The sequence below is a fragment of the Stigmatopora argus genome, chromosome 20 (assembly GCF_051989625.1).
Source record: "Stigmatopora argus isolate UIUO_Sarg chromosome 20, RoL_Sarg_1.0, whole genome shotgun sequence".
Classification (NCBI taxonomy): domain Eukaryota; kingdom Metazoa; phylum Chordata; class Actinopteri; order Syngnathiformes; family Syngnathidae; genus Stigmatopora; species Stigmatopora argus.
Window position 1 is genome coordinate 8645632 of NC_135406.1, and position 71666 is coordinate 8717297.

General features: G+C 40.7%; 5 protein-coding genes, 1 long non-coding RNA gene and 6 other non-coding genes across 12 annotated transcripts in view; 9 read left to right on the top strand and 3 right to left on the bottom strand.

Annotated features, from left to right (window-relative positions):
* Window positions 1-3621: 3621 nt before the first annotated feature.
* On the top strand, window positions 3622-14850 carry LOC144065986 (uncharacterized). Its single transcript, XM_077589254.1, has 2 exons — window positions 3622-4024; window positions 11304-14850. The coding sequence occupies exons 1-2, from the start codon at window positions 3889-3891 to the stop codon at window positions 13088-13090; spliced, it is 1923 nt and encodes a 640-aa protein (XP_077445380.1). The 5' UTR covers window positions 3622-3888; the 3' UTR covers window positions 13091-14850.
* Window positions 14851-22031: 7181 nt separating this feature from the next.
* trnai-aau (transfer RNA isoleucine (anticodon AAU)) lies at window positions 22032-22105 on the top strand. The gene has a single exon. It is a non-coding gene; the product is annotated as a tRNA-Ile (tRNA).
* Window positions 22098-24488, top strand: LOC144066112 (mitogen-activated protein kinase kinase kinase 5-like). Its single transcript, XM_077589459.1, has 4 exons — window positions 22098-22118; window positions 22937-23056; window positions 23115-23232; window positions 24352-24488. Exons 1-4 carry the CDS (start codon window positions 22098-22100, stop codon window positions 24486-24488), a joined length of 396 nt encoding a protein of 131 aa, XP_077445585.1.
* Window positions 24489-27243: 2755 nt separating this feature from the next.
* LOC144066002 (uncharacterized) lies at window positions 27244-31000 on the top strand. Its single transcript, XM_077589285.1, has 2 exons — window positions 27244-27660; window positions 29057-31000. Exon 2 carries the CDS (start codon window positions 29636-29638, stop codon window positions 30629-30631), a length of 996 nt encoding a protein of 331 aa, XP_077445411.1. The 5' UTR covers window positions 27244-27660; window positions 29057-29635; the 3' UTR covers window positions 30632-31000.
* Window positions 31001-33161: 2161 nt separating this feature from the next.
* Window positions 33162-33273, bottom strand: LOC144066444 (U5 spliceosomal RNA). The gene has a single exon (XR_013297609.1). It is a non-coding gene; the product is annotated as a U5 spliceosomal RNA (small nuclear RNA).
* A 968-nt stretch (window positions 33274-34241) lies between these two features.
* Window positions 34242-34432, bottom strand: LOC144066380 (U2 spliceosomal RNA). Its single transcript, XR_013297553.1, has one exon. It is a non-coding gene; the product is annotated as a U2 spliceosomal RNA (small nuclear RNA).
* A 1278-nt stretch (window positions 34433-35710) lies between these two features.
* trnal-uag (transfer RNA leucine (anticodon UAG)) lies at window positions 35711-35792 on the top strand. The gene has a single exon. It is a non-coding gene; the product is annotated as a tRNA-Leu (tRNA).
* A 3424-nt stretch (window positions 35793-39216) lies between these two features.
* Window positions 39217-45832, top strand: LOC144066003 (uncharacterized). Its single transcript, XM_077589286.1, has 2 exons — window positions 39217-39591; window positions 44096-45832. Exon 2 carries the CDS (start codon window positions 44203-44205, stop codon window positions 45193-45195), a length of 993 nt encoding a protein of 330 aa, XP_077445412.1. The 5' UTR covers window positions 39217-39591; window positions 44096-44202; the 3' UTR covers window positions 45196-45832.
* Window positions 45833-60332: 14500 nt separating this feature from the next.
* On the top strand, window positions 60333-60523 carry LOC144066392 (U2 spliceosomal RNA). Its single transcript, XR_013297564.1, has one exon. It is a non-coding gene; the product is annotated as a U2 spliceosomal RNA (small nuclear RNA).
* A 986-nt stretch (window positions 60524-61509) lies between these two features.
* Window positions 61510-61621, top strand: LOC144066442 (U5 spliceosomal RNA). Its single transcript, XR_013297607.1, has one exon. It is a non-coding gene; the product is annotated as a U5 spliceosomal RNA (small nuclear RNA).
* Window positions 61622-63656: 2035 nt separating this feature from the next.
* On the bottom strand, window positions 63657-65633 carry LOC144065837 (uncharacterized). Its single transcript, XM_077588975.1, has one exon. It carries the CDS (start codon window positions 65452-65454, stop codon window positions 64126-64128), a length of 1329 nt encoding a protein of 442 aa, XP_077445101.1. The 5' UTR covers window positions 65455-65633; the 3' UTR covers window positions 63657-64125.
* Window positions 65634-68912: 3279 nt separating this feature from the next.
* Window positions 68913-71666, top strand: part of LOC144065795 (uncharacterized) — a 2831-nt gene continuing 77 nt past the window's right edge. Inside the window, exons 1-2 of the long non-coding RNA XR_013297293.1 lie at window positions 68913-69249; window positions 70112-71666. The exon at window positions 70112-71666 is cut by the window's right edge and continues 77 nt beyond it. This is a non-coding gene — a long non-coding RNA (uncharacterized LOC144065795). The remainder of the gene's footprint in view (window positions 69250-70111) is intronic.

Genomic DNA, 71666 nt, shown 5'->3' on the forward strand with positions numbered 1-71666 from the left:
GTGTACGCACCACGCGAACACGCACTTGAACAATTGGTTTTCAAGGGGAGTAGTAAGAACTGGGCAAATGCGTGCCCAATTGTGTGCGTATGTTATGATCGCGCCGAGGCGTCGAAGCGCGATCAGGGAGATTCGGACCCAGGAGCGGGGAAGCAGGATAGAACGAGAAGGGCTGTTCTCATTTCAGTAGCTTCAATGACTCAAACGCTTTACAAAATAACAAGGGCTTGTATATGCCAAAACGTAACAGAACCGGAGTATGGGGAATAATACCTTGTAGCGATGAATGGTGTAACACATAGTGTGTCATGCAGGAACGATCCGACAATGACTAACCATTTGCGTGGTGCTTAAATACCTACATCAGGAAGTAATCACAGATTGTTTGCAGCTGCTCTGACCTGACGGCAAGCCAGGAGGGACAAACGGGCCGCTCCTGACAGCGTACACGCGTGTCCGTATATTTCGTTTTAAGCGGACTGTACAGTAATAACTTGACATAAGAGTGCCCCGACATACGAGGAATTTGAGATGCGAGTAAAATTGTGAGCAAATATTTACCTTGAGAGTTAAGACAGGTGGCCTGGTGGATGAGTCGTTAGTGTGTCGGCCTCACAGTAGGAGATGTGGGTTCAAATTCAGGTTGATTCATCTGTGTGCGTATAAGCTGCCCCCTGATTCACAATTTTCAACTCCATATTCATGGTTTTAATAGGGACTACAAATGTTGAATGAAATCTTAACAAAAATCATTGCATGTGGTATTTCTGAGATACTGTGTGAATCAAAAGCACATTATTGGGGTCAATATCATAAGGACGTTTATATGCCTTTCTTTTTAAATGCAAAATATCAAATTATTCAATTTGAAAAAGGACATTTCTATCTTGATGTGAACTTGATGATTTTTAATGACAGAAATTACTATTATCTTACCAGAAGTTTAAGATGTTCTGGTGGCCAAATTGCTTCTAATGTCGAAATATCTCGATCTTTTTTCGATGGTTCATATTACAAATGTGCAATTATTTCCTTTCAAAAAGGAAGTAACGTAAGCACAACCAGGAAGTGTGTCCGTAGTGGTAAAGTGTTCAAGTCTCTGGGTGCAATAATAGCATGAGAGACACATTACACAGGTATCAAGGCTGATATTTTAACAATCGACCGCAAGACCTTCAATCAGCCTTAACAACTATTGAGATGTGCTGATATGCTAAACGCTAAAACATATGTATTAAGGCTACTTGCTTCTGGCCACTCGGGGCACATTTAACTAGGGAAGACGGCGGCGCCCTAGGTAAGATGGCGATGCCCGGAGCGAGCAGCGACAGGCACAAGTGAGTTTTTTCACGTTTTATGCAAGAAAAGTTTTTTTTTCTTGAATTTTCTTCATAGACATTAAAATAAATTTTGTTTAGTGTTTTATCTGTTGATCTTTTCTGTATTTTGAAATAAACATGTAGGCCGTTTGGCAGATATTACAGCAGAAGAGAACATCTCCACCCTTATCTCAGTGAAGCACAATCAGAACCCTTTGAAATTGTGTAAGAGCATTGGGCAACAACAAAAAAAGGAGAGACTCCTCTGCCTGGAGGATCTTAAAGAAGCAATGGTAATAATAAAAAATATATCTATTGACAATTAAATTGAATGGTATGGAATAAATATATATATGTAAGTAATGAGGGTACCACACTGTTAGAATACAGTTAACAGAGATTGATATTAGAGACCAGCTGATCGCAGGGCACAAGGAGACGGACAACCATACATACTCAGACCCAAACCTAGGGGCAATTTTAGAGTGTCCAATCAGCCTACAATGCATCTTTTTGGGATGTGGGAGGAAAATGGAGTACTCAGAGAAAACCCACGCAGGCCCAGGGAGAATATGCTAATTCAACACAGGTGGACTGACCTGGATTTGAACCCAGGACCCCAGAGCTGTGAGGCCGACGCGTGAACCACTCATCCGCCGGGCCGCCCATTCATAGATATTAATCATTACATTTTATTATTACTAAATCATGTATGTGTAGTAGACATGCACCTGCTTATGGCAGGTGTGATACTGGTGTGTGCCCATAGTGAGCAATGATGATCTTGCTCACACCGGTACTCCGTGTGCTCAGGGAGGTTGTCTTTCTGCCCAAACAAGCTAAAAATTAGAGCGAACATTGGGTGTAAGTGTGGATGGTTGTCTGTCTCCTTGTGCCCTGCGATCGACTGGCCACCGCGACCCGAGAGAGGATAAAGCCGTTCAGAAAATGAGAATCTCGGCTGAAATGTTTGCACTTTGCTTTTGGTCTCTTCAATTAAAACTCTTTAAGTATACCATGAATGTCCTGGTTTCCCTGCGATTGGCTCCACTCCCTCCTTCACCCCCACACTACGTGACATTATGACAAGTCAAAGAAATGGGCTGGTAAATCGGGCTGCTGCTATTCTCCTTTTCACTCACTGCCAGACCGCAGGTAACTAAATTGTGGGAATCTAGACATTATTTGCAGAGGCAATCATTCATTTGTGGAAAAAAATCTTGCATCTTCATTCGCTTAAATTTTAAAGTCAAGCTTCCATGGAATTGCTACACAGATAATGGAAATTCCCCTTCTACATAACAATTGAGACGGACAATCATGCACACACACACACCCATACCTAGGGGCAATTTAGAGTGTCCAATCAACCTACCATGCATGTTTTGGGAATGTGGGAGGTAACCGAAGTACTCAGAGGAAACCCACGAAGGCCCAGGGAGAACATGCAAGCTCCACACAGATGGACATGACCTAGCTTTGAACCCAGGACCCCAGAGCTGTGAGGCTGACGCGCTAACCACTCACGCCAAAAATGTGTGCATTTAATTTAATATTCCTACTTTTAAAATACAAAAAATCTCTGAATTCTATAACAACATTGTTATGCCGTTGATATGCAAAAAGGAGTCTCGTAAAAAAATCATTATGATTAAAGCGAAGCTAGAGGTACCGTCAGTGACACAGTGGTGTGCAAACGTGACACTCCTATTAGTGTGTTCGGGACTCGGCTCTCTCACCAGTGGTTTCACATTTTATCTTACAAGTTAGTGAAGAGCCATAAGCAATCCAACAAAAGGACCATAAACAGCCCATGAATTAATTGGCAGTGGTGGGATTTGGACCCACGGCTCCTGAGAGACTGGAACTTAAATCCATGGCTTAGACCACTTGTCCACACTACCTTGAATGAGGCTGAGTGAGGGATTGTGGACTTGTAAATTGTGAAATAACGTTAAAAACCCTTATATTAAAATATTAAAATGTGTTATTTGTTACTTGCAATAAGATCAACCACAATGTAACATTTAAACCAAATGTCCTTAAAATTACCTAACTTTTTCTCAAAATGTAGCTTTTCGATTTAGTGTCACGTCTAGCTAGACTCGAACTGGACTTCGAGCTGCTGTCTTCACGCTTTGGCATTAAGAGACCAAATTTAACATTATCGCCCCCTCTGTCTAAAATCTGAATTGAGAACTTGGTATTTTGAGGTATTGAGACAGTAGAGGGCGATAATGCTACAGTACCGTTGGCTGCCAACAACCGTAAAACCTCAAGCGGAAGAAAAAGAAGAAGAAGAAGGGATTCGGGCGTTCATTTCTGCATGGCTAGGGTTTTAACTTTTTGTTTGTGCGCCTCTTGTTTCTCCTCAATTTAATTTAACTTAAATGAAACGAAACCTCGACAACATGCTCAACATTAAATAGTTTGTGGACTCGAACGTCAGTCCGTTTGTCTTCAATCCGTTTTGGGAGTCGTACTGTAGCCTAGCCTAGCTGGCAGCTAACAAAGGAACACGTCGTCTGCATCAGTACGTCGTCAAGCGAACAGAAAAAAAGTGTGAAAAATGTCTGGGAGAACGACGCCGGTTGCGGCAAAGTTTCAGAAGGAACTTTATGGCGTGAAAGAGGATCTCTCATGTCATCAACATTCTATTGTTTGCAAAATGATGCAAGCTAAAGTTGTTCTTCACAAACTCGAAGGTACGTTCACTTTTGACGATCATAAATGCATGATAGACCGATATATACTTTACGTTACACAATTAATATTTCATAATGAAATATTTAACGGGGTGGCATTGTTGTTTCTGATCGTGACTTTATTGAATGAATCGAAGCAGGACAGCGCATAGCATTATGGGTAGAACTGAGAACCTGCTACAATGATGAACCACCGGATGTCGCTAACTGCTCAATATTCATTACTATAATCTGTAACATCTTCCTTCCTTTAGATTACTGTTCTGTAACTTTATAGTAACCTTTTATTCACATTAAACATTGCTGCCCACCATGACATATTGTTCTGAACATAAACTATTCTTGTATTATGCTTATTCCTGACATTAACCCTTGTACTAACAAAATGACAAATTTTTTCCTCTTTTTTTCTTCAACAATCTGACAACAAACCAAAAGTCTCTTGTGCAACTTCTTCGTGTGTGTGTTTGCTGTCATTGTCTATGTATGCGTGGGTCTGGGCTTAGTAAGGGCAGCGTGCAGCCTACACCCTAGTCAAACCCTTGTTTTCATGTATGCTCTTCTACGATCACCAATTCAGTTTAGGCGGTGGCCGTGAGAGGCGGCCACAACGTGTGTAGACTGCCTGGCCTGGTGAGTTACTGCGTCTCTCCGGTGTCTGGCATTGTCCTCTGGTGCCGATGTAGACGGACTGCGAGGAGCCAGACTGCTTGGGGCGCTTGGGCTTTCTGCACTGTGCAATTTCCCCATGGCCTGACCCATGGGCAGTCTCTGCCCGGGTTGATGTCCCAGTCACATTCCAGATTTCGCTGTTTCAGACCCTTTATTTCCGCTGAGCGCTCTGCCACTCGTAGATCCACGCGGTTGCGCCTGTAGAGAGTGCCGTGAACATCCACCACGAATGAGCGAGGAGCAACCTTATGAATGCATTGGCCCAATGGCCATCTCCCCGTACGGTCACCCGGAAGCGGCTTCATTCTGATCTGATCTCCCACATTTGGCTTTGGGAGTTCTTTGGCGGTTCTGTCGTAAGTCGATTTCCCTGTCCGCCGTTTCCACACCAACTTGTCAGTCACCCCGACCACCACATGTGGTTGCAGTAGGCTGTCTGCAACTGGTAGGGAGGATTTGAGCCTCCTTGACATTAAGCGCTGGGCGGGGCTACTGCCTAACCCCTAGGGTGGGCGCGTTGCGCCAGTGGAGGATGGCCATCCATGCGTCTGCTTTGGCCCGCATACAGAGCGATTTGACTATCTTTACAGCCGCCTTGGCTTTGCCGTTTGACTTCGGATGGCGGGGCGACGACGTGACATGGGTAAAACCCCAGCTTGAAGCAAACTTTCTGAATTGTTCACAGGCGAAGTGGGGGTCATTGTCAGTAATTACCTTGTCCGGTTGCCCATGACGCGCAAATTGGGCTCTGCCGCGAGTGATCAGCGTGTTGGCGGATAGGTCAGGCAGCTGGTCAATTTCGCTGGAATCGGAAGGTAGTGACATTCAGGTGCTGGGCTTGGTCCAGCTGCGCATACTCTGCGTGGCAGCGCGGCTCAGCGTGTCACTAACATACATTTCAGGCCGAGGCTTCTACACCACATCCAAGTTGTAGCACTGCAGTTGCATTAACATTCCTTGAAGACGTTTTGGCGCACTCAGGAGGGGCTTCTTGAATATGGTGATCAGCGGTTTGTTGTCCGTTTCCAATTTCTCAAAGGTGTCTTAAACCCAAAAGGAAAAGTTTGTTTTTTCTTTTATTTACATTAGTCCCTTAATCCGGACCAACCTAAATGATATTTCTTGATTTTCCCATTTTTAACGAATATTTGGCGTTTTTACATCCATTTTTTTCTTTTTGTGTTTTAGTTCAATAAGTATTTTGTAAAATGTAAAAATAACTGTAAAAATATTTTCTGTTTTCCACTTTAACTTTGAACATAAAAACATATTTTGTTTCCTTTTGAAATGACATGATTAAAAGACATTTCCCTTACTAAGAAAAAAAATAAACATTGTTTTAGAGTTAAGTGACGAATTTTGCGCATGCGCGAATCAAGCGTCACTTCTTTCGATGGCATTCGCTTTATAAATGCAAGAGAGTGGGACATAAGAAATAAATATTCATCAAATGGTCTGACATGGTTTTAGCAAAAATTATTGTGCAGGTTCGAATTAAATTGAAAACTAAATTGAGCATAAATCACTTGCGGCTAAAAAAGGAGGCGACGCTTAAAGCGCATGCGCAGAACAAATCGTTCATGATACGATCAAAATCATTCCACACTGGGGGAAACTCTTTAGAATTATCAATAATTACGTAAAAGTCCATCCAACAGACCCACAACACTTGGATAAAGTTTATTTCCTTATACTAAACACTTTGGCCAAACGATACATTTTCTGTATCAGTCACGTGGTTCTTTCTTAAAGCAATACACACAACAATACGGGATTTCTCTCTTGAGTTATAAGCACAGTGCTGACGCACCAGCGTCGCTCGTTCCATCACTATTTATCAGCAAAACCTGCTTTAGCTTAGCCCAGCTAGCAGCTATCAAAGAAACAAGTCGTCGAAAAGCTTGTTTATACTTTAGCTTAATTTAGCTAGCAGCTATCAAAGGAACAAGTCGTCAAATAGCTTGTTTATGCTTTAGCTTAGCTAGCAGCTATCAAAGGAACAAGTCGACGAAGAACTTGTTGTAGGTTTCCTGGCTATATTAGCTCGGCATAGCTAGCAGCTATCAAATAAACAAGTCGTCTAAGTGCTTGTTTATGCTTTAGCATAGTAGCAGCTATCTAAGAAACACGCTGAACTCGTTGGGGGTTTCCGGGCTAATTTAGCTTAGCCTAGTGTTGGAATTTAATTTCTATAATTATATTAAAGTTAAGTTAATAATCTGACTCCAATTTATGACCTTACCCGACTGCCACTCATCCAACAATTTGCGCGCTCGTTCTGCAATAGAAAGGTACCAGGAAGCCGACATTTTCACACACGGGTGGATTTATTTCTAACACACAAATCTAAGACATAAGTCTGTGGTTAAGGCCCCTCTCAGTCTGTCCAAGCAGACGCATGTTGCCACCAGTCGTCGTAGTTCTTTTTTCTGGGTTGCCCGGGAACTTAGTTATACTCCACAATATGCAAATGACACAACACAAAGGCATCCTGGCACTATACGATTGGTTATGTGTAAAATGCAGTTAACTCTAGCTTGCTCATTGGTCTTTCTTTCTTGAAGAATCTCCTCGCGGTTCCACCCAGTTGTATTTTTCCACTCCAGCCACTGCCTTCGTGTTATCTCCCGTCTTGACTCCTGCAAACAGTTTAAACTTGCAACCCCCACATCCTGTCCGCGACCCCCGCACACACTCAACATTCCACAGGAATGCAGGGAGATCTAATGAACTCTCTTTAAGCTTTAACTCTTAATATTCCTTCATTAGCTAGCTGCTATCAAAGCCGCCGCCATCATCAGAATTCACGTGTGGAAATGTCGGCAAGAACACAACGGCCAAAGCTCCAGGAGGAACTTTTTGAGGTCAAACAGGAGCATTCAACTCGGGAGCAATCGACAGTTTCCAAATTTAGTAGGAGCCTGCTCCTTGCCCACATTAGTATTAGCAACTTCGATCATGGGATATTGTTCAATAAACACATCACTCATTGGCGGCGCCCCGGGCTGGGGAGATAGCGTTTTCTCCCCATGTCCCCCACGGGCCCTCCCGACCTGGTCATATTTGTCGGAGGGGGCCCTCCTTTTTAACAACAACAACAACACACTTCTTCCTCACCGGGCTAGCCGTCCTCTTTTCTGTGGAATAACACAGCCTCTGTGTTTCCAGTCCCACCGTTATCAACTGATTTAACCCATGTATCATAAACCAATAATAGGTATCATTATATCCCTCCTGCTCCATTTTGTTAAGATTTCCCCCATGCTTAGCACGTATTTTATCCTGCAGTATCAACATCTTATGCATATTAAGCTGGCCAGCAAATCCATATTTATTTATCCATAAGTTTAGGTGTTTAACCCTTGTAGCGCTTTGATTTTCAACAATCCAATCTTTACACGGCAGACGCATCTTTGGATCGTCAATAGCCGCTTTACTGTTTCCACTACCCATTTTTGGAGTGGATTTGTGTGCCCCCGTAGTACCTTTTTTTTAGGTTTTTAACAACTACACACACACACCCAAACACCGTCGACGTTTATAGACCACACCGTGTCTACCTGCTAGTGACTAGTATCCGCAGGGTTTTAAAATCGCTATCCCCAGGATGCGAGCCTTACTTCTCAAAATAAGGCCTTCGCGTGTGATGCCCTTCGCGCATTTTGGATCCCGTCAACAATATGCAGCCATCACACGCGGACTCACCAGCAAGTTGATAGATGTCTCCTTTAAGGATAGTCGTCAACCGACTAGAATCCAGCCGCTGCCGAGAAATATTCCAGCCTGGGAAAGGGATTTCTTTTGCCGTGCACGGTCACTCCAGATATTGAACTGCAGCGTCTGGATTCCTTATCGGTTTGTTGACCCCGGCTACTCGAAGGACCAAAATGTTAGAATAATGATTCAAACCTTTTAAATCATTATTAGTAATATTTAATTAAAAAAGGAAAAACATCTCTCAACATTTCTGGTTACACTTCGAAGGAGATGCAATGTGACGTCGTCTTAGCCCCCAGTGCATTCTGACGAGCGGCATACTCTTCGGTTCATTTAGCGGCACATAACCAAAACATTCAAAGGTAATCTGATTTAAACAATTGCCATTGAAAGAAAAACACCTGCGTAAGAATTTGCAGTATAAGCATAATAATTTCTTTATAAGGTAAACTGCCGGTGTCCCAGACAAAACAATTTATGAGTCCTTCGTAGATCATTGCGAACTTGCATCCGGGTGGCTGGGTTGCGAGGTCTATCTCCCAGTAAACAGTCCTTGGAGGGTGAGGTGTTATGTCAACAAGCTGGAGCCAGCAGGGTGACCTCGAGTTTGTCCCAGTCTTATACAAAAGTAATTAAAATGCCTTATTACTTATTAAAAATGCTTACAAAACATATAGAAACACCCCATAATAATTCTATCAATAGACTAGAAAGTGGGTTCACTTTTTATTTCCATGCATTCCCTTAAAGGTATTCTATTGACATGACACTATAGTAGCGTACGTACATTTTCATGAATTTGCACTAGCACCATTCGAAGAAAGATGTAATAAATTCGATTTAATGTAACCACTCTAGGAGGGAAGAATGAGTCTCAACGCGTTAATACTTAACAACGGCATTAAACAGTAGCTTTCCTTTTATTGTATCCTTATCACAAACAATGTATTTTTCAAATTACGCAACGTGCGAGCGCCCCCAGAGTCATTCCTGCTACTCGCCCTCCATTTTTGAGTGACATAACACTCATTTGCTTGCTCTAAATTGAAAATTTTAAAAATGGAGATGTAGATGCACTAAACAACAATCGAGAGCAGCGTTCAAACAATGGTGTCAAAGTTGCGGCCCGATGGCCAAATCTGGCCCACTGCCGGTCTGTGGTGCGGTCTGCGGAAGTACTTCATATTTAATGCTAAAATTCAAATGCAGCTTATAAATAAATAGAATATGAACTATCATCAGAGATCATCACTACATCACTCCGCACAGACATTGACGTAGGGTCCTCAGAGGCAAGAGCGCTTCACCTCATAGAACTACCAGTACCAACAGAGGCCACCTTCGAGAGCAAGAAGGCCGAATACTTGAATCTGTGTGCCAGAAATTTGTCTGGAAATGCACCATCTACCCAGTCGAGGTTTGCTGCCGAAGCTACATTGGGCTTCTCCCACTGTTTTTAATTCCAACATTCATTGATTCATTTTCTGATATGCTACATCGTGTATAGGGGGTGCTGGAGCCTATCCCAGCTGCCTTTGGGCCAGAGGAGAGGAACAGCCTGACTCGGTGGCCAGCCAATCGCAGAGCACGAGGAGAAAAAAACCCATTCACTCTCACACTTATACCTAGGGACAATTCAGAGTGTCCAATCAGACGATACAGTGGTACCTCTACATATGAGCTTAATTCGTTCCGGGACTGAGCTCGTGTGTCTATCTTATCGTAACTCGAGCGAACGTTTCCCGTTGAAATGAACTAAAAGCAAATGAATTCGTTCCAGCCCTCTGAAAAAACATCAAAAACAGGATATTGGATTGGAATTTTTTTTTATTTCTTCAAATTCGCCATCTATTAACAAAGTAACACATAACTAGTGGTTTAATAGTAATAAAATGTGTTTAATAGAACTAAAATTAGATGGATTTTGCGGCGGGTACAGAGAGGGACATAGAGGGTTGGGGGGTTCTTTCCACGGCAACGCACTCGTAACCGAACAAACAAATTTAAATTAACTCGGATTAATATATACAGTCACACTCAAACATACGTTTAATGTAACTTCACACAAAACTGAATTCTAATTTGGTTTTACATTTTTATAACTTCTGGCTGGGTTAGCTGTTTGCCACGCCTCCACCCTCACGTTCGCTATCGATGGGCTGTTTGCTGTAGTATTCCCTTCATAATATTCCGAAAATAATGCACACAAATGTCCTAACAATAGGATAACGCACGACCACTTGCCAATGAGAAGTAGTCTTGAATTAGCGATTGCTCCGTTAACGGGAGCTAACAGGCTAAGGGGGGGGACACTGAAAAAATGCAACGCTCCGCTCAGTGCTCGCGGACACGTTACAAAGAGGTATAGTTGCGACCAGAGATATTACACGAGGAGTTGCGAGGGAGAGAGCCAGTGCCCCTGATGTTCCTATGAGCAGCCAACGAGAAGTAATATATTATACTGCTCGTATTAGCGATCGCTCCGGCATTAGCCGGAATCCGGCATCTCATTAATCCCCCAAATAATAATAGACCTGCTACTGAATAAAAGATAATGTTTTTTAATGCCTCCCCTTTGGCGAAAGCATTTTAACTAAATTAAAATCTAAAACATAAAAGAGAATGTTTACAATGAAAAGGCTCCAAAAAAGATTTGACTAATTTTAAGTGAAGAAACTTTTCTGACCAATAGTGCCATACTTTGAAAAATGCACCTATAAACAGTTTTCAACTCATGTTGCTGTTGACTAGAAAACTACAGTAGTAAGTACTGCATTGTGACGAAATGAATGTATGGCGCCCTTTTCCGTTTGGTTTCATTTCTGTGAACAAGAAATTCAGTCATTTATAATTGGAAAATGGTTAATCATTTATCTTTGTGTCTTTGCAGGTTTCAGAAATGATCTTGGTGCTGATGGGCATGAGTCTGTTGACCTTGAAGGGGAAGTTGAGCTCCCCCAAATCAAAGAGGAGGAGCCAGAGTTCCCTCAACAACAAATGGGAGACGAGCAACGTCCAATCAAAAGGGAGGAAGATCATTTCACCTGGTCACTTGGTGAGTCCGTGAAGAGGGAAGATGTTCTGGGCGTGGCCAGTGGAGGGGCGGAACCTGCAAACACAGGAACATGGCCCCTAATTAAAGAGGAGGAGCCAGAGTTCCCTCAACAGTGCAAAAGAGAAGAGCAACCTCCAATCAAAAACGAGGAATGTGTCAAATGGTCAACTGGTGAGCCTTTCAAGAGTGAAGATGATCTGGGCGTGGCCAACATAGGGGCGGAGCTTCTGAGCGGCAGCTCAACAGAAGGATGGCGAGCAGAAAATTTAATTGCTCCTTTATCAGATGGCAACGACTTGCTTTTTGACGATGATGATGTTGAAGATGTTAAGAAAAATCCCAGTGGTGACAAACTTTGCAAATGCTTTCAGTGTGGGAAAACTTTTGGGAAAAAGTCTTCTTTGAAAACACATATGAGGAGCCACACTGGGGAGAAACCCTTATCATGTACAGTTTGTGGTAAAACATTTACACAGAAGGGACACTTAATTAGTCATGCAAGAACACACACAGGCGAAAAACCATTTTCGTGTTCAGTTTGTGGTAAAACATTTACACACAAGGGAAATGTAAAAATACACACAAGAACCCACACTTGTGAAAAACCATTTACGTGTTTGGTTTGCGGTAAAGCCTTTTCTAAAAATGAATCCTTAAAAATCCACATAAGAACCCACACTGGTGAAAAACCATTTTCGTGTTTGGTTTGCGGTAAAGCCTTTTCTCAAAATGAATCCTTAAAAATCCACATAAGAACCCACACTGGTCAAAAACCATTTTCGTGTTCAGTTTGTGGTCAAAGATTCACACGGAAGGAACACTTAATTAGTCATGCAAGAACCCACACTGGTGAAAAACCATTTTCGTGTTCAGTTTGTGGTAAAACATTTAAACGGAAGGGAAGTGTAACAATACACACAAGAACCCACACGGGTGAAAAGCCATTTTCGTGTTCAGTTTGTGGTCAAAGATTCACACGGAAGGGAGACTTAATTAGTCATGCAAGAACCCACACTGGTGAAAAACCATTTTCGTGTTCAGTTTGCGGTAAAGCCTTTTCTCGCAATGAATCCTTAAAAATCCACATAAGAACCCACACTGGTGAAAAACCATTTTCATGTTCAGTTTGTGGTAAAACATTTACAGAGAAGAGAACTTTAAAAAAACACACAATAACCCACACTGTGGAAAAACCATTTTCGTGTTCAATTTGCGGTAAAGCCTTTTATCAAAAGCACCACTTAGAAGACCACACAAGAACCCACACTGGCAAAAAACCATTTTCCTGCTCAGTTTGCGGTAAAGCCTTTTCTCAAAAGCACCACTTAGAAGACCACACAAGAACCCACACTGGCGAAAAACCATTTTCCTGCTCAGTTTGTGGTCAAGCCTATTCTCTAAAGCAACATTTAAAAAGACACTTAATAACCCACACTGGCAAAAAAACATTTTCCTGCTCAGTTTGTGGGCGAACATTTTCCCATAGGAGAAGCTTAAAAGAACACTTATTAACCCACACTGAAGAACAATGTTTTCCTGCTCAATTAAAAAGCTACACAATTGAAAAACTAAATACTATAAATATATGGACAAATACTAAAATTGTTATCACGACAAAATAAAATAAATCAGTCGATAGGACAACTACGCCAAGCAGCCCCAGACTCTACTATTTCCCGTAGATAAAGTTCTGCGTAGTGACTGCTGGGATATAGAGTTCTTAATACACCCAGTTCTTCAATACACTTAGTATGACGGCGAGCACACTAATTTGGTGCTCACCGTCATTTCGGCTGTATTTACAAAAGAAATCCTGCCGCTAAATGTTGGCGTCAACAGAGCATTCAAAGCTAGACTGTGAATTATATATATACAACTACGCCAAGCAGCCCCAGACTCTACTATTTCCCGTAGAAAAAGTACTGCGCAGTGACTGCTGGGATATAGAGTTCTTCAATACACTCAGTATGACGGCGAGCACACTAATTTGGTGCTCGCCGTCATTTCGGCTGTATTTACAAAAGAAATCCTACCGCTAGATGTTGGCTTCAACGGAGCATATATATATATATATATAATATTATATATATATATATATATATATATAATATTATATAATAACTCAAAGCTTGCCGTCATTCCCGGAGGCTTAAGAACTACAACCGCTCGACCCGGCGTTTTGGAAGACTCATTTGGGCAATTGTTGAATTCGGACACAGAAAATGAGGACTTTGATGGATTTGTGGGTGATGATGACATAGGTAAGTTGTAAAATGTCTAAATAAAGTACAACCAAACTCAGTTTTGCTTCCGTTACCTTTTTAAAAACATGTTTTTAGCGTGGGTGTAGCGTGCAAGAACTATATTTCCCAGCAGTCACTGCACACCGGAACCCGGAAATAGGCTACTTCCGGTAGCCAGCGCTATTGCGTTTCGATGTTCATCCATATATAATATATATGCGTCTAAAAAACTGTGCTTTGTGTGTTTAAAATACAGAAATAGCACCCGTTACTGACACTGCGGCTAAAAATACGATGCGCCGAATAGTCGTGAAAATACGGTACCCACGTCGGTCAGAAGCCCTTTTTCTGCTCAGCTTCTTGCCAGAGATTTAGTTGTAAGGATAGACTTAAAAGACGCAAATGTGTTGTGATAAGCAGTGGCCAATCACAGCTTTGCTTGCTTTTTCAATTTCTGTATGAAAGATCATTCTAAGTGAAGTATAATTGTTTTTGCATTCTGAAAATCTTGTTTACACTTTTTAACGTGTAATATCGATCCACACGATTCAAATACAGTAATACCTTAAGATACGAGCTTACTGCGGGGTCGAGCTAGTATGTCAATTTACTCGTATCTCAAGTCAATTCTTCCCATAGAAATGAACAAAATACAAATTAATCCTTTTCCATCCTACAAAAAAAACACCAAAATTTGTTTTAATTTACTACCGACTCACAATTGGGAACCATCTGGTATGTTCTCATCTCAAATTTGTCTCGTATGTTGGAACACTTGTATGTCAAGGTATAACTGTATAAGAAAATTGAGTGTCGTTGAAGATTTAATTTAATTTACTATCTAAATAATATGGAAAATGTCGTCACAGTTAAAGACATGCCTAAGTAATTTGAAAAATTGCAGATTTGCTAGCAAATCCAATAAGAATATTGAGTGTTATTCAAACATGATACATTTGAATGAAAATGATTGATATATTGAATCTAGGATCTAAGAAACATGATTAGAAATATTGTGTGAAAGATAATGAATTTGCTCAAAATAAATAAATAAGTTGTACAATGTCCTTATACTTTTGTCTTATTATAAGATGAATCACGATTTTAAACTGATTTAACGTGTCATTTTTTTGGTAGTTCCAATAAAACTCTTTTGAGGGAAAATACTTTTTGGGTCTTTTTGTTGAAAAAAAATCAGCATTCCAAATTCAAAGGTGACAAAAAAGAGAAGCGTTATTTGCTCAGATTTAATGAATACATAAATTTGAACAATTTGACAAATTAATATATAAGATTGTTTTCTTTCTACAGGTGTGAAAATACGCTAACTTCATTATCTGAAATTAACGGTAAATTGATTTTATCTTTTTGATGTTGAAGGGGATAATTGGGAGATATGTAACTAGATTTTTATTGTATGTGCAACTATAGGAAAAACATTGAGTAAGAAAGTTTTATAGGAGATGATAGACAAACTACAAAGGGAATGTAATGTTAAATGTTTGCAAAAAACTACTAGATTGGGGTATTGCTCATTTCAAACAACTGCGCGATACACATTATTGAATGAATTTGGAGTTTTTGATTAGCATGCATTTTATGTGGCTTAATTGCTGTAAAGGGTACAGGCTTAATATATTAATCCTTGCGAACAGGGGGAGATTGTGATTCAATTCTATTGAAAAATATACTGTTAGGGTTATTAGTCTTACATTATTATATATTTGCTCGCAATTAAGTACGCTTTGCTTTACTTAGCTCATTAACACAAGAAAAGTTATTATAGTCTACATCTGCTTGCAATGAAGTAAATGCTTTGCTCCTTAGTTAGACCAAACAACAGGAACGTCGAATCCTTTTGGACTGCTGGGATGTGGAGAAGAACCTTCGTCTCTACATGACCTTCATTTGTTTTGAGAGCTAAAACTTGTATTGTAACTAGGGTCCTTTACTATTGACTTCTCACTCCTATTTTCCCAACCCTCCCTTGAGAGCTGAGACGTCCATTGTAACTATGGTCCTTGAAGCTAAAACAGGGAAAAGATGCGTGTAACGTGAGAATGAACCTGGACAGAGACGAGTCGATTCGATTCTCTCTTGCAAGAATTTCACAGAATTTTGCCCCATCTCTTTATTTGTGCGGGCATTTGAGAATGCCTATTGGTGAACTTATCATACCACTACTAGGATCCAAGGGTGAAGAGATCATCCTGCCTTTAACTTCCCCAGTAGCCACTAAGTGCTACTCACTGACTATCACTCATTCCTTCATCTATGCTCCAAAGTGCCCTGTCAACTTGATGGGCCAGGACCTTATAAAGATGTGTCCTGTCCAGATGGACAACAACTCCAAGACTCTCCTGCAAGGCACCACCAAGCAACTGCCCCAATCTTTGCTGTGTGGGATAGACTGGCCAGTTGGCTTAATAATTGTTTGTTCATGTCGCGCCATGTGGCCAAACTCGCTTTACAATTGTTTGTTAAGATCGTAAAATGTAAGATAGACTGGCCAAACTGGCTTTACAATTGTTTGTTAAGATCGTGGAATGTAAGATAGGCTAACTAGCTGGCTTTGCAATTGTTTGTCAAGATCGTGGAATGTAAGATAGGCTAATTAGCTGGCTTTGCAATTGTTTGCTTGTATTGTGCGATGTGGCCAACTAGCTTAATAATTGTTTGTTCGAATCGCGCGATGTAAGATAGGCTGCAGCAGTTTGTGTGAGCTATAAAAATATCGTGTTTGCATACAACTTAGCCCTGCAAATGTCTAACCATATCAGCCTAAAGTTTTGTTTACATAAACTTTGTCCTACATCACTGTCTTAGAAATATTTCCCTGTTTTCCTATATAAAGACTGACCCACTGTTCATTCGGAGAGAGAGTTGCAAAGGACACCACGCTGAGCGGTTCACCACTGTTGGAGCTCTCTCTCCATCTTGCAGTCTGGTAATAAACCTATTTCCTTTAAATTGATCTCACCTTTTCTGTGCCTTTTCCTGAAGTTGTATTACAGATCTATCAGCTGACATCTACTGGGCTCGCATTAACACCGACTCTGACGGCTGGAAACAAGCCGAACACTACTGGCCTTTGTGACTGCCCTGGGTGCGGCACCTACGTACATATGATTTGGTTTCTGACTGCTTGCATTGCACGTTCTACTATGATAGCCAAGGTAATGAGGTCTATACTTCGTTACAAACAATTTAAGGACACACTTGGCAAATACATTGTGGCGATTTGTTTATTGGTAACCCGGAGTGGCTTTCAATACACATTTGTCTGATGAACAATTAAAATGGTACATGAAGGATAACCCACCAGATCTCTCCATGTCACCATCTCATCCACATGTTTCCATGATGATATCTCCTCACTCAGCTAAAGACCTTGGGCCCTTTGTATGAGAATACATTTTGGCTAAGGATTGGAAACCCACCATAACTCAATCTTTGTTTTATTCTCCATTTCTTGATGTTTATTGTGTCCAATCTGAAAAAGTCAAACCATGCTTCATTTTGGAGCATCGACTGTTGGAAGACACCATGGTTGTGAAACAATGGACAGTGACATGGCCTCAATGGTTCTCGCTGACCTGCCGGACACAATTTGTTCCGTTACTCCTACAGACATGGGCTTGTGTAACGTTGCTTTTGCACTTTTCACATGACTTCCAATCCTGTGCATGTCGAAAGCAATTTTTATAATTCAACTGTTCATTTCCGTAAATACTACAATGACATTGAAAAATACATTTTTTTAAAGGTACTTAGTCAAGTGAAAACAACAGTGACTGAGGATGCCAATCACATTTTTGGATTATTATTCATTAAAAAAAGCAATAATTTTTGTCACTTTTACTGAACCAAGATGCCTCTTGAATTGTATGAAGTTTCCCTGCTTCGGAACGAGGAGCGCCACGTTGGATCGAGGAAAATGTGGAAACATGGCATGGTAATCAGCAGACGATCCAACAATGACAAAGCAGTCAGTGGGGTTATAATAGACTGACACGTGCTGACAAGACAATTAGGAACACCTGGGAAACACAAGAGGGAGGAAGGATACACCAGGGGCGGAGACACGACAGCTGAACACAATGGGCAATCACTCAGACAGGAAACCAGGCGGGAAAAAGCATAACAAAACCAAGCAACCCTAACAGTTTGTCTGTTGTGTACTAAAGGAAGTTTAAGATTACATCCATGTTCGTTTCAGTGAGCTGTTTATGTTTTGTTTCATTATGTTAGGGGACCTTCATGAGACAAAATAAAAGGTGATGTTGAATTAATTTATTTCTAATGGGGTTCAGGTTTACGGAAGCTGATCGCACTCACCTTGAAAATAAAATAAAGTCCTGGCCGTTTTTCTAATTAATTCATCTTTGGTGTGGTGGTGTTTTTTTGAAGTATTTTTTTCTTCGTTTTTCAAATTAATTTATTGTCTGAGGGTGTTTTTCTTTGTTTTTCAAAATGTATTTTTGGCGTTATGTTTTTGAATTATTATTATTATTATTTTTTTTAATTATTCATTTATTTTTTCCTCAGAAAAAAATACATTCAAAAATCGAGCAAACAGCAGTTATCGACATATTTGGAAGTCTCGCGTGGACTGCGTCCCCCAAATTCTAGACAGGAGGACCCGTGCTCGCGTACACACCTACCTCCATTCAGCACAATCAAGTTTTATCCAGATATTTGGCAAAGACAGTGCGAGACAGCCCAGTCATCAAGTCACCTTAATGACAAGTACGCTTCTAAGTTTCCTCTCGTATAGAATTTGAAACCCCTCTTCTTGGCCACTCTGTAGTCAAACATTCATTTGGAAGGAAAACTTAAAGCATCACACAACAAATCAACACAGGCGCAAAGAACTTTTTAAACATTCAGTAAGAGAGCATTTTTTTTGCTCAGTTTATTGCCAATGTTTTATTCCTAAGGATAGGAATTTATTTTCTTGTATTTAGATGTAGCTTTTCGATTGTTTTCACTTTTTTTACCTGTCTTGTTCAGTTGTTTTTTTAACTGGTACTGCATTTTCTTTTTGTTGAGAACATGCTCTCAAAGTGTATGAAACTAGAATACAATTAAACACTTGTTGTTAATATTAGAAATAGATGACAAAAAGAAAAATGGACTATATGTAATGAAATAAAAATGCATTTTCCTATTTGACAATTTTCTGTTCCTTTTTCACAATGAATTTTAGGCCTTACCTGACATGTTTCGCTGTATTACTTCCGCCTTCATCAGAATATCAAGGCATTAGCGGGACGTGTTTCAAAAAAACAATTCGTTTTTATCAAATTCTGATCTTGTGGAAATGATGCGATCAGGCCCGATGTCTGATCAATTCCGATCGGATTTTTGATCAGGAGGCATACCTCGGAAGAATATGAGAAAAGGTAACTTTTACAGAATTAATAATTTTCAAGAACAAATTTTCACAGCAATGGTAGCACTTGGAAGTGGGGTAGTTTGCTTCTACAAAAAAAGAACTGATGTGAGTAGCAGAAAATGGTTTCGATCGATTGACCTCTGGGTTATGGGCCCAGCACGCTTTCGCTGCGCCACTCTGCTTCTAATCACTTCACACTTCACAAGCTAACTCACAAAACTAATCAATCAAATCGAAGCAGATATACTGAGGGCACGTGGGTATTCCCACCTGCTGACGGAGTTCTTGAGGACCACCAGCGCAAGAACCTCGGCCGGGGACTGGCATAGCCTTGGTTAGTCCTGCTATTCACAGAGTCATCCATTACGCATTTAAAAATTTCCATTACAATAAAAAACGCGGTACGAGACATTCGGCCCCGGGATTTACAAAACAAGATACCATGTTGAATTTAATCTTGCACTTAATCTAGCTAATAATACCCCACCAATGAGTCACTACCTTATCGTGGTGGTGGGGTTTGTGTGTCCCGGTGGTGGGGTTTGTCAGTCCCAGTGACCCTTGGAGCAATGTTGTCCGGGGCCTTGCTCCCATGGCAAACTGGTCTGATGTGAGGGATCAGACAAAGAATGGCTCAGAAGGGCTCTTATGATGAGCAACATTATTGGACGACATCTTCCCTCACCTGGACGCGGGTCACCGGGGCCCCACTCTGGAGCCAGGCCTGGAGGAGGGGAGTGATGGCAGGCGCCTGGTAGCCAGGCCTAGACCCATGGGGCCCGGCCGGGCACAGCCCGGAGAGGCGACTGGATTCCCCCTCACATGGGCTAACCACCTGTGAGAGGGGCCATAGAAGGCAATCCCCGGCTGCAGAAACGATCTCTTGGGGCGTGGAATGTCACCTCTCTGGTTGGGAAAGAGCCTGAGCGTGAGGTTGAGAAATTCCGGATCGACATAATTTGGCTCACCTCTACACACAGCTTGGGTTCCGGTACCACTCCTATCGAGGGGGTTGGACACTCTTCCGCTCTGGAGTTGCCCGCTGGACAAAAGGGTAGCATCCCTCCATCTTCGGGTGGGCGGACGGCACCTGATTGTTGTTTGTGTGCATGCACCAAACAGCAGTTCAGAGTACCTTCCCCTTTTGGAGTCCTTGGAGGGGGTGCTGGAGAGTGCTCCTTATGGGGACTCCCTTGTTCTGCTGGGGGGATTTCAATGCTCACGTGGACAATGAAAGTAAGACCTGGAGGGTGTGATTGGGGAGAACGCCCCCCCTGATCGAAACCCGAGTGGTGTTCTATTGTTGGATTTCTGCGCTCGTAGTGGATTGGCAATAATGAACACCATGTTCAAGCATAAGGGTGTCCATATGTGCACTTGGCATCAGGACAGCCGCATGTCTTGGATACTCGGGTAAAGAAAGGGACGGAGCTGTCAACCGATCACAACCTGGTGGTGAGTTGGCTCCGATGTGGGGGCAGATGCCAGTGCAGCCCGGGAGACCTAAACGTTTCGGTCCCCTATTAGAAGCACTTTCAATTCCAACTCGCCGCTCCCCACTCGACCTCGCCCGTCCAAGCTCCCCGCTCGACCTCACCCGTCCACGCTCCCCGCTCGACCTCGGCCGTCCGAGCTCCCCGCTCGACCCCTCCGTCCAGGCTCCCCGCTCCCACTTGACTTCGCCCGTCCAAGCTCCCCACTCGACCTCGCCCGTCCAAGCTCCCCCCTCGACCTCGCCCGTCCAAGCTCCCCGCATCTCCGTGCCGACTCACCTGCCAGTCGCACCCGAGCCAAAGCCAGCACATTGCTGTTTAGCTCAGTTAGTCAGAGTGTGGTGCTGAAAACGTCAAAGTCATGGGTTCGACCCCTGAATGGGCACAACCTCTCTAGAGCATGGGTGTCAAAGTGGTGGCCCGGGGGCCAAATCTGGCCCGCTGCATCATTTTGTGCGGCCCGGGAAAGTAAATCATGAGTGCCGACTTTCTGTTTTAGGAAATGATTATAGATGTACATTACATTTCCTGATTTTCCCCTTTTTAAAATCAATCATTGCAATTTTTTAATCCAATTATTTTCTTTTGTGTTTTTAGTTCAAATATACAAATGTTTTCCAATTTAAAAAAATATTTTGTTTCCACTTGAAATAAAAGAACATGATTAAAAGACATTTTTCCATACTAAGAAAAAAAAGCTCAATTAAAATTGCTTTAGATCTATAAAAACGGACTATTTGGGCTTTTGATCCAGTTATTTTAATCCAATTTAGAAAAATAAAAAAAATCTAGATATTAGATCTAAAAATGGTCCGGCCCACATGAAAGGGGGTTGATGTTAATGTGGCCCGCGAACCAACCCGGGTTTGACACCCTTGCTCTAGAGCAGGGATGGCCAAACCGGTCCTCGAGGGCCGCTGTGGGTGCAGGTTTTTGTTCCAACCAATCCAGCACAGACATTTTGACCAATGAGATTTCTGAAGAAAACAAGAAGCACCTGACTGCAATCCACTAATTGCACTTGTAGGACACCCGATTGGTGAAAAGGTGTCATCTTGATGGGTTGGAATGAAAACTTGCACCCACTGCGGCCCTTTGTGGAATAGTTTGGACACCCCTGCTCTAGAGTAAGTTAAGATTGCCTAAAATGATTTATTTTGCCGTAACATAACAGTTAGCGAGCTGACTTGTTGCATTTACGAGCATCACACAAAAATCATGGCCAATTTGCAAATGGCCGGCTAGCTCAGTTGGTCAGAGTGTGGTGCTTACAAGGTCAAGATCGTGGGTTCAACCCTTGCACAGGTGGTGACCTCTTCGTAGTAGTTTAAATTGCCTAATACAACTTCTTTTGCTGTAACATAACTGTTGAGCTAGTTGACGTGTTGCATTTGCGTCATCACGCAAAAATCTGGGTTGTTCAGCACATGGCCTGTTAGCTCAGTTGGTCAGAGTGTGGTGCTAATAACGCCAAGGTCGTGGGTTCAACCCCCACATGGGCCATGACCTCTCCGTGGTAGTTGAAATTGCCTAATACAACTTCTTTTGCCATAACATAACGTCTTGTCTTGATGTTTCCTCATTTTCTGTGATCTGGTAAGTTCTCTGCTCCACAAGGCAGAAGACGCCACACAGGATGTGAATCATCTCAGTGAGGGAATACTTGAGGTTTGTTCCCACCACATTTCTGTCCTTCCCAAATGGTTGTGAAATTAAATTTGTCTTCATACTCAAGCGGGCAGAACAGTGTTTCTCAACTTTGCTTAGCCTCCAATGAGGAAGCCTGTAGAAAATGATAATAGGATTACTCTTAATAGTCGTCACAAGTGCAAAAATCTCCAAATAAAGATGTAAAAACTCTTAAAATAGAATCAACAAAATGCTGTAACAGAGTTGTCTATCTGTCTGGTAAGTTGACTGAGCTACCTTGCTAATGCTAGTGGGTTAATTATCTGAACCTTAGCTTTTCATGCTAATTGCTAGCATGCGCGAGTATGAGTTTAGACACAGTTGTCGTATGTTCTATCAATATTAGAATATAATAACACATCACAAAATATTTATAGTTTAGGATTGTGGTCACATTTTTCACTCTTTCATGGATATCTTTTTAACTTTATGCTAAAAGCTAAGCTAACCACAAGTGACATAGAACCCTTCTTGAGAGTAATTACTTGCCCAAGACGCTTAACAAAAAGTGCATAACCTGATGACAACACTTTTTCTCACAATTGAATATAACTTTTACAAATGGAAGTATAGTTCTATAACCATAAAGATACAATTCAATCTTAAATTGCCGTCCAGAATAATTTATCGCATTTCCCTTCCCAGTACGTGTATGAGACCAACAAAAACAGCGACAAAGTGGTCCTCGGGAAAGGCACGTACGGGGTGGTGTATGCCGGCAGGGACGTTAGCAGCCATCAAGAAGATTCCAGAAAAGGACAGCACGTGAGTGGATTGTTTGTCCTTCCACTTGACAGCCACTAACAAACACAAATATTCCCAGCCGCTCCACGAGGAAATCTGCCTGATCAAGCGACTGAAGCACCGGAACATCGTCCAGTATCTGTGCTCCCTCATCGAGGACTCTTTCATCAAGATCTTCATGGAAGAAGTCCCAGGAGGTTTGTAGACAAAGCAGTGTTGATGAATAAATCCCAAATACTGTATTTTCACAACTATAAAATGCACCTTGTGATAGGGTGCAGTCTCGTTTGAGGGTATAGTTTCAGTTTTTTGTCAATACATTGGACGCATCATCCGATAAGGCACTAGCATGACACTAGGCTTGCGTATGTTATGCTAGCCGCTAGCGTATGTTATGCTAGCCGCTAGTGTATGTTATGCTATCCGCTAGGGTACCTATGTTATGCTATCCGCTAGCGTGCCTATGTTATGCTATTCGCTAAAGTACCTATGTTATGCTAGCCTCTAGCGTACCTGTTTTGCTAGCCGCTAGCGTACCTGTTAAGCTAGCCGCTACCGTATGTTATGCTATCTGCTAGCATACATATGTTATGCTAGCTGTTAGCGTATGTTATGCTATCCGCTAGAGTACCTGTTATGCTATCCGCTAGCATGCCTATGTTATGCTATTCGCTAGTGTACCTATGTTATGCTAGCCTCTAGCGTACCTATGTTTTTCTAGCCACTAGCGTACCCGTTAAGCTAGCCGCTAGCGTATATTAAGCTAGCCGCTAGCATATGTTATGCTAGCCACTAGCGTATGTTATGCTAGCTGCTAGCGTACCTATGTTTTGCTATCCGCTAGCGTACCTGTTATGTATTCGGATTTTCTGTTTTAACAATTGGGAAAAACAACTGCAATGTGTCACTGTCAATCATGAGTACTGAAAATGCAAATTTGAACTAAATAAATCATACTGGAAAAAGAAAAATTGCTCCAGCGTCTATAACCCAGGAGACTTATTAAACAATTTCCAAAACGGGCCTTAATATGTGACTCAAAGTCATGTTTTGGTATACATTTCTGCAATATTGAGTACTTACTTGTGAGTACTAAGTGTCTTTCTCAAACTGATGAATTTATTGAATCCATATTGGCAGATTTACAAATAACACCTAGATAACTAATAACACACAAAAACGAAAATTAGCTTTAAAAAAATAGACAATTTGTGAAATAAAAGAAATACACAAAAATTGACAAAACACCTCATTGGCTGAGTACCAAGAGGAATTAGCCTGGGTTTTATTCTTTATTTCTCTTTATATTACTTTAGCTTGCAACTTTCTGGCTGAGCTTGTCTCGTGCTGCCTTTCTCTTACCGAGAGCGCTTCTTCTGCTGCACTTATCTTCCCATTTAGCAAACGTACGCTCGCTCAAGCGCCACTGCACCCACTACAGGAGGTATGGTGAAACTGACATTAAAATACACAAAAAAATACAGTGAAACTAAACTGTGGCAGTTACATATCAATTGCCAGATAAGTTTAGTTACATGCCAATCAAATCCGTTTGTATAAATATAAAAGTGTAATAGAACTACAAAATGAACCCAAAGTCAGTTCTGGTGAAGTTGTTAACTGCGCAAGGAAAAGGAATTCTCCCCTTTGTGGATTCTCATGTGGGTTCTTAAATTTTGCTTTTGAGAAAAGGCTTGACCACAAAATGAGCAGGAAAATTGTTTTTCACCAGTGTGGGTTCTCGTGTGCCTTGTTAAATGTTCCTTTCGAGAAAAGGCTTGACCACAAACTGAGCACGAAAATGTTTTTTTGCCAGTGTGGGGGCTTGTGTGACTAATTAAGCTTTTCTTCCATGCGAATGTCTGACCACAAATTAAGCACGAAAATGGTTTTTCACCAGTGTGGGTTCTTGTGTGGAGTTTTAACTTGTGCTTGAGAGAGAAAGATTTACCACAAATCGAGCACGAAAACGTTTTTTCACCAGTGTGGGTCCTTGCGTGGATAATTAAGTCCTGCTTTCGAAAGAAAGCGTGACCACAAATTGAGCAGGAAAATTGTTTTCCACCAGTGTGGGTTCTTGTGTGGCTTTTTAAGTTTGCTTTCTGTGTGAATGTTTTACCACAAACGGAGCACAAAAACGGTCTCTGCCCAATGTGGGTTGCCATATGTCTTTTCAAAGTAAACATTTTACCAAAGGTTTTCCCACACTGAGAACATTTGCAGAGTTTGCCGCCACTGGGATTTTTCTTAAGACCTTCATCGTCATCATTATCATAAAGCAAGTCGTCACTATCTGATGGAGGAGCAATAAAAGCTTCTTCTTGCCATCCTTTTGTTGAGTCGCTGCCATGCAGAGGCTCCGCCCCTCTGCCGGCCACGCCTAGATCAACTTCACTCTTGAAAGGCTCAGCAGTTAACCAAGTGACATCTTGCTGCTCCTCCGTTTTGATTGAAAGTTGCTCTTCTCTCTATTGCTCTTTAATTTGGGGCCATGTTAAAGTGTTTGCAGGCTCCGCCCCTCCGCTGGCCACGCCAAGATCATCTTCTCTCTTCAAGGACGCACCAGTTGACCAGGTGACATCTTCTTCCTCCTTTTGTTATTTTAAGTTGCTCTTCTCTCTCTCTCTGTCTTGAGGGAACTCTGGCTCCTCCTCTTCGATTTGAGGGGGCTCAACATCCTCTTTGGCACCAGAAAACTCTGACACCTTCCCATCAGGACCAAGATATTTTCTGAAACCTGCAAAGACCCCAAGATAAATTATATATTTTATAAACTGTCTATTATTCTATCTAGAGGTTCTTTATGTTAGACTGGTAATTAAGTCTTATACTTATATTTGCAGTGGTTAGGCTGGAAAGAAAGGACTAATATGCTGGTCGCTACAGTAACGAAGCTAAACAGAAGAGGATGCCATACATTTGTGATGTTGTCAACATAGGACTACTGTAGTATTCTCATCAATAGCCAAAGGGGTTTAAACGTTTTTTTGAAGTGTATTTCACTAAAAAAGGTCTATTGGTCAGTAAAGTAACCTCACAGGCCCTTAAAGTTTTTCCAAATCTTTTTTGAGCCTCTTCTTTGCAGATATTCTCTTGTATTTTTGAGATTTTAATTTATTTGGAATCCTTTTAGAAAAGAGTGAAGCATCAAATATAAATTTTAATCATTTTTAATTAAAAAGGAAAAATGACAGCTATTCTTTTTTTGTTGACATTAAAAAAAAATGGAAAAAGAGCCAACATTCAGTTTTATCGATTTATTTTTCTAAATCAATAATTTTGAAATATATTTTTGGATTGAAATAAGTGGGAGAAAAAAAGCTGGTTTTAGAGTTTTTAAACAAAGGAAACATTATATATATATATATATATATATATATATATATATATATATATATATATATATATATATATATATATAGCCTTTTTATGATTTCATATTTTTATATGCATTACAGTATGAAAATGGGAAATAGTTGTTATGATCTGTACTTTTCCCATGATTTATTCTGCATGATTTTGTTTGTACTGTTTTATTGTCTTAAAATCAAGCTTGTACCTTCTGTCGACCTGAGAATTTTTAAATAAATCAATTGCAGCGCACAAAAAAAGCCGTTTTATAACTCATTGAGAGAATATATAAATATAAAAAGTGAACCCACCTTCTAGTCTGTGAAGAACAACTTTTGCATGCCTTATTTTGCAAACGATCGAGTGTTCCTCGTGGAACACTCCCACACGGGAATTCTGATGGAGGCACCTTTGATGCTAGCAGGCTAAACTAAAGTAGGCCGCAAAGCTTCAACAAGGCTTTAGACGCCTTAAAGATGATGTTGACTGAAACTTAAGACGGAAGAGTAGTTAAGCAAGACACATCGGCCACGCGTGGGTTTAGTTAAGTGGTGGAAATTGAGGAAAAACTTGGCGCGCTACGGTCACGACAAGATTGTGACTGGGGACGGAACCTTGACTTTCGGGGTTGCGCATGCGCGGAACATTGCGTCACTTCTGCAACTCGAGCGTCACTTCTTTCGGTGGCATTAGGTTTATTAAAAACAAGAGAGTCGAACATAGGAAATAATTATCCTTCAAATGGTCTGACATATGGTTTGAATAAAAATATTTTCGTAGGTTTGAATTTACGACATAAGTCACCATGAAGAAGGTTGCGGCTCAAAAGGAGGCGACGCAATACGCGCAAGCGCAGAACAAATCGACAAATTATCAAGGAACCATTGCTGTTTTGCCAAATTGAATCACGAGAGATGCAGTTCTTCAACGAAAATGTACCAACTCGCACGAATCATTTCCTTATTTGCTTAAATGAATTGAATTTGTGAGAAGAAATAAATGGCTTAAAGTGCCTCCATCATATATCAGGGTCCAAAGGAGGCGGGGCTACGGTCCAAATGGAGATCAAAGCGTGTGGCGTCACCAGGAGCTCTTTGCTCTTTGATGTCACCTATCAAAGCGCGTGGCTCTTTGCTCTTTGATGTCAACTGCGCAAATATGCAGCATCCAGAGGATGGCATAACAGTCAGATGCTGCAGTTGGACGTCCTCGACTCATCTGGAGACACGAGACTCATTTGGACAAACTTTTGGAAACAATGAAAATATTTCAAGGTAAGTTGGTTTCAACTTTGAGATAGTTTAGCCATTGACTGAGTGAAAGAGTCCTGCTCACATGTTGGCATTTATTTACTTGTGATGTAAAAAAGTGACTGAAAAATATAAAATTTAGTGTGTTCAGATTGTAAAAGGAGGCCAGAAGCTTTTACTATACTTTAATTTGTGGCTTTTTCTGAGCTTTGTCTTTGTTTGGTCGGTCGTAGTCGTTATGCTTGGTGCCAAGTCATGGAGATGTTTTTATTTCATTTGCAACATTTTGTGATGGATAATATTGGTGTTTGCAGCCAGCTCATTTTAGACATCTTTAAAAAACAGCAATTTTGACCTAATTGCACTTTTGCTTCCTATTTAACCAATTGATATTCATCATTTAGTTTTGTTAAGTCGAAAACAACATTTGGGATATCGTAATGTGCCAAACCCTCAGCCATTAATTGCCTAAATTCCAATTTATTAACTTAAACAGTGAACGCATTCAGCTCAATATTAAATTCATCATCGTGTACGGGTAAATTGGTCATGCAGGGGGGCTTTTTATCATGCTGTCTTTGCTGTCGTGCTAATTATGTTTTACGTTTTTATACCTTTGTTGTCCCGGCTGGGTTGGCTGTTTGCCCCCGCCTCCACCCTCACTTTCACTATCGATGGGCCGTTTGCTTTTGTATTCCCTTCAAAATATTCCGACAATGATGCACACAAATGTCCTCACAATAGGATAACGCACTTCCACTTGCCAACGAGAAGTAGTCTTAAATTAGCGATCGCTCCGTTAACGGGAGCTAACAGGCTAAGGGGGGGAAAAACACTGAAAAAAACGCTCAGTGCTCGCAGAGACGTTACAAAGAGGTATAGTTGCGACCAGAGATATTACACGAGGAGTTGCGGGGGAGAGAGCCAGTGCCCCTGACCGTTCTTATGAGCAGCCAACGAGAAGTAATATACTATACTGCGCGTATTAGCGATCGCTCCGGCATTAGCCGGAATCCGGCATCTCATTAATCCCCCAAAGAATAATAGACCTGCTACTGAATAAAAGATAATGGTTTTTAATGCCTCCCCTTTGGCGAAAGCCTTTTAACTAAATTAAAATCTAAAACATAAAAGAGAATGTTTACAATGAAAAGGCTCCAAAAAAGATTTGACTAATTTTAAGGAGCTACATCACCAGTGAAGAAACTTTTCTGACCAATAGTGCCATACTTTGAAAAATGCACCTATAAACAGTTTTCAACTCATGTTGCTGTTGACTAGAAAACTACAGTAGTAAGTACTGCATTGTGACGAAATGAATGTATGGCGCCCTTTTCCGTTTGGTTTCATTTCTGTGAACAAGAAATTCAGTCATTTATATTTGGAAAATGGTTAATCATTTATCTTTGTGTCTTTGCAGGTTTCAGAAATGATCTTGGTGCTGATGGGCATGAGTCTGTTGACCTTGAAGGGGAAGTTGAGCTCCCCCAAATCAAAGAGGAGGAGCCAGAGTTCCCTCAACAACAAATGGGAGACGAGCAACGTCCAATCAAAAGGGAGGAAGATCATTTCACCTGGTCACTTGGTGAGTTCGTGAAGAGGGGAAGATGTTCTGGGCGTGGCCAGTGGAGGGGCGGAACCTGCAAACACAGGAACATGGCCCCTAATTAAAGAGGAGGAGCCAGAGTTCCCTCAACAGTGCAAAAGAGAAGAGCAACCTCCAATCAAAAACGAGGAATGTGTCAAATGGTCAACTGGTGAGCCTTTCAAGAGTGAAGATGATCTGGGCGTGGCCAACATAGGGGCGGAGCTTCTGAGCAGCAGCTCAACAGAAGGATGGCGAGCAGAAAATTTAATTGCTCCTTTATCAGATGGCAACGACTTGCTTTTTGACGATGATGATGTTGAAGATGTTAAGAAAAATCCCAGTGGTGACAAACTTTGCAAATGCTTTCAGTGTGGGAAAACTTTTGGGAAAAAGTCTTCTTTGAAAACGCATATGAGGAGCCACACTGGGGAGAAACCCTTATGTACAGTTTGTGGTAAAACATTTACACACAAGGGAAAATTTAAAATACACACAAGAACCCACATGGGTGACAAACCATTTTCATGCTCAGTTTGTGGTAAAAGATTCACACGGAAGGGAGACTTAATTAGTCATGCAAGAACCCACACTGGTGAAAAACCATTTTCGTGTTCAGTTTGTGGTAAAACATTTAAACGGAAAGGAAGTGTAAAAAGACACACAAGAACCCACACGGGTGAAAAGCCATTTTCGTGTTCAGTTTGTGGACAAAGATTCACACGGAAGGGAATCTTAATTAGTCATGCAAGAACCCACACTGGTGAAAAACCATTTTCGTGTTCAGTTTGCGGTAAAGCCTTTTCTCACAATGAATCCTTAAAAATCCACATAAGAACCCACACTGGTGAAAAACCATTTTCGTGTTCAGTTTGCGGTAAAGCCTTTTCTCACAATGAATCCTTAAAAATCCACATAAGAACCCACACTGGTGAAAAACCATTTTCGTGTTCAGTTTGTGGTCAAAGATTCACACGGAAGGGAGACTTAATTAGTCATGCAAGAACCCACACTGGTGAAAAACCATTTTCGTGTTCAGTTTGCGGTAAAGCCTTTTCTCACAATGAATCCTTAAAAATCCACATAAGAACCCACACTGGTGAAAAACCATTTGCGTGTTCAGTTTGTGGTAAAAAATTTACACACAAGGGAAACTTAAATAATCATGCAAGAACCCACACTGGTGAAAAACCATTTTCGTGTTCAGTTTGTGGTCAAAGATTTACACGGAAGGGAGACTTAATTAGTCATGCAAGAACCCACACTGGTGAAAAACCATTTTCCTGCTCAGTTTGTGGTCAAGCCTATTCTCGAAAGCAATATTTAAAAAAACACTTATTAACCCACACTGGAGAACAATGTTTTCCTGCTCAGTCTGTGGCCACAGATTCACTACAACCGCCCAATTAAAAAGCTACACAATTGAAAAACCTGAAAAGAAGACTTAACAACCCGCAGAGGAGAAAAGCCCTTTTTTTTGCTCGACTTGTGGCAGGAATATCTTAAAAACACAATTACCCACACGTCGGAAACCTTTTTCCTGCTCAGCTTCTTGCCAGAGATTTTGTCGTAAGGATAGACTTAAAAGACGCAAATGTGTTGTGATAAGCAGTGGCCAATCACGGCTTTGCTTGCTTTTTCAATTTCTGTATGAAAGATCATTGTAATCGAAGTATAATTGTATTTTGCATTCTGAAAAGCTTGTTTACACTTTTTAATCTGTAATTTAACGTGTCATCTTTTTGGTAGTTTCAATAAAGCTCTCTTTTTGGTGAAAAATACTTTTTGGGTCTTTTTGTTGACAAAATCAGCCTTCCAAATTCAAAGGTAACAAAAAAGTGAAGCGTTATTTGCTCAGATTTAATGAATACATTAATTTGAACAATTTGACAAATTATTATATAAGAGATTGTTTTCTTTCTACAGGTGTGCAAATACGGTAACTTCATGTCTGAAATTAACGGTAAATTGTTTTTATCTTTTTGATGTTGAAGGGGATAATTGGTAGAAATGCAACTAGATTTTTATTTTATGTGTAACTATTGGAAAAACATTGAGTAAGAAAGTTTTATAGGAGATGATAGACAAACTACAAAGGGAATGTAATGTTAAATGTTTGCAAAAAACTACTAGATTGGGGTATTATTTACATTATTGAATGAATTTGGAGTTCTTGATCAGCATGCATTTTATGTGGCTTAATTGCTGTAAAGGGTACAAGCTTAATATATTAATCGTTGCCAACAGGGGAAGCTGGTGGTTCAATTCTATTTAAAAATATACATTTATTTATTTGTTTCTGAATGTGAATGTAACTATTGCAGGCAACGAGAGCCCTTTTTGTGTGCCAGGCCGGAGAGGTGTTTTTTTTTAACTCCTGTGAAGAATCCAGCTTGGTTTTCCATTTGTATTTTTCCTTTTTTTTAGGTTACACGGTCTTTCTATTGTTTTGGAATCAAGTCGACCTTATGTTCACTTCTGAGAAGTAAGTAAAGTTTGTATATGGAGGAAGCAGTCTAGCTATTTATTACAGTACAGTAATACCTCGACATACGAGTGCCCCGACATACGAGCAATTTGAGATACGAGTAAATTTTCAAGCAAATATATATCTTGAGATATGAGACAAATGTTGATATACGAGCATACAGCGGACCCGAGAGGCTGCTCATAAGAACTTCATGCGTACTGTCTTTCCCGTCGCAAGGCCCTCGTGTAATGTCTCCACGAGCACTGGGTGAAGCGTTGCATTTTTTTCAGTGTTTTTTTTCCCGTTAGCCAATGCGAATGGCGGAGGAGCTTGTTCGATAATACGAGAGGAGTATAGTACTTCTCGTTGGCAAATGGTCCTGTGTTATCCTATTGTGAGGACATTTGTGTGCATCATTTTGGGAATATTTTGAAGGGAAGACAAAATCAAACAACTGTCAATATTGACTGGCAAATAGAGCCAACACGGGAGAAGAAAGGTATCAAATGTCAAAAAAATTAGAATTAAGTTTAGTGTTAGGTTCGATTAAACATATTTTTGAGTGTGTCTGCATCGTAATCCAAGTTTATTTAAATTAGTTTGTTATGTTACGAGCGTGTTGCCGTGCAAAAAGTATCTCTGTCTAATTTTACTACTATTAAACACATTTTAGTACTATTAAACCACTAGTTATTTGTTACTTTGTTAATAGATGGTGAATTAGAACAAATAAAAATGTTTCTCCAATCCAATATCCTGTTTTTGGTGTTTTTTTTAGAGGCTTGGAATAAATTAATTTGTTTTTAGTTCATTTCAATGGGAAACGTTCGTTCGAGTTACGAGAATATCGACATGCGAGCTCAGTCCCGGAACAAATTATGCTCGTTTGGAGTATCCTACTTGACGATGGAGCCCATCCCCCACACAGTTCCTGTTGTTTTGTTTGGTCGGATATGCACTTTGCTACTAACATCTAGTGTTGTGCAGAACATTAATGCAGTCATTAAAAAAATGCATGAATCTGCTAATTGGGGTTAGTCATAATTTTAAATCGTGTGATAATTTTTTGTTCTTAGTTTGTCGAGATAATGATTTTAAACCAAAAAAGTCTGAACAAAGGCACAAATCAAAATACAACTAGAACAAAATAGCACTTCTCTACAAATCACATTTTTATAATGTCTAACAAAATTATGCTTCAAAAATTGAAAACCAAATACTAGACGGTATTTTTTTTAAATACAAAGTTCAAAAGGGAAACGGACACCTGAAAACCGCCTCTTCAGAATAATATAGATTAAAACACTCAGGAATTAACATCAACATGTACTTATTATTTTTACTTAATTGAACAAAGTCAGATGCTTGAGGACGTAAATAGTCTGCAATAATTCAAGCAGTGAAATTGTGTGAAAAAAACTTTAACCCAGATTAATATTAAATACATATTTAGTTTTGACAGAGACGGGAAGCTTTACTAGCACAGAGCATCAAAGATTTGATTGAAAATCTTATTGTTCCTCTCCACATAAATCTTTAGTAAAAGGCGAAAGATTTGTGCGATTTGAAGAGAAGCAAGAGTGTATTGATGAAGAATTGACAGAACAAACTACGTCTATCTCCGCAATAGTAGTTTAATACAGGCTAAAGCACTAAAAACTAGTGCGTGGTTCCAATCCATTGAGCAGCCAATCACATTGCAGAAGCTGTATTATGCAGCCAATCACGTTTCAGCACCTGTATGAGGCAGCCAGGGGATTGGAGAGCGTTGCTATATAATATGATCCAGGGCATACGTGCATCCTTTGGGTGTAAATGGGTTGGACTTAATGGTGTAGTGAAATTAGTAATTATACCAAATGATCCAAAATGGAGTTGGGATTGTGGGCCCGAGCCCGCCTCTCTCACTGACTTTTTTTAAAATAGATGTTTATAACAATGTATAATGAAACGATGAGTTCACTAAACTAACAATACTTGTGATAAAATAAATAATTTGGATTAAACAGGAGTTGCAGAGCCAGGGCATGCTTTGCGCACGTCACGTGAAGGCTGCCCTCTTAATAATCTTCCGGTCCGCAAGTCCGCATCTATTTTGACCTGGTATCCCCAATATGGGGGAGCAAGAAGTTAAGGATAAACTACAGACAGGAGAAGTGAAATGACAAATGCACCGGTAAAAGTGAGGTGTGGAAGAGCTTCAAATTGATTGTTGAATATGCTACAGAAACTTACGTTGGTTTCGCTGAATGTAGTCAATGTGGCGTTTTGCTTTCATATTACAGCAAAACCTCGACACTGAGCAGTCATTTAAACAAGCTGTACTGGCAAAAATGATGATTGTCAAACCTATATATTATTATATAAGATGTGAATGTTTATACAGTCTTGTTGAACTTAGATTTTGTTACAAAAGAAAGGCTTTAATTTGTTAATTTTAATCACCCCTCATCCTCATGAATAATATATGAAATTTCAGATTCGCTTCTGTCGTTTCAATCATTAAACTTTGGAATTTCAAGAGTAAGTATATGTATTTTGACAAATAGAGGGGTTTGCATCTCTCATGGAGATACTGCAATACCAGGATGATGCGTGGAGTGGAAGGATCAAGCTCCTATTCCATCACCTAGTCCCAAATATCAATTCAATATATGGTCCCCATTTAGGAGACATAACAGCTATTAAACAGATAAGAACAGATACTACACTTGATCTTAGTCAAAAGGCCGAGAAGCGATATTCCTTAAACAGGCGCAAAGGACAACTTCATTCCAGATAATTCAACCTAAAGTAGTGGAAACACACGTCGGATGTCAATAGTAACATACATTTACGTATGCAACAAACTGCAACGATACACGTTTAGTTTGATAACAGGGAAACTCATCTCATCCCATTTTCTGAACCGCTTTATCCTCATTAGGGTTTGCAGGGGGTGCTGGAGCCAATCCCAGCTGTCTCCGGGCCAGAGGCGGAGGATACCCTGAATCGGTGGCCAGCTGATCGCAGGGCACAAGGAGACGGACAACCATGCACTGTCACACCCATACCTAGGGGCAATTTAGCGTGTCCAATGAGCCTACCATGCATGTTTTTCTGAATGTGGGAGGAAACTCACACAGGGAGAACATGCAAACTCCACACAGGTGGACGTTACCTGGATTGCTGCACTCGTCATAAAGCGAATTGGACGAGATTTATTTTGTTCTTGCTTTTTCATTGCAACTTGCACAACCCCCCCTGGTGGAATTATATTTGTCATAAAAAGGAATTATTAACATTTAGGCATCCCGGAATTAGATTGTGTGCAAATATATTATAAAAGGGGGAATGTCAGGAATATTTCATATTATACATTTCCCTGCAACGAAGAATATGCTTTGCTTTACCATTAAACTTACTTTGCTATATTTGCTTAAAGTAAAATGATGTATAAATGCTTTGCTCCTGATAACCTAAGTTAGACTAAACAAAGAGAAGCCAAACGCCTTGGACTGCTTGGAGTGGACTAAACAAAGATGATCCAGAATACCTTGAACTGCACCTGCATCCACCACAGACACCCATAAGACTTCCAGACCTTCATTTGTCACCTCAACGGGAGAGCCTTGGCTCCGACTTCGATCGCAGCGAACCCCAAATCTGGCCTTTTGTTGGAATCTTTTGATTCCAAAAGGGGGACTGAAGGGTGCATTTGAAACGTAAGAAAGTTCAGTACCATAAAAACACGTACAGAACTCTGCCTAGCATGCATCACCATCAGCAAAACTGCCCATAACCACAGCGTCAGTGGCTCCCCAGCTGTCTACAGGGTTGTGACAGCATGAAGATAACCCTGAGCCTCCCATGGATAAACTCTCTTCTTCCCATCTGGACCCTCAATGAGATAGAAGCCATTATTTGTATCGCATTGACAGTCACATAGTGCTATGTTTATTAAAGTTGTCACATTTCTGCCTGTTTTCATTAATTAGCTCTTGAACCATTTGGACAAACATGCAAGTGAAGAACACTAAGGTGGTGTGGCCGAGCGGTCCAAGGCGCTGGATTTAGGCTCCAGTCTCTCAGGAGGCGTGGGTTCAAATCCTACCACTGCCATTAACTCATGGGCTGATTATTGTTCTTTCACCAATTTTGTCTTACGCAGCTGTGTATGATGACAATAAAGGCTTTTGATTTGACTTTTTGAACAATCAACAGACTTTTACTCTTCAGGCGGTATGGAAGATGAATGAATGATTGTGCAAATTGCTGCTCTACTTGTGAAAAATTCAGGTTACGAAACATCTTCTGGAACCAATTATTTTCTTAAGTAGATGTAACACTGCATTGGTTCATCATGGTATGAAATTCCTTTATCTTAGATCCATCTAGTGGATGTATAGCACAACCCCAGCCACCACCACTACTACTACTACTACTACTACTACTACTACTACTACTACTACTACTACTACCACCACCACTACTACTACTACTACTACTACTACTACTACTACTACTACCACCACCACTACTACTACTACTACCACCACTACTACTACTACCACTACTACTACTACCACTACTACTACTACCACTACCACTACCACTACTACTACTACTACAACTACTACTACTACTACCACTACTACTACCACTACCACTACTACTACTACTACCATTACTACTACTACTACTACCACTATTACTACTACTACCACTATTACTACTACTACTACCACTACTACTACTACTACCACTACTACTACCAGTACTACTACTACTTCTACTACTACTACCAGTTCTACTACTACTACTACTACTAATACTACTACTACTACTACTACCACTACCACTACTACTACTACTACTACTACTACTACTACTACTACTACTACTACTGCGCCGTATATGTGCATAATATATAAAACCAATTTTAATAAAAGCCATTCTTTGAAGGTGCGGCTTTTATGTTGATATTAGTACACATACACGACACCCTCTGATCTCGCCGCCAGGTGGTCACGTGGTTCACGCCGGCCCAGATAGTTCCAAACACAACCAGCCCTGCAGTGTATTCCTAAAGAGACGGAGAGCAACAATTGCCACATTTCATGGTAAAAACACCTGACTTTGTTAAATGAAGTAGTGATAAAGTACCATGTAATATGTCAATTGAATGATCAATTAACACTTGATTATAAACCCACTGCTTAGTTCATGAATGTTTTAACTTATATTACTCTGAAGATGAGATTTCTCTGTCAACAGGTTCCAGATATTTGCTTCCCATTTTTAACTTTGTATTTAAAAAAAAAATCTAAAGATCTAAAAAAGTGCTAAATTAGTGAATTTTGCTGGATTCATCTGTTGAAGACATTTTTTCATTGATAATACGGTTCGAGACTCTGGGTTAAAAGTTCTCTTCATATTTTTTGTCCGAACATTGTCACCTACCGGAAATGTATCTTGATGAAAATATCTGGAAAAACTCAAATCTGGTGCTGTGGTTTTTGCTTGTTTAAGCATGTGCTGCTCCCGCTCTGACAAAAAAGTGGGTTGTATTTGAAGGAATTCTTCAATTCCACAGTCATCACTGACATTAAAGTTAGCTGACCAAAATGTCAGATGGTTGATGTGTTTGACATAGCTTTCGCAAAAATGTATAAACAACCATTTCAGATGATCACGCTAGATCAAAATGATACATTTCAAACAAATTTCAACAGTGTGATTTCTGGATTTTTCTTTTTAAGGTGGACCTGCACCTACGATGAAAATGTCAGACCACCAAAATTTCTAAGTGGGAGAACTTGCAATATAGCTGGGTGTTCAAATACTTATATTGAACTCACTGAATGTGCTTATAAAGACACAATAGGATGCTTTTTGTATTGAAAGAAACTTTCATCATGGCCAATAGTGGATGCATGGATACTGTGCTGTCTAACTTAAAAATGTGTTATTTATCTTTGAAGAAAACTTTTGATAAATTATAAAGACACAAATATCCCAACCAAAACATGGCCCAAACATAAAACTTCACCTCAATCAAAAATCAGTTTTAAACAGTGAAAAATAGTGCTTGAGTGCATTTTTTTAAATCTCAGCTATGATTTTGCATTCAAATATTTTTTTTCTTTGATTGAAGAGTTTTTTTTTTATTATAGCGAGGTTATGAATTGTTTGAATGCACATCAATATTTAGACCAAGGGATTTCTTTTTATTGAATAATAAGACAATAATTACAAATAGAATCACAAATGTACCTCCATTAATGTAGTTTAACAATATACTCACGATGAAAAAATAATCCAGAATTATCAGAGAAGAGTTATTTTTTCAATGATCCACAAACTGGTTCTTTTTAATTCCGCTGGGCAGAATACCACCCACCTACTACTTCATGTTTGGCAACTAGCACGTATTAGACTACTGTAGCACCATCTTTGCAGTGATGGTGAACGACTGTTGAAGGAAGAGCACTCTGACTTCCTTCTCGGGTCCGATTAATTTCGGATGTGAGATGTTGGGTGTCCAAATACAGGCTGGAGGCGAGAAACAGTGACTTCAAAGCTTTTATTACAGAATATTCTGGGCACAAGTGAATCACAGGCAAGGCTGTCGTCCACAAATGCGCCGAGACAGACAACTTACATTCACCTTTATTCTCTCAAGAGGGTGGTACCGAAACCGAACAGGGATGGGATTTTCCCCTACTTCAGATAGTAAGCTATTTGTTATGAACCGGCAAATAGAAGATAACGACAATGTTGCAAGTCTTCAAGGACACATCTGGCTACAGGAGCTCTACTAAGGAGAAGTTTGAGACTCATGGAGTCATGACTAGAAACAGGCAAAATACACATTTCAATATGAGACCCACTTCACGACCCAGCTATTTGCAAAGCCCCTCTTTTTAGGCAATGAATCGAATATTTGTCCCAATAATATTGGGACAAATATTCGATTGCTTTCACCTGTGTGTCACCCAACTGTTTTTCCATGTCTGTGTATTTATTCTTTTGTTCTACGTCTTTTGGTTCTTTTGTTGTTGTTGTAATTTTGGATTCTGGGCTTATATGTTTTCAATTTGCTTTTGGTGTCTTTAATTAAAACCCTTTGATATACCTTAGTGATGGGACGATGCTACCTCAAGGATTGTATTGACACACTGTGTCGGCACTGTATTGAAACCGTGTTGGTCATCCAAATACGTAGTGACCCTTGCAGTAGTTATAAAATCATTGCAGGTAAAAAAAAATCCATGTTTTTTTTTTTTTATTCCAAACGGAGTTCATAAGTAAAATAGATCAAATTTGAGTTACAATTTTTAACTTATGTCCACATTTTTGTTAACTGGTAAATCATGTGAAATAAAAGTGGTTATTTCGTTTTGCCTCGCACGATCAAAATGATTCCACACTGGGGAAAACTTCTCAGAACGAGGCGAAATTACGCCAAAGTCCGTCCAACAGACCCACGACACTTTGATACAGTTTATTTCTTTAAACTATTATCACACTTTCGCCAAACGATACTTTTCCTGTACCGGTCACGTGATTCTTTCTTAAAGCTTTACACGCCCCAATTTGGGCTTTCTCTCTTGAGTTATCGGCACAGTGCTGACGCACCAGCGTCTCTCGTTCCATCACCCATTCATTTATCAGCAAAACCTGCTTTAGCTTAGCCCAGCTAGCAGCTAGCAAATAAACAAGTCGTTGACTAGCTTGTTTATACGTTAGCTTAATTTAGCTAGCAGCTATCAAGGGAACAAGTCGACGAAGAACTCGTTGTAGGTTTCCTGGCTATTTTAGCTCAGCATAGCTAGCAGCTATCAAAGTCGCCGCCATCATCAGAATTCACGTGTTTGCAACATAACGCACGAGAAAGTTGTTCTTCATAGACTAGAAGGTGGGTACACTTTTTATTTCCATATATTCCCTTAAAGGTATTCTATTGACATGACACTATAGTAGCGTACGTACATTTTCATGAATTTGCACTAGCACCATTCGAAGAAAGACGTAATAAATTTTATTTCTATTTAAATATAACCACTCTAGGAGGGAAAGAATGAGTCTCAACGCGTGTTAATACTTAACAACGGCATTAAACAGTAGCTTTCCTATTATTGTATCCTTATCACAAACAAACAATGTATTTTTCAAATTACGCAAAGCGCGAGCGCCCCCCAGAGGCGTTCAAGAGTCATTCCTGCTACTCGCCCTCCATTTTTGGCTACATGCTTGAGTGACATAACACTTATTTGCATGCTGTAAATCGAAAATTCAAATACTAGAGATATAGATGCACTAAACAACAACGAGAGCAGCGTTCAAACAACGGTGTCAAAGTTGCGGCCCGAGGGCCAAATCTGGCCCACTGCCACTCGTTGGTGTGGCTTGCGAAAGTACTTCATATTTAATGCTAAAGTTCAAATGCAGCTTCTAAATAAATACTGTTAGGTTCATCCAATTGTACGTTTATCCTTAGGTTTTTCCAATTCAGCTTTCAATAAAAAAGGCATCTGTAGTCACATCACATTTAATTCTTGCAAGAAGAGAATACATCCGGCAGCTCGCCCCACAAGATTATTCTAAACGAGTGGCATTATGTCCTGCCCATTTAAGGCCTCAAACCAAAACAATTACAAGGTTATCGACTCGATCCAATTGCGTAAGCAAGAAACAAAACAATTCTATAATCAAGCAAACCTAGCGTCAAACTAGCGTCACAAATTAAAACAATATGCTTGATAGCCATCCGCTGACCCAACAACAATTTAAGCGTCCTTCACAGATCTTCATTGCAAACTTGCATCTGGGGAAAAGGGTTGAGGCGTATCTTCCAGTAATCAGTCCTCGGAGCAAGGACTCAGTGTATTGTTTTATGTCTTTGCGAACTCGTATCTCTCGCTGGACCCAGCTGTCCTGGAGAGCGACCTTGGCGTAAGCGTTTGTCTTCGTTGAAAGCGATCAACACATATATATATATATTGTTTAATATAGTTACACATTTAGGATGAGCATTACTATTCCTAATAAGCAAATATATTGATTAACATAGTAAGCATGTATATTATAAGGCTTTATATTCATTGCAAACACATTTATAATAATGATTACTCCAACAAATAGAATACTAACTATCATCCGAAATCATCACTACATCACTCCGCACAGACATTGTTGTATGCCCTTGCAAGGCAAGAGCGCTTCACCTCATACCAGTACCATCAGAGGAGGGGATCGAGACCACCTTCGAGCGCAAGAAGGCCGAATAATTGAATCTGTGTGCCAGAAATTTGTCTGGAAATGCACCATCTACCCAGTCGAGGTTTGCTGCCGAGGCAACGTTGGGCTTCTCCCACTGTTTTTAATCCCAACATTCATTCATTCATTTTCTGATATGCTACATCGTGTATAGGGGGTGCTGGAGCCTATCCCAGCTGCCTTCGGGCCAGAGGCGAGGAACACCCTGAATCGGTGGCCAGCCAATCGCAGAGCACGAGGAGAAAAATAATCATTCACGCTCACACTCATACCTAGGGGCAATTTAGAGTGTCCAATCAGACTATACATCTATTTCAATCTCATTAATCCCCCAAATAATAATAGACCTGCTACTGAATAAAAGATAATGCTTTTTTAATGCCTTCCCTTTAGCGAAAGCATTTTAACTAAATTAAAATCTAAAACATAAAAGAAAATGTTTACAATGAAAATGCTCCAAAAAAGATTTGACTAATTTTAAGGAGTTACATCACCAGTGAAGAAACTTTTCTGACCAATAGTGCCATACTTTGAAAAATGCACCTATAAACAGTTTTCAACTCATGTTGCTGTTGACGAGAATACTACAGTAGTAAGTACTGCATTGTGACGAAATGGATGTATGGCGCCCTCTTATATATATATATATATATATATATATATATATATATATATATATATAATATACATACACACATATATATATATATATATAAAATCGGATTAAAAGAACTGGATGAAAAGCCTTAAAACTTTTTTTATAGATCTAAAACAATGTTTATTTGAGCATTTTTTCTTAGTAAGGGAAGATGTCTTAATCATTTGTTGAAAATATTTCTATATAGTTATTTTTACATTTTACAAAATACTTATTGAACTAAAACACACACAAAAAAATTTGGAGGGAAAAATTTCAAATATTCGTTAAAAATGGGAAAATCAAGACATAATTTACATCTAGTGGTTGGTCCGGATTAAGGGAATAATGTAAATAAAAGAAAAAACAAACTTTTCCTTTTGGGTTTAAGACACCTTTGAGAAATTGCTAATTTTCTAATATAATTTCTTAAAATGCGCTTCTTCGATAACTTGTGATTGACAGTGTCTTAATTATTGTGTACAATGTCCACGAATACTGAAATTAAAATTAAACAAAATTTCTCCGGACCACAAGAGAGCGGTACCTAAATAAGAGACTAATTCCTGCGAGTTCAAACCGTTTCAATGAAGAACTACTTCTCCCGTGATGCCAATCGGCAAAACAGAACAGCACCATTATCAAGGACGTTTTTCTGCGCATGCGCGTTTTGCGACGCCTCCTTTTGAGACGCGATCTTCAAGTGATTTATGTTTAATTTAATTTTCAATTAAATTCAAACCTGCACAAACATTTATTGCTCAAACCACATGTCAGAACATTTGAAGAATAATTATTTCCTATGTCCAACTCTCTTACATTTATAAACTTAATGCATCGAAGGAAGTGACGCTGCCACCACGCATGCGCAGTTTTCGCCACCAAACTTAACCTATGGGTCCCAGTCGTGTCTAGCTTAAGCTACTTTATGACCTTAAATATCAGCCAAAATCATTTTCAAGACCTCGTTGAAGCTTTGTGCGCTACTTTAGCTCAGCCTGTTAGCATATATCAAAGGAACAACTCTTCAAGTCGTCGAAGAACTTTGAAGCTTTGCGCCCTCTTTAACTTAGCCTAGTTAGCAGCTATCAATGGCGTCTCCATCAGAATTTACGTGTGGGAAAAGAGCAGCAAAATTCCACGAGGAAAACTCGACATTTTGCAAAATAATGCATGCAAAAGTTGTCCTTCACAGACTACAAGGTGGGTCCATTTTTATATCTATATATTTCCTAAACCATTAAGGCGTAATGGTAATTGTAGAAGTGCTATTTTTGTGCGCTGCAATCCCTCAGCATTTCACTACATCGCAGATTTTTTAATGCAAAAATGTTTTTTATTTTGTAAATTATTTTTCAAGCGGGAGCAACTCCCATGTCTCCCGCTTGCTACTAGGACTCAGCACTGAATATTTTTATTTTATTTTAAGTTCTTAAAAATGTGAAAAAGCAGCCCAGAGGAGCGAGTGGTTAGCGCGTCGGCCTCACAGCTCTGGGGTCCTCGGTTCAAATCCAGGTCAAGTCCACCTTTGTGGAGTTTTCATGTTCTCCCCAGGCCTGCGTGGGTTTCCTCCAGGTACTCCGGTTTCCTCCCACACTCCATAGACATGCATAGACTTTGCATAGTAAGGCTTTTTTTAATAATAAAAAAGACCATGTAAAGTAAAGCATTAGTTTCTTTAAAAATGACCATTTATGGAAAGGCTTTTTTTCAAAAAAAATGTACCTTTTTTATTTTGACGTGTGTGGGTTTTCTCCGGGTACTCCGGCTTTCTCCCACATTCTAAAGACATGGTAGGCTGATTGGACACTCTAAATTGCTCCTAGGTATGAGTGTGAGCGTGAATGGTTGTCTGTCTTGTTGTGCCCTGCGATTGGCTGGCCAACAATTCAGGGTACCCCCCCCCCCCCCCGCCTCTGGCCCAAAGTCAGCTGGGATATGCTCCAGCACCCCCCACGACTCTGATGAGGATACAGCGGTTCAGAAAATGAGATGAGATTAAAGAATCCTTTGGGTTTAATAAAACAAAACATTTTTAAACATTGAAATGTGTAGGTGTGCTCTTAATTGTACTTTAATTTTGAAGGTGAACTCTGTTTTCCTCAAACTGTTGATTACAATGCGGGTCACCCGCAAGTGCTATAATTATTGCTTGTTAATTAAACATTTGCTGTGGCAGCCTGCATATTACAGGAATACCTTGACATACGAGTGTCCCAATTTACGGGAAATTTGAGAAACGAGCTACTTTCCGAGCAATTTTTTTCCTTGAGATATGAGACAAATTGGAGATACGAGCTTATTGAGATGGTTCCATGTGGTCGAATATGTGTGGGTGTGTATAGTCATTTGAGTTTATTTCAGTTAAATTTCAAGTTAATGTCATGTTACGACCCTAACCACCACCGATATAAGTATAAGACTTTACATTCCCAGTCTAACCTAAAGGACTTCTCTTTGGATAGACAGATTATGAAACATATCATTTATTTTCGTGTCTTTGCAGGTTTCAGAGAATATCTTGGTCCTGATGGGAAAGAGTCTGCTGGCCTTAAAAAGGAACTCGAGCTCCCCCAAATCAAAGGGGAGGAGCCAGAGTTCTCTCAACAACAAATGAGAGTCAAGCGACTTCCAATCAAGAAGAGGGAAGAGGATCTGGGCGTGACCAGCAGAGGGGCGGAGCCTGCACACACCTTAACCTTACCCCAAATTAAAGAGGAGGAGCCAGAGTTCCCCCAACAGCAAATCAAAAAGGAGGAAGATGATGTGACTGTGTCAACTGGTGAGCCTTTCAAGAGTGAAGATGATCTGGGCGTGGCCGGCAGAGGGGCGGAGACTCCGAACGGCAGTTCAGCAGAAGGGCAAGCAGACAATTTAATTGCTCCGTTATCAGATACCGAAGACTTGCTTTATGACAATGAAGGTCTTAAGAACGGCAAACTCTGGAAATGCTCTCAGTGTGGAAAAATCTTTGGGAAAAAGTCTACTTTGAAAACACATATGAGGAGCCACACCGGGGAGAAACCCTTATGTACAATTTGTGGTAAAACATTTACACACAAGGGAAAGTTAAATATTCATGCAAGAACACACACAGGTGAAAAAACATTTTCGTGTTCAGTTTGCGGTAAAAGATTTACACAGAAAGGAAGCTTAAAAATCCACACAAGAACCCACACTGGTGAAAAACCATTTTCGTGTTCAGTTTGTGGTCAAAGATTTACACTTAAGCAAAACTTAAAAAGGCACACAAGAACCCACACTGGTGAAAAACCATTTTCGTGTTCAGTTTGTGGTAAAGCCTTTTCTCATGAGACAGTTTTACAAATACACACAAGAACCCACACTGGTGAAAAAACATTTTCGTGTTCAGTTTGCGGTAAAGCCTTTTCTCAAAAGCAACACTTAAAAAGGCACGCAAGAACCCACACTGGTGAAAAACCATTTTCGTGTTCAGTTTGTGGTAAAAGATTTACAGAGAAGGGACACTTAAAAAGGCACACAAGAACCCACACTGGTGAAAAACCATTTTCGTGTTCAGTTTGTGGTCAAAGATTCACACGGAATGGAAGCCTAATTAGTCATGCAAGAACACACACAGGTTAAAAGCCATTCTCGTGTGCAGTTTGTGGTAAAGCCTTTTCTCAAAAGCAAGATTTCCAAAAACACAAGAATCCACGCTGGTCATTTTCGTGTTCAGTTTGTGGTAAAACATTTGCAGATAAGGGAACGATAAAAACCCACATAAGAACCCACACTGGTGAAAAAACAATTTCCTGCTCAGTCTGTGGCCACAGATTCGCTACTACAGCCCAATTAAAAAGCTACACAATTCAAAAACCTTTTCCAGGTGCAGTTAATTTTCCAACATTTTCTCAGAAAGGAACCTGAAAAGAAGACTTAACAACCCGCAGTGGCGAAAAGCCCTTTCTTTGCTCAATTTGTGGTTCAACACATTGGCTAAAAATACTTATTAATTCATAATACTAAGTTTGTTGCCAAGGATTTATTCATAAGACTTAAAAGAAACAAACGTGTGTGTGTGTGTATGTTATCTATTAATTGGCAAAAATGACGAGAATCCCCCGTGTCATTTTTGAATCATGTTGATATAATTTGTCTGCTGTGAATTTGTCTCTTTTTGAAAAAGAGAAAAACAAGTCAAATTTTGTTTTATTTCATTTAATCTTCAGAATTTTCTATTAGCTTTGTAAACTACATTCTTCATATATATATATATATATATATATATATATATATATATATATATATATATATATATATACATATATACATATATACATATATACATATATACATATATACATATATACATATATACATACATACACACATACACACATACACACATACACACATACACACATACACACATACACATACACACACATACACACACATACACACACATACACACACACATACACACACACATACACACATACACACATACACACATACACACATACACACATACACACATACACACATACACACATACACACATACACACATACACACATACACACATACACACATACACACACACACATACACACACACATACACACACATACACACACATACACACACACATACACACACACATACACACACACATACACACACACATACACACACACATACACACACACATACACACACACATACACACACACATACACACACACATACACACACACATACACACACACATACACACTCACATACACACACACATACACACACACATACACACACATACACACACACATACACACACACATACACACACACATACACACACATACACACACATACACACACATACACACACATACACACACATACACACACATACACACACATACACACACATACACACACATACACACATACATACATACATATACATATATATATACAGTGGTACCTCGACATACGATCTTAATCCGTTCCGGGACTGAGATCGTATGATGAGATTCTCGTAACTCCAGCGGACGTTTCCCATTGAAATGAATGGGAAACACATTAATTCGTTCCAACTCTCTGAAAAAACACCAAAAACAGGATATTGGATTGGAAAAAATGTTTTATTTCTTCTAATTCGCCATCTATTAACAAAGTAACACATAACTAGTAGTTTAATAGTAATAAAATGTGTTTAATCTAACTAAAATTGGGCAGATTTCGCCGACGGGAGACAGAGACTTTTGGGGGCGTGGGGGGGTTCGTTTTTTTCCCACGACAACGCACTCGTAAAACGGAACAAACAAATTTAAATTAACTTGGATTAATATATACAGACACTCAAACATACGTTTAATGTAACTTTACACAAAACTGAAATCTAATTTTGTTGTAATCTTTTGTTACCTTCGTTTTCCGGGTTGGCGGTTTGCCATGCCTCCACCCTCACGTTCGCTATCGATGGGCTGTTTGCTGTTGTACTACGTATTCCCTTCAAAATACAGACGCTCCCCTACTTACGAACGAGTTAGGTTCCGAGCGATTGTTCATAAGTTGAATTTGTTTGTAAGTTGATTCAGTGCTATATTTTGTATTACAATTTATGTTTAAGGCCTATATAAGTATATTGGTATAAGGTTTATATAAGTGCATTTGTATGTTTAAGGCTTGTATAAGTAACATGCATTGGTCTGTACTGAAAAAAACATTTAATAAAATGGAGAGAATATGTACAGTACTGTGTATATATATAGAGAGAGAGATTTATGTATTAGAAACTGTCCGAAAGAAGCGATCTAACGACGATTGCACAGTTTTCTTCTTTTTTTCATCATAAATGATGCGGTAGCACTGTATGCATCATTCAATTGATTTGCAAACTTTGTGCAACGTTCAATATTTGGGTCCTGCTGCTCGATCTTTCTGTTTATAAATGGTACTGACGGTCGAACGATTCAAGTTGTTATATGTGCAACGCTCACCACTCTCACGGGCATCAAGCTTCGTTATTATTGTCACTCGTTTCAAATGAAATGGCTTGCCTCTTCCTTGCAACTCCCTCAATAGAAGCCTTTCGCTTTTTCCCAACCATATTCAATAATGGATGCACGAGATATTTAATGATACAAATGAAAAAGGTTCTTTGCGCACTGGAGATACCTTCACGCACTTCCGCATTGCAACGAAGAAGGTAGATGCCGGGTGAGCTGAGCCCTCACAGCGCCAGGTGTATTAGCGGTGGAAAGAAGCACTACTCGGAAAAAAATACAAAATCGAACTTACGAACATTTTTCGACATAAACGCAATTTGCAGACATGTTTGTATGTACCGTTGTTCGTAAGTCGTATGTTCGTAAGTAGGGGAGCGTCTGTATTCCGAAAATGATTCACACAAATGTCCTCACAATAGGATAACCCACGACCACTTGCCAACGAGAAATAGTCTTGTAGTACATTTTAGCGATCGCTCCGCTGCTCATAAAGACCGGCTCGCAACTCCCTCGTTGAAATGGCTCTGGTTGCAACCGCTTTGAACGGCGCCTATGAGAGAGAGTTGCGACCAGAAATATTACAAAGAGGGAATTGCGAGCCAGTGCCGCTGATGTTCTTCGGAGCAGCGAACGAGAAGTAATATAATACTCCTCGTATTAGATAATAAAAATAACAGGAAATGCAACAGCTGAGCTTACCCACGTATTGATTGTGGGTAATGAAATTTCATTCTGAGAAAGAGTGCCATTGCCTATCGGCATTGTGTGCACGAGTATACTTCATTACCCAGAAAGCCCTCTTTTTGCCCGCGCATGCGCGTTGTGCGTTTCCTGGTCGATGCGTAGGACGAAAAACTCGTCTGAATTAATCGTTCAGTGCTCGTAGATATTGTTATACACGAAAGATATGCAAAAAAGCTTGGTCGCATCACGAAATTTTTATCGCATGACGGGCGAATTATTTGATCGAAATTTCCGTCGTAAGACGAGAATTTTGTATGACGAGCGGTCGTGTGACGAGGTACCACTGTATATATATATATATGTATATATATATATATATTTAAATCGGATTTAAAGAACTGAATGACAAGCCTTGCATTTTACATTTTTTAAGATCTAAAACAATGTTTATTTGAGCTTTTTTCTTAGTAAGGGAATATGTATTTTAATCATTTCTTTTTCATTTCAAATGGAAACCATATATTTTTTTAAGTTCAAAATTAAAGTGGTAAACAGAAAATATTTTTAAATAGTTATTTTTACATTTTACAAAATACTTATTGTACTGAAACACAAAAAGAAAAGAATTGATGGAAAATTGCAAAAATTCATTAAAAATTAGAAAATCAAGACATATAATTTACATCTATAGGTTGATCCCGGTTAAGGGAATAATATAAATAAAAGAAAAAAACAAACTTCCTTTTGGGTTTCAAAACAGCTTTGAGAACTTGCTAATTTTCTGATATTATTTCTTTAAAATGTGCTTCTTTGATAACTTGTGATTTACAGAGTCTTAATTATTGTGTACAGTGTCTACAAATACTGAACTTAGAATGAAACAAATTTTCTCCTGACCACGAGAGAGCGGTACGTAAATAAGAGACTGATCCTGCGATTTCAAACCGTTTCAATAAAGAACTGCTTCTCCCATGATGCCAATCGGCGAAACAGCAACAGCCCCATTATCATGGACGATTTGTTCTGCGCATGCGCGTTTTGCGTCGCCTCCTTTTGAGACGCGATCTTCAAGTGATTTATGATCAATTTAATTTTCAATTTAATTCAAACCTGCGCAAACATTTTTGCTCACACCACATGTCAGTCCATTTGAAGAATATTTATTTCCCATGTCCGACTCTTTTGCTTTTATAAGCGAATGCTATCAAAAGAAGTGACGCTAGAACCTCGCATGCGCAATATTCATCACCTAACTCAACCTATGCTTCGCCGACGCGTCTAGCATTAGCTACTTTACGGCCTTAAATATCAGTCAAAATCATTTTCAAGACCTCGTTGAAGCTTTACTCCTCCTTTCACTTGGCCTGCTATCATGTATCGAAGGAACAAGTCTCCACGAACTTTGAAGCTTTGTGGCCTACTTTAGCTTAGCCTAGCTAGCAGCTATCAATGGCGTCTCCATCAGAATTTGCGTGTGGGAAAAGACCAGCAAAGTTTCACGATGAAAACTCGACACTTTGTGTTAGGTTTAAACACCAGACATTTGTATCACCAATCTGAAAGAAGGAAAAGCACAGAGAATTGAGTCAACTTTATTTAAAAATGAGAGGGTCTCGGGACTGCTCTCTTCTCAATCCTCCGACACACTCTGAAGATGTCTCCTCTCGCCTTGTCTCTTATTGTGTCAAGTTACAGGAAGTTTCAAGCTGATCAAAGGAAAGAGAGGGATATCTCTTAGTTACAAAAGGTTCTTTGATGTATGACCATATGCTCTTTTAAGGTAACACCTTTACAGTCTCTTTCCCGATCTCCCGCAATCTTCACACAATGGTTCAAACAGGCTCCAGACCCCTGGGGCAGTTCCTCTTTGTTGAATAAGGTGAAACTTTCCCCAGGGCTCAAGACACCCCTAATTCTATTAGCAAGCATTTCGACAGTCTAAACTAAAATCAGGATAACTTATTTACAATAATTCCAACACTTTGCAAAATAATGCATGCAAAAGTTGTCCTTCACAGACTAGAAGGTAGGTTCAGTTTTTTTTAATATGCATATATTCCCTTAATCATTGAGGCTTAATTGTAGTTGTAGAAATGTATACAATATTATAAACAATACAAACAATAACATGCAGAATAAAACATGAGAAAAAACAAAGGGATGTGTAGTAGAGGGCAATGTTTGTGTTTGGTGTAATAAACAGCTAGGCTGGCTTCTTCTTTTTGAAAATTATTTTATTCTCTCAGGTGGACAGAAGGAGGTAACAGTCATACCTTGAGATACGAGCTTAATGCCTTCCGGGACTCAGCTCGTGTGTCAATTTACTCACATCTCTAATCAACGTTTCCCATAGAAATGGAAGAAAATGACATATTTTACTCATTCATTTTGTTGTAGCTATTTCATTCTGATATATTACCACTGTAGGAGTAAAACCACTGTCTTAACTCGATTACAATGAACAAAAGGTCTCTGTCTAAAGTTTCTACTTTGGGTTGGTTACATGTTTATAAGAAGACAGATTGTGGATGCTGAGCGGCAGTAACACCAAGGTGCCAGGTCGCAGAGGTGAAACTTCAAAGGAGACGCGGTGGATTCCAGCAGATAAGGCGACCAAGGACGGATCTGGATTCACGGGCCAGCAGTTTCCAGGGGGGGACCCCTCCAGACCGTCATGGGACAGTCCGCATATCATTAGAATCAGCGAATGAATATTCAATTTTGTATAACTAACTGGGCAAATGCAGGTGTGGACCATTGTTCTCTTTAATCCTCCACTGAAGCATGGCGACGCTCAGCTGGTTTTATATATTTGGAAAGGGACCCGGAGACACGGAGCTCCGTAATGATCAATATCAGGAATAACTCATCTGTGGAGTAACTCGCAAACCCTAGTCTCCTTCCTTCGATGCTGAACACGCACCTATTAGACGGGAGAAGACAGATTTAGGAATTGGAGTCAGAAGCTAAAACTTTAAGTCTAACAATTTTGGTGACCCTGTCCGTGAGTCGAGGGGGGAGAGGCTGCGTAGACAAATAGGGGTCTGGAGTCCCTTACTCCAAAAGAAAATACGACTCACGTCTAGGACGTGTGAAACGGTTAAAAACGTCTGGGACGTAATAATTGCTCAAGTCGGGGACTTGAGACTACACAGGTTGGCAGTCCGGGACTGCCCAGAAACTTCTTCGGTGACTTCTTAAAACAGGCCTGAAATCAACTAAAGGTGAGCAGAATTCCTGTTTCTATAATGTCAAAATTCTGCTATTGGATTGTTTAAATTATTGAGAAGTCGCAGTAGAAATTTCACTTATATAGTCTGAGTATTTGTTCAGGGAACATTCTCTTAATTATATTGAAATCAGGGATTTCAAGATACCTGTAGTAGGTAAAGAATCTGGGATTCTAAAGGTATTTGTTCAGGGAACATTTTATAGGGGCAGTCTGAGACACCCCGCCGAAGTCCGGGACTTCGAAACGCGCCGGGGGCGTGGTAGTTACGAGTATTTGTTCAGGGAACATTTCCGTGATTAAAATAAGGGAATCGGGGATTCCTAAACGGTCGTATTAAAAGAAGTTCAGCAGGGAAAGGACTGGCTCTACAGATGATTGGTTCTTAGGAGTGATTATACTAAAATTCTAAATTTCTTAATTCTAGAATTGAATATACAAAAATTCTAAATGTATCCGGTGATTTGTGATGACTGCGTTGGTGAAAATGGAAGAAGAGCTTGATAGAGAAGTTGAAAATGTGTGTGTTAGAAGGAATGTTGAGAGAGGGCTTGAAAGAGAATGTGTGTGTGTTGAGAGAGGGCTTGGTAGAGAATGGAGTGTGTGTGTGTGTGTGTGTGTGTTTTGAAAGGAATGGGGAAAAAGATGCTGAAAAAGAATGGAATGAATTGATGAGTTTGTACGGAGATGTAGAAGCACTGGTTTTCAAAGACGAGCTAAAATTAGACGTAAGTTGGAGAAATAATTTTGTACGTTGAAAGGAAATTTACATTTTACAGGTCAAAAGCGTTTGTCCGTAGCGTTGTAAAAAAAGGAGTGTGATGTCACAGCTAAGGCAGAACTTAAAAAAAGTGAAAGGAGGGAGGTGAGTAGGTGGAGGCGTGGCCCAATACAGAGAGAGGAGGTATGTTTCCCCTCCGCCCTCAGGGAGGAGGTGTGATATATGATCCTCTTGTTCTTAGAGATGTGGCACTAAATAAATCCCCCCCTCTGGCGAGGGGAGGAAGTTCATGGCGGAGGAGGCTCCTGACATTGATGAGTGGACAGAGTTGTGCGCTTGACACGAGACAGGCCATATAGCAGCTATTGTTGAGGTTCTTCTGGAACCTTTGATCTCTACTGTGTTAAAACTCCAACTTTCCAAATTACATAGTAAAGCCAAACAGGAAGAGATAGAGCAATCCGTCCAGATGTACCAGGCTGTGGTGGGGCTCGAGGTGTTGGTCAATTACATGATGGATACGGTGGTCGCGAGGGTGGTTTCTTTGGTGGCCGGGGAAGAGGGTACTCGGGACAAGGCCAACAAGGCAACTGTTTTATATGTGGCGGTATTGGACACTGGAGACGTGATTGTCCCAGTCAACAGCAGCAACTGCAACAACTGTTCCCACGGCAACCCAAGCACAGCAGTATGGCCCACAACAGCAGCGGCCTACGCGCGGAGGAGGATGAGGCACTGGCAGACCTTGGCGGCCCCCAGCAGCCGGCTCAGTCACCTGGACAATATTACCAGGGCGGAGATGATTATTACGGTCCATGGGATCCTCCACACTCAGAATAGAGGTGCCCGAGAGGCTCCTGTGAATTTGATGGGAAGAGACTTGTTGATGTCTATTGGAGCTACCATCTTATGTGGACCGGATGGCCTCACAGTGACTTTACCAAATGGTGCAAAGATTCCGTGTTCACAACCAATACGAACATGTGCACAGTGGTTGACAATCTATAGGTCACGTCTTGAGCCTGAAACTCCGGCCACTGGGGGACTGTTGTCCGTTTATCACCTGTGGAAACCATTCATTGACTCACTCGGGCCTTACCATCCACCCAAGGATGATTTTCATTGTACGTTGTTTTATGACATAGAAGATGATTTAGTCTATCGAGACCGTTTTCAGAAGGTTCTTGGAACACCCTGGCAGTTGAAAGAATCGAAAAAGTGTGGTACAAAATGCCGGACACATTTCTTTGGCTCGGTCTCCTGGTCATGAGGCTCGCCAGCTCGGTCCAATGGTCACAGCCAGCACCCCTTCACAGATGCGGACACCCCATCATCCGATAAACTAAGCACACCCTGTGCAAACAAAAAGAGGGGGGTCGCCCCTACATCTTACTGCTCCCTTCATACAAAAAACAAAGGGCAGGAAAGACTACCACAAGAGAGACAGAGAGAGTTGACAGTATTGGGATATATTAGTGACAAATTATGGGTCCTCTATTAAACACTGAAATTTAGAATTAGGAAATGGCTAAGTGGAAGGTTAGTTTCTCTAAATTTTAATTGTGGTAAGAGTGAGCTAAAAAATGGCTCTTATATTAAATAAACACAAGCTTGGAGCAGAATAGCAATTCAACAAGTGCAATTTAGCTATTTTAGCAAAAAGAGTGATTTGCGATTTAGACTTAAGTATTAAGAATACTTTAGAATATTAATAATCTCAAACATGAAGATAACAATGCAGAAAGACATTCATCCAAATTATTAATAATATCAAACATGAAGATAACAATGCAGAAAGGCATTCATCCAAATTATTAATGATATCAAACATGAAGAAAGCAATGCAGATATGGCATGGATCCAAATTATTAGGTAAAATGTACCTGACAAGTTTAGATAAAATAATTAATTTAGGATAGGCATGATTTCCCTGAGATGGCATAGACATCATGAGATATCTTCAGTGCACGGATGATATTTCATTGTTTTGCCCATCAACAGATGAAATATGCTTTAGCGTGAGTCATATTAATGACTATTAGAATATCACAGATTACAGCAAAAGGTGGTTAGCTGCCAAGGAGCCCCAGACTGGGGATGGCGCTCTCCACTAGTGAAAAATTGCAGACCACTGATGTCTGAAAATGAGTGTGAGCATGAATGTTTGTTTGTTTGTCTTTTTGTGTTTCTAATTGGCCAACCACCAAGATATATAATCAATCAGATATCAAGGTGGAAAATGATTTAGAAATTTGAAATCAATTTTTGATGAAAATTATGGAAAATTGTTTAGTCCAATGAATTTTTTTGGTGTAAATGCAGCAGCAGTACTCCAAATGTGAAATTTGAAGTGGAGAAACAAATCTGCTATGCGAAATTTAGGAGCACTGAGAAAAAAACAAAGACAGTGCATGATATGAAATTCCAAAGTATTATAGTGATAATGGCATCCAAATTGTGTTAACAGAATAATTGACTGAATTGACAAAAGTTTCCATATTTTGTTATGAAATCATTGCGCCTACATAAGGTCAACGGGAAAAAAATATGGAAATCTAATTTAGTGGAATGTACCAAATGCCGTTATTCACTACACGATTGGAGCTGGATGATGAGGCTAATCTGGCTATCTGCATAAAAGAAAAAAACTTTAAAGGAACACATTGAATTTGGGTTAGAAGGAGACTGTGCTTCCCAACAGAAAACAGACTGGACCAACGGCGGTCCCAGGAGCCTGGGTGCTCAACACAAGTGTTCCTGGCCACCCAGCAGACATGAAAATAGCCGATCCACCTTGTGCACTGTAAGAAGGTTCTCTCAGTTGAAACGTATGAGGAGACAGGTAAGATAAACTTTTTGCCGTGATCAGACGGAATGGAAAGCACTCCAATATTGATTGGAAAAATTATTGCTCGAGGAGCAATGCCATAAGTCATAAGGAACTTTTTATATTGGTTTTATTGTCTCCATAAAAAAGAGGAGTGAAAGTGTTTCAATTGAGACCATACCTTCTACATCCCCCCCCGGCGACATCGGATTATTGTCCAGCCCCCCAAGATTTCTCCTGGTTAAACCGGCTCCCCAGGGAGCATGGCCTGATCTGCGGGGATTTCAACGCGCACCACCTGACCTGGGATATTCTTGCCAAGACAGATCCCAGGGGTAACGCAATCCATCAATGGGTCGATGACCATGACCTAACTCTCCTTAATGACAGCGTGTGGACACGGACTGCCAGATACCAACAAGGAGCAGGCATGAGTGCCCCCGACCTAACAATCGCTTACCCCACCACGGCCGAACATCTGCAATGGGAACCGATCGACGAGATGACCTTCGACCACAGACCGATTCTGATTAGGTGGAACCATGCTCTCCGTGTCGAATGCCAACAAAGAAGAGTACAACCCAACTTCTCGAAAGCTGACTGGAAGAGGTATCGTACCATCCTCGTAGGTCGCCTACCCTCCGCAGCAGCCACAGCCCCGGTAAAGCTCTCCCTCTTAGTGCAACACATGAAAGAGGCAGCAGCACTTACAATACCGGTCAAAGTTATCCGCCAGAAGGAGCTCCCATGGTTGACACAGGACCTGAAGGACCTCATCCGCGAAAGGAATCGACTACGTCGAGACCTCCAACAAAATAGGAAAGAATGGGTAGCACTGTGTCAACAGAACAAAGAAAAAACCAATGAAGCGAAAAGAAACGCATGGCGCTGACACCTCGCCAAGATCGCCGAGACAAAATCTACGGGACAAGCCTGGTCCTTAGTAAAAATCCCTCTCAGGCACCAAAACGCAACAATCTGGTGAGTCCTTTGTCTACAAGAACAAGGAGTACGTGAGTGACCGAGCCAAGGCAACAGCATTTATCAGGGAATATGCCTCGGTCAGCGGACGCAAGAGTGACAAGCGGAGCAGACGAGCAGTGTGTTCTCTACGTACAGCTACCCGCAGACTACTTGGCTCACCGCGACAAGTCCTCGAGCTTCTGTTCACCGATACTGAACTCCAGACAGCGCTGGCCCAACTTAAAGCGGGTAAGGCAGCTGGACCTGACGACATAGCCCCGGACCTTCTGAAAAATCTCCCGGCAAACATCCTCCCCGAACTACTCCATATCGTCAACACCAGCTGGCTAGACGGCTGGTGTCCACAAGCTTGGCGAGTGGCCACCATCATCCCTTTCCTCAAAAAAGGGAAGTCACCAAAGGACGTTGCGAACTACAGACCCTTCGCCCTCACCTCTACGTTTAGCAAAACGATGGAAAGGCTCATCGTGAACCGTCTCGCCTGGTGGTTGGAAGATAAACAGCTTCTCAGCCATTGGCAAGCCGGTTTTTGAAAGGGAAGAAGCACGACGGACCAGGCCCTGCGACTGTCGCAGTTTATCTCTGATGGCTTCCAGTCGACTCAACGACAACACACGCTTGCAACTTTCTTTGACTTCAGCAAAGCATTCGACCAGGTATGGAGAACAGGTCTCTTACAAAAAATGGCAGACCTGGGGGTCCCCTACCGCTTCATCAGATGGATCGCCAACTGGCTCACAAATCGCACAGCCAGGGTCAGGATCAACAATACCATCGGCAGGAGCAGAACCTTCAAAGAAGGGCTCCCCCAAGGCTCGGTCCTGTCACCCCTCTTATTCATCATCTACATTAATGACCTCCTCGACAAGTTCAACGACTCCACCCTGGTCAGCGCCTATGCAGACGATCTGGCTCTTGCTTGTCGGGGTAGGAACAAAGAGGAGGTGGAAAGCAGACTTCAAGCGGAGGTTGAAAAAGTCTGGAGGTGGAGTTCCGAGGCACACCTAAACCTTAACACCACCAAGTGTGAGGCGTCATTTTTTAGCCTGGACTCAGCTGAGGCCAAATGGCAACCAAAGATCTTAATAAATGGCGCCACCCTCAAGCATAACCCCACCCCCACTTTTCTTGGCGTATCTTTTGACCGACAACTCACGTTTGCAGAGCAAGCGAAAAAAGTCCGCCAAACCATGTCCAAAAGAACGAACCTCCTCCGCAAACTCAGTGGCACATCCTGGGGTTGGCAACCAAACGACCTTAGAACGGTGTATATTGCCACCCAGAGAAGTCTTGCGGAGTACGCAGCACCGGCATGGGCCCCCTGGCTGGCCCAAACTCACCTCAAATCCCTTGAAACCGCCCAACTGGAAGCAGCCCGCGCCATAACTCACCACCTCAGGTCTACCCCCACCGAAGCAGTCCTACATGAGGCACATCTCACACCCCTCTCATCCCGCCTCAAGTTACAAGCACTTCTTAAGGCGGATGCCTGGAACCAGCTGCCTCCTTCTGATCCCCGACACCGCCTCCTCCATGAAAACGTTAAAATGCGTTTGCAAAAGAAGCCAGACTGGCGATTATCGACCCTTCCCCGTCTTACCGCTCTTGATCTCCATACCCATTGCACATACTCTTCCCATCCCTGCCCACCCTGGCTATTACCCCCCCCCCCCCCATCCAAACCGCCTTTACCGCAGTCTCTAAACACATGTCGACCATCACCCAAAGAGATAAGGCAGAAGAGCTCATCAGAAGCATGGGTAAACCGGACCTACAGATCTTCACAGATGGATCCACCAAAGAAGGCACTGCGGACGGTGGTGCAGGTTTTGTCGTCATTAAGGAGACTGCAATCATCCACCAATGGCATGGTGCCACTGGCAGCCGCAGCAGCTCCTACCACTCTGAAAAAGTGGCACTGACCGAGGCACTCTCCTGGCTGAGGGAAACAGCAGACTGGCAGACATCAATTATCCTCAGTGACTGCAAATCGCTGGTCCAAGCTATGGGAAACCCCCATACGCAAGACCCCGCCATTCGGAGACTTCAGGGTGACATTGCCCTTTTCCCTCCGCCTAAGCGACTACAGCTACTGTGGATCCCGGGCCACTACAACATATGCGGAAACGACCTGGCTGATGCCCTAGCTAAACTTGGCTCATTAGATGACCAAACCAATACCCCCCCGGACGCAGCCACAAGACGTGCCATCATCCAACGTGAAGATCGCTCCCCCCCCTCTCCCACGCCCGCCTTTTGCAGACCTACACTACAAAAGTCACAGAGGAAGAACTTGCCCTATCGAAAGGAGACCGCACAGACCTGATTCGTTTCCGCAGTGGACACCACCCCCTGCTCCGCCGTTGGCTCCACCTTGTGGGGAAATCCGACTCGGATCGCTGCCGCCTGTGCGACGAGGAAACGGAGTCGTCTGAACACTTATGGCTCCGCTGTCCGGCCTTAATGACCGAACGCTACCATCGCGGCTTGGGCAACTCCCTGGATGAACTTATCCGTGTTCCAGTGGCAGCTCTAGCGCTGCTGAGGGTAATCCTCAGGCGCCTGAGGTGAAAAAGAAGAAGAAGCAACAAAGGCATCCTGGCATTATTCTATTGGCTATGTGTACACTGCAGTTAACTTTAGCTTGCTCATTGGTCTTTATTCCCCCGCAGAATCTTCCCGCTGGTTCCGCCCAGTTGTAGTCTTCCCGCCTCAGCATCTGTAAAACATCCAACTCGTGCAACCCCCCACGGCATCTGCGAACATTCCACTCCAACCCCCCCACATCCTGTCCCGTGACCTTGCACACACTGAATATTCAACAGGATGTAGGGAGATCTAATGAACTACTTTAAGCTCAAACTGTTATATTCCTTTAATTGTCATCATGCACAGCTGCGTATAACAAAATTGGTGAAAGAACAATAATCTGCCCATGAGTTAATGGCAGTGGTGGGATTTAACCCACACCTCCTGAGAGACTGGAGCCTAAATCCAGCGCCTTGGACCGCTCGGCCACACCACCTTAGGGTTGTTCACTTGCATGTTTGTCCAAATAGTTCAAGAGCTAATTAATGAAAACAGGCAGAAATGTGACAACTTTAATAAACATAGCACTATGTGACTGTCAATGCGATACAAATAATGGCTTCTATCTCATTGAGGGTCCAGATGGGAAGAAGAGAGTTTATCCATGGGAGGCTCAGGGTTATCTTCATGCTGACACAACCCTGTAGACAGCTGGGGACTGGGAGCCACTGACGATGTGGTTATGGGCAGTTTTGCTGATGGTGATGCATGCTAGGCAGAGTTCTGTACGTGTTTTTATGGTACTGAACTTTCTTATGTTTCAAATGCACCCTTCAGTCCCCCTTTTGGAATCAAAAGATTCCAACAAAAGGCCAGATTTGGGGTTCGCTGCGATGGAAGTTGGAGCCAAGGCTCTCCCGTTGAGGTGACAATTGAAGGACTGGAAGTCTTATGGGTGTGTCTGTGGTGGATGCAGGTGCAGTTCAAGGTGTTCTGGATCATCTTTGTTTAGTCCACTCCAAGCAGTCCAAGGCGTTTGGCTTCTCTTTGTTTAGTCTAACTTAGGTTATCAGTACCACAGCATTTATACATCATTTTACTTTAAGCAAATATAGCAAAGTAAGTTTAATGGTAAAGCAAAGCATATTCTTTGTTGCAAGCAAATGTATAATATGAAATAATCCTGACATTCCCCCTTTTTATAATATATTTGCACACAATCTAATTCCATTATGCCTAAATGTTAATAATTCCTTTTTATGACAAATATAATTCCACCGGGGGGGGGGGGGGAGTGCAGGTTGGTCTGAAAAAGGAAGAACAAAATCAATCTTGTCCAATTCGCTTTATGACAAGTGCAGCAATCCAGGTAACGTCCACCTGTGTGGAGTTTGCATGTTCTCCCTGTGTGGGTTTCCTCCCACATTCCGAAAAACATGCATGGTAGGCTGATTGGACACGCTAAATTGCCCCTAGGTATGGGTGTGAGAGTGCATGGTTGTCCGTCTCCTTGTGCCCTGCGATCGGCTGGCCACCGATTCAGGGTGACCCCCGCCTCTGGCCCGGAGACAGCTGGGATTGGCTCCAGCACCCCCTGCAAACCCTAATGAGGATAAAGCGGTTCAGAAAATGTGATGAGATGAGTTTCCCTGTTATTGCACTAAACGTGTGTCATTGTAGTTTGTTGTATACGTAAATGTATGTTACTATTGACATCCAACGTGTGTTTCCACTATTTTAGGTTGAATTATCTGGAATGAAGTCGTCCTTTGCGCCTGTTTAAGGAATATCGCTTCTCGGCCTTTTGACTAAGATCAAGTGTAGTATCTTTTCTTATCTGTTTAATAGCTGTTATGTCTCCTAAATGGGGACCATATATTGAATTGATATTTGGGACTAGGTGATGGAATAGGAGCTTGATCCTTCCACTCCACGCATCATCCTGGTATTGCAGTATCTCCATGAGAGATGCAACCCTCTCTATTTGTCAAAATACATATACTTACTCTTGAAATTCCTAAGTTTAATGATTGAAACGACAGAAGCGAATCTGAAATTTCATATATTATTCATGAGGATGAGGGGTGATTTAAATTAACAAATTAAAGCCTTTCTTTTGTAACAAAATCTAAGTTAAACAAGACTGTATAAACATTCACATCTTATATAATAATATATCGGTTTGACGATCATCATTTTTGCCAGTACAGCTTGTTTAAATGCCTGCTCAGCGTCGAGGTGCCACTCTTTTTGCTGTAATATGAAAGCAAAGCGCCACATTGACTACATTCAGCGAAACCAACGTAAGTTTCTGTAGCATATTCAACAATCAATTTGAAGCTTTTCCACACCTCACTTTTACTGGTGCATTTGTCATTTCACTTCTCCTGTCTGTAGTTTATCCTTAACTTCTTGCTCCCGCATATTGGGGATACCAGGTCAAAATAGATGCGGACTTGCGGACCGGAAGATTATTAAGAGGGCAGGCAGCCTTCACGTGACGTGCGCAAACCATGCTCTGGCTCTGCAACTCCTGTTTAATCCAAATTTTTTATTTTATCACAAGTATTGTTAGTTTAGTGAACACATCGTTTCATTATACATTGTTATAAACATCTATTAAAAAAAATAAAAAGTCAGTGAGAGAGACGGGCTCGGGCCCACGATCACACCTCTATTTTGGATCATTTGGTTTAATTACTAATTTCACTACACCATTAAGTCCAACCCATTTACACCCAAAGGATGCACGTATGCCCTGGATCATATTATATAGCAACGCTCTCCAATCCCCTGGCTGCCTAATACAGGTGCTGAAACGTGATTGGCTGCATAATACAGCTTCTGCAATGTAATTGGCTGCTCAATGGATTGGAACCACGCACTAGTTTTTAGTGCTTTAGCCTGTATTAAACTACTATTGCGGAGATAGACGTAGTTTGTTCTGTCAATTCTTCATCAATAAACTCTTGCTTCTCTTCAAATCGCACAAATGTTTCGCCTTTTACTAAAAATTTCTGTGAAGAGGAACAATAAGATTTTCAATCAAATCTTTGATGCTCTGTGCTAGTAAAGCTTCCTGTCTCTGTCAAAACTAAATATGTATTTAATATTAATCTGGGTTAAAGTTTTTTTCACACAATTTCACTGCTTGAATTATTGCAGACTGTTTACGTCCTCAAGCATCTGACTTTGTTCAATTAAGTAAAAGTAATATGTGCATGTTGATGTTAATTCCTGAGCGTTTTAATTTATATTATTCTGACGAGGCGGTTTTCAGGTGTCCGTTTCCCTTTTGAACTTTGTATTTAAAAAAAATACCGTCTAGTATTTGGTTTTCAATTTTTGAACCATAATTTTGTTAGACATTATAAAAATGTGATTTGTAGAGAAGTGCTATTTAGTTCTAGTTGTATTTTGATTTGTGCCTTTGTTCAGACTTTTTTTGTTTAAAATCATTATCTTGACAAACTAAGAACAAAAAATTATCACACGATTTAAAATTATGACTAACCCCAATTAGCAGATTCATGCATTTTTTTAATGACTCCATTAATGTTCTGCACAACACTAGATGTTCGTAGCAAAGTGCATATCCGACTAAACAAAACAACAGGAACTGTGTGGGGGATGGGCTCCATCGTCAAGTAGGATACTCCAAACGAGCATAATTTGTTCCGGGACTGAGCTCGCATGTCGATATTCTCGTAACTCGAACGAACGTTTCCCATTGAAATGAACTAAAAACAAATTAATTTATTCCAAGCCTCTAAAAAAAACACCAAAAACAGGATATTGGATTGGAGAAACATTTTTATTTGTTCTAATTCACCATCTATTAACAAAGTAACAAATAACTAGTGGTTTAATAGTACTAAAATGTGTTTAATAGTAGTAAAATTAGACAGAGATACTTTTTGCACGGCAACACGCTCGTAACATAACAAACTAATTTAAATAAACTTGGATTACGATGCAGACACACTCAAAAATAAGTTTAATCGAACCTAACACTAAACTTAATTCTAATTTTTTTGACATTTGATACCTTTCTTGTCCCGTGTTGGCTCTATTTGCCAGTCAATATTGACAGTTGTTTGATTTTGTCTTCCCTTCAAAATATTCCCAAAATGATGCACACAAATGTCCTCACAATAGGATAACACAGGACCATTTGCCAACGAGAAGTACTATACTCCTCTCGTATTATCGAACAAGCTCCTCCGCCATTCGCATTGGCTAACGGGAAAAAAAACACTGAAAAAATGCAACGCTTCGGCCAGTGCTCGTGGAGACATTACACGAGGGCCTTGCGACGGGAAAGACAGTACGCATGAAGTTCTTATGAGCAGCCTCTCGGGTCCGCTGTATGCTCGTATATCAACATTTGTCTCATATCTCAAGATATATATTTGCTCGAAAATTTACTCGTATCTCAAATTGCTCGTATGTCGGGGCACTCGTATGTCGAGGTATTACTGTACTGTAATAAATAGCTAGACTGGCTTCCTCCATATACAAACTTTACTTACTTCTCAGAAGCCAACATAAGGTCGACTTGATTCCAAAACAATAGAAAGACTGTGTAACCTAAAAAAAAAAAGGAAAAAAATACAAAAGGAAAACCAAGCTGGATTCTTCACAGGAGTTTAAAAACCACCTCTCCAGCCTGGCACACAAAAAGGGCACTCGTTCCCTGCAATAGTTACATTCACATTCAGAAACAAATAAATAAATGTATATTTTTAAATAGAATTGAACCACCATCTTCCCCTGTTGGCAACGATTAATATATTAAGCCTGTACCCTTTACAGCAATTAAGCCATATAAAATGCATGCTAATCAAGAACTCCAAATTAATTCAATAATGTGAAAAATACCCCAATCTAGTAGTCTTTTGCAAACATTTAACATTACATTCCCTTTGTAGTTTGTCTATCATCTCCTATAAAACTTTCTTACTCAATGTTTTTCCAATAGTTACACATAAAATAAAAATCTACCAATAATCCCCTTCAACATCAAAAAGATAAAAACAATTTACCGTTAATTACAGACATGAAGTTACCGTATTTTCACACCTGTAGAAACAAAACAATCTTTTATATCATAATTTGTCAAATTGTTCAAATTAATGTATTCATTAAATCTGAGCAAATAACGCTTCACTTTTTTGTTACCTTTGAATTTGGAAGGCTGATTTTGTCAACAAAAAGACCCAAAAAGTATTTTTCACCAAAAAGAGAGCTTTATTGAAACTACCAAAAAGATGACACGTTAAATTACAGATTAAAAAGTGTAAACAAGAATTTCAGAATGCAAAATACAATTATACTTCGATTACAATGATCTTTCATACCGAATTTGAAAAAGCAAGCAAAGCCGTGATTGGCCACTGCTTATTACAACACATTTGCGTCTTTTAAGTCTATCCTTACGACAAAATCTCTGGCAAGAAGCTGAGGAGGAAAAAGGTTTCTGACGTGTGGGTAATTGTGTTTTTAAGATATTCCTGCCACAAATCGAGCAAAAAAAGGGCTTTTCTCCTCTGCGGGTTGTTAAGTCTTCTTTTCAGGTTTTTCAATTGGGCTGTTGTAGCGAATTTGTGGCCACCGACTGAGCAGGAAAACATTGTTTCCCAGTGTGGGTTATTAAGTGTTCTTTTAAGCTTCTCTTATGGGAAAATGTTCGACCACAAACTGAGCAGGAAAATGTTTCTTTGCCAGTGTGGGTTCTTGTGTGTGTTTGTAAAGATGGCTTTTGAGAAAAGGCTTTACCGCAAACTGAACACGAAAATGGTTTTTCACCAGTGTGGGTTCTTGTATGACTAATTAAGTTTCCCTTCCATGTGAATCTTTGACCGCAAACTGAACACGAAAATGGCTTTTCACCAGTGTGGGTTCTTGCATGACTAATTAAGTCTCCCTTCCGTGTGAATCTTTGACCACAAACTGAACACGAAAATGGTTTTTCACCAGTGTGGGTTCTTATGTGGATTTTTAAGGATTCATTTTGAGAAAAGGCTTTACCGCAAACTGAACACGAAAATGGTTTTTCACCAGTGTGGGTTCTTATGTGGATTTTTAAGGTTCCCTTCTCTGTAAATCGTTTACCACAAACTGAACACGAAAATGGCTTTTCACCCGTGTGGGTTCTTGTGTGTATTGTTACACTTCCCTTCCGTTTAAATGTTTTACCACAAACTGAACACGAAAATGGTTTTTCACCCGTGTGGGTTCTTGCATGACTAATTAAGTCTCCCTTCCGTGTGAATCTTTGACCACAAACTGAACACAAAAATGGTTTTTCACCAGTGTGGGTTCTTATGTGGATTTTTAAGGATTCATTGTGAGAAAAGGCTTTACCGCAAACTGAACACGAAAATGGTTTTTCACCCGTGTGGGTTCTTGCTTGACTAATTAAGTCTCCCTTCCGTGTGAATCTTTGACCACAAACTGAACACGAAAATGGTTTTTCACCAGTGTGGGTTCTTATGTGGATTTTTAAGGATTCATTTTGAGAAAAGGCTTTACTGCAAATTGAACACGAAAATGGTTTTTCACCAGTGTGCGTTCTTATGTGGATTTTTAAGGATTCATTTTGAGAAAAGGCTTTACCGCAAACTGAACACGAAAATGGTTTTTCACCAGTGTGGGTTCTTGCATGACTAATTAAGTGTCCCTTCCGTGTAAATGTTTTACCACAAACTGTACATGATAAGGGTTTCTCCCCAGTGTGGCTCCTCATATGCGTTTTCAAAGAAGACTTTTTCCCAAAAGTTTTCCCACACTGAAAGCATTTGCAAAGTTTGTCACCACTGGGATTTTTCTTAAAATCTTCAACATCATCATCATCAAAAGCAAGTCGTTGCCATCTGATAAAGGAGCAATTAAATTTTCTGCTCGCCATCCTTCTGTTGAGCTGCCGCTCAGAAGCTCCGCCCCTATGTTGGCCGCGTCCAGATCATCTTCACTCTTGAAAGGCTCACCAGTTGACCATTTGACACATTCCTCGTTTTTGATTGGAGGTTGCTCTTCTCTTTTGCACTGTTGAGGGAACTCTGGCTCCTCCTCTTTAATTAGGGGCCATGTTCCTGTGTTTGCAGATTCCGCCCCTCCACTGGCCACGCCCAGAACATCTTCCCTCTTCACGAACTCACCAAGTGACCAGGTGAAATGATCTTCCTCCCTTTTGATTGGACGTTGCTCGTCTCCCATTTGTTGTTGAGGGAACTCTGGCTCCTCCTCTTTGATTTGGGCGAGCTCAACTTCCCCTTCAAGGTCAGCAGACTCCTGCCCATCAGCACAAAGATCCTTTCTGAAACCTGCAAAGACACAAAGATAAATGATTAACTATTTTCCAATTATAAATGACTGAATTTCTTTTTCACAGAAATGAAACCAAACGGAAAAGGGCGCCATACATTCATTTCGTCACAATGCAGTACTTACTACTGTAGTTTTCTAGTCAACAGCAACATGAGTTGAAAACTGTTTATAGGTGCATTTTTTAAAGTATGGCACTATTGGTCAGAAAAGTTTCTTCACTTAAAATTAGTCAAATCTTTTTGGAGCCTTTTCATTGTAAACATTCTCTTTTATGTTTTAAATTTTAATTTAGTTAAAATAATTTCGCCAAAGGGGAGGCATTAAAAAAACATTATCTTTTATTCAGTAGCAGGTCTATTATTATTTGGGGGATTAATGAGATGCCGGATTCCGGCTAATGCCGGAGCGATCGCTAATACGCGCAGTATAGTACAGTGGTACCTCGTCATACGACCGTTCGTCATACGGAATGCTCGTCTTACGGGGGAAATTTCGATCGAATAATTCGCCCGTGATGCGGTCAAAATTTCGTTATGCGACCAAGCCAGGTGGCCATGGCATTTTTTTTGCATATCTTTCGTGTACGTATAACAATATTTACGAGCACCGGATGAGCTATTCAGACCAGGAAACGCACAACGCCCATGCGCGGGGAAAAGAGGGCTTTCTGGGTAATGAAGTATACTCGTGCTCGCAACAGCATCCCCGGGGATGCGAACACAGATGCTACAAGCTAAAAGGAGCCGCTAGCCAGCGCCCCCGAAGCTACCATGAGCAGCGGGGCGATCGCTGATAAAAGACTCTGCTCGTTGGCTGCTCATAAGAACATCGGGGGCACTGGCTCGCAACAGCATCCCCGGTAGAAACTCTATCATAGTCGCCGTTCGAGGGGATGCAAACACAGATGCTACAAGCTAAAAGGAGCCGCTAGCCAGCGCCCCTGTAGCTCGCATGAGCAGCGGGGCGATCGCTGATAAGACTGCTTGCTGCTCGTTGGCAAGTGGTCGTGCGTTCTCCGATTGTGAGGACATTTGTGTGCATCATTTTCGGAATATTTTGAAGGGAATAGTACGACAGCAAACAGCCCATGGATAGCGAACGTGAGGGTGGAGTGTTTGTTCTGTTTACGAGTGCGTCGTGTTGAAAACAAACCGAAGCCCCCCGCCCCTTTTGTGCGTCTCTCTCTCCCCTCGGCGAAATCCGCCCAATTTTAGTTAGATTAAACACTTTATTTCTATTAAACCACTCGTTATTTATTACTTTGTCAATATATGGCGAATTATAAGAAATAAAACATTTTTTTCAATCCAATATCCTGTTTTTGGTGTTTTTTTCAGAGAGTTGGAACGAATTAATTTGTTTCCCATTCATTTCAATGGGAAACTTTACCTCGAGTTACGAGAAACTTGTCATACGAGCTCAGTCCCGGAACGGATTAAGATCGTATGTCGAGGTACCACTGTATATTACTTCTCGTTGGCTGCTCATAAGAACGGTCAGGGGCACTGGCTCTCTCCCCCGCAACTCCTCGTGTAATATCTTTGGTCGCAACTATACGTTTTTGTAACGTCTCTGCGAGCACTGAGCGTTTTTTTCAGTGTTTTTCCCCCCCTTAGCCTGTTAGCTCCCGTTAACAGAGCGATCGCTAATTCAAGACTACTTCTCGCTGGCAAGTGGAAGTGCGTTATCCTATTGTGAGGACATTTGTGTGCATCATTGTCGGAATATTTTGAAGGGAATACAAAAGCAAACGGCCCATCGATAGTGATAGTGAGGGTGGAGGCGGGGGCAAACAGCCAACCCAGCCGGGACAACAAAGGTATAAAAACATAAAACATAATTAGCACGACAGCAAAGACAGCATGATAAAAAGCCCCCCTGCATGACCAATTTACCCGTACACGATGATGAATTTAATATTGAGCTGAATGCGTTCACTGTTTAAGTTAATAAATTGGAATTTAGGCAATTAATGGCTGAGGGTTTGGCACATTACGATATCCCAAATGTTGTTTTCGACTTAACAAAACTAAATGATGAATATCAATTGGTTAAATAGGAAGCAAAAGTGCAATTAGGTCAAAATTGCTGTTTTTTAAAGATGTCTAAAATGAGCTGGCTGCAAACACCAATATTATCCATCACAAAATGTTGCAAATGAAATAAAAACATCTCCATGACTTGGCACCTAGCATAATGACTACGACCGACCAAACAAAGACAAAGCTCAGAAAAAGCCACAAATTAAAGTATAGTAAAAGCTTCTGGCCTCCTTTTACAATCTGAACACACTAAATTTTATATTTTTCAGTCACTTTTTTACATCACAAGTAAATAAATGCCAACATGTGAACATGACTCTTTTACTCAGTCAATGGCTAAACTATCTCAAAGTTGAAACCAACTTACCTTGAAGGATTTTCATTGTTTCCAAAAGTTTGTCCAAATGAGTCTCGTGTCTCCAGATGAGTCGAGGACGTCCAACTGCAGCATCTGACTGTTATGCTATCCTCTGGATGCTGCATATTTGCGCAGTTGACATCAAAGAGCAAAGAGCCACGCGCTTTGATAGGTGACATCAAAGAGCAAAGAGCTCCTGGTGACGCCACTCACTTTGATCTCCATCTGGACCGTAGCCCCGCCTCCTTTGGACCCCGATATATGATGGAGGCACTTTAAGCCATTTATTTCTTCTCACAAATTCAATTCATTTAAGCAAATTAGGGAATGATTCGTGCGAGTTGGTACATTTTCGTTGAAGAACTTCATCTCTCGTGATTCAATTTGGCAAAACAGCAATGGTTCCTTGATAATTTGTCGATTTGTTCTGCGCTTGCGCATAATGAGTCGCCTCCTTTTGAGCCGCAACCTTCTTCATGGTGACTTATGTCGTAAATTCAAACCTACAATAATATTTTTATTCAAACCATATGTCAGACCATTTGAAGAATAATTATTTACTATGTTCGACTCTCTTGTTTTTAATAAACCTAATGCCACCGAAAGAAGTGACGCTCGAGTTGCAGAAGTGACGCAATGTTCCGCGCATGCGCAACCCCGAAAATCAAGGTTCCGTCCCCAGTCACAATCTTGTCGTGACCGTAGCGCGCCGAGTTTTTCCTCAATTTCCACCACTTAAGTAAACCCACGCGTGGCCGATGTGTCTTGCTTAACTACTCTTCCGTCTTAAGTTTCAGTCAACATCATCTTCAAGGCGTCTAAAGCCTTGTTGAAGCTTTGCGGCCTACTTTAGTTTAGCCTACTAGCATCTATCAAAGGTGCCTCCATCAGAATTCCCGTGTGGGAGTGTTCGACGAGGAACACTCGATCGTTTGCAAAATAAGGCATGCAAAAGTTGTTCTTCACAGTCTAGAAGGTGGGTTCACTTTTTATATATATATTCTCTCAATGTGTCATAAAAGGGCTTTTTTTGTGTGCGCTCCATTTGACTTATTTAAAAATTCTCAAGTCGACAGAAGGTACAAGCTTGATTTCAAGACAATTAAACAGTACAAACAAAACCATGCAGAATAAATCATGGGAAAAGTACAAATCATAACAACTATTTCCCATTTTCATACTGTAATGCATATAAAAATATGAAATCATAAAAAGGATATATAATGTTTCCTTTGTTTAAGAACTCTAAAAACAGCTTTTTTCTCCCACTTATTTCAATCCAAAAATATATTTCAAAATTATTGATTTAGAAAAATAAATCGATAAAACTGAATGTTGGCTCTTTTTCCATTTTTTTTTAATGTCAACAAAAAAAGAATAGCTGTCATTTTTCCTTTTTAATTAAAAATGATTAAAATTTATATTTGATGCTTCACTCTTTTTTAAAAGGATTCCAAATAAATTAAAATCTCAAAAATACAAGAGAATATCTGCAAAGAAGAGGCTCAAAAAAGATTTGGAAAAACTTCAAGGGCCTGTGAGGTTACTTTACTGACCAATAGTCCTTTTTTAGTGAAATACACTTCAAAAAAACGTTTAAACCCCTTTGGCTATTGATGAGAATACTACAGTAGTCCTATGTTGACAACATCACAAATGTATGGCATCCTCTTCTGTTTAGCTTCGTTACTGTAGCGACCAGCATATTAGTCCTTTCTTTCCAGCCTAACCACTGCAAATATAAGTATAAGACTTAATTACCAGTCTAACATAAAGAACCTCTAGATAGAATAATAGACAGTTTATAAAATATATAATTTATCTTGGGGTCTTTGCAGGTTTCAGAAAATATCTTGGTCCTGATGGGAAGGTGTCAGAGTTTTCTGGTGCCAAAGAGGATGTTGAGCCCCCTCAAATCGAAGAGGAGGGGCCAGAGTTCCCCCAACACAGAGAGAGAAGAGCAACTTAAAATAAAAAAAGAGGAAGAAGATGTCAACTGGTGCGTCCTTGAAGAGAGAAGATGATCTTGGCGTGGCCAGCGGAGGGGCAGAGCCTGCAAACACTTTAACATGGCCCCAAATTAAAGAGCAAAAGAGAGAAGAGCAACTTTCAATCAAAAAGGAGGAGCAGCAAGATGTCACTTGGTCAACTGCTGAGCCTTTCAACAGTGAAGTACATCTAGGCGTGGCCGGCAGAGGGGCGGAGCCTCTGCACGGCAGCGACTCAACAAAAGGATGGCAAGAAGAAGCTTTTATTGCTCCTCCATCAGATAGTGACGACTTGCTTTATGATAATGATGACGATGAAGGTCTTAAGAAAAATCCCAGTGGCGGCAAACTCTGCAAATGTTCTCAGTGTGGGAAAACCTTTGGTAAAATGTTTACTTTGAAAAGACATATGGCAACCCACATTGGGCAGAAACCGTTTTTGTGCTCCGTTTGTGGTAAAACATTCACACAGAAAGCAAACTTATAAAGCCACACAAGAACCCACACTGGTGGAAAACCATTTTCCTGCTCAATTTGTGGTCATGCTTTCTTTCGAAAGCAGGACTTAATAATCCACGCAAGGACCCACACTGGTGAAAAACCGTTTTCGTGCTCGATTTGTGGTAAATCTTTCTCTCTCAAGCACAAGTTAAAACGCCACACAAGAACCCACACTGGTGAAAAACCATTTTCGTGCTCAGTTTGTGGTCAGACATTCACACGGAAGAAAAGCTTAATTAGTAGTCACACAAGAACCCACACTGGCGAAAAAACATTTTTGTGCTCACAGTTTGTGGTCAAGCCTTTTCTCAAAAGGAACATTTAAAAAGGCACACGAGAGCCCACACTGGTGAAAAACCATTTTCCTGGTCATTTTGTGATCAAGCCTTTTCTCAAAAGCAAAATTTAAGAACCCACATGAGAATCCACAAAGGGGAGAACTCTTTTTCCTTGCGCAGTTAACAACTTGACCAGAACTGACTTTGGGTTCATTTTGTAGTTCTATTACACTTTTATATTTATCCAAACTGATTTGATTGGCATGTAACTAAACTTATCTGGCAATTGATATGTAACTGCCACATTTTAGTTTCACTGTATTTTTTTTTTGTATTTTAATGTCAGTTTCACCATACCTCCTGTAGTGGGTGCAGTGGCGCTTGAGCGAGCGTACGTTTGCTAAATGGGAAGATATGTGCAGCAGAAGAAGCGCTCTCGGTAAGAGAAAGGCAGCACGAGACAAGCTCAGCCAGAAAGTTGCAAGCTAAAGTAATATAAAGAGAAATAAAGAATAAAACCCAGGCTAATTCCTCTTGGTACTCAGCCAACGAGGTGTTTTGTCAATTTTTGTTTATTTCTTTTATTTCACAAATTGTCTATTTTTTAAAGCTAATTTTCGTTTTTG

What these genes read in the sequence shown, in the direction of transcription:
- LOC144066003 (XM_077589286.1), top strand. Translation starts at nt 44,203, where the DNA reads ATGAGAGTCAAGCGACTTCCAATCAAGAAGAGGGAAGAGGATCTGGGC.
- LOC144065986 (XM_077589254.1), top strand. Translation starts at nt 3,889, where the DNA reads ATGTCTGGGAGAACGACGCCGGTTGCGGCAAAGTTTCAGAAGGAACTT. An exon ending in TGTTCTTCACAAACTCGAAG is followed by an intron (nt 4,025 to 11,303) that starts GTACGTTCACTT and finishes GTGTCTTTGCAG; the next exon opens with GTTTCAGAAATGATCTTGGT.
- LOC144066112 (XM_077589459.1), top strand. Translation starts at nt 22,098, where the DNA reads ATGGGCCATGACCTCTCCGTG. An exon ending in TGGGCCATGACCTCTCCGTG is followed by an intron (nt 22,119 to 22,936) that starts GTAGTTGAAATT and finishes TTCCCTTCCCAG; the next exon opens with TACGTGTATGAGACCAACAA. An exon ending in ATTCCAGAAAAGGACAGCAC is followed by an intron (nt 23,057 to 23,114) that starts GTGAGTGGATTG and finishes AAATATTCCCAG; the next exon opens with CCGCTCCACGAGGAAATCTG.
- LOC144066002 (XM_077589285.1), top strand. Translation starts at nt 29,636, where the DNA reads ATGAGGAGCCACACTGGGGAGAAACCCTTATGTACAGTTTGTGGTAAA.
- LOC144065837 (XM_077588975.1), bottom strand. Translation starts at nt 65,454, where the DNA reads ATGGCGAGCAGAAAATTTAATTGCTCCTTTATCAGATGGCAACGACTT.